Source organism: Macrobrachium nipponense, chromosome 37, assembly GCF_015104395.2.
Source record: "Macrobrachium nipponense isolate FS-2020 chromosome 37, ASM1510439v2, whole genome shotgun sequence".
In the NCBI taxonomy this organism is placed as follows: domain Eukaryota; kingdom Metazoa; phylum Arthropoda; class Malacostraca; order Decapoda; family Palaemonidae; genus Macrobrachium; species Macrobrachium nipponense.
In genome coordinates, this window is record NC_061097.1 from 47,301,886 (window position 1) to 47,373,974 (window position 72,089).

A 72,089-nucleotide genomic window follows, 5' to 3' on the forward strand; every position below is an offset into this window, starting at 1 on the left:
TGTTTGACTGAGAATGCACCTCCTTGCTGTTTCATTCTACTCTGTCGATATTTCAGGGTTCGTTTCCATTCCCGTGGCAGAGGTTACCAACGTATATACATACTGCACAAGTATATACGTATATATATATATATATATATATATATATATATATATATATATATATATATATATATATATATAATATTTACATATACGTTATGTGTTTGTTGGGGGGGGGGGTTATCTTTGTGGAATATTTTCTCTCTAATGCAATTCCTATTGCAATAAATGGCATTATTTGCACAGAGACTATATTCCTATCTAGAATTTGAGTCAGATCTATAGTCCTGAAGACGACTATAAGAATTTAAAAAAAAACGATCACTTTTTCCTTATTCCTGAGAAGCTTGCCTGACGAGAAACAAAACTATAGACTGACTTAAAGCCTAGATAAAAAGATAGTCTTTGCAAATAATGCTACTTACTTCAATATATATATATATATATATATATATATATATATATATATATATATATATATATATATATATACTATATATAATTTATTATATTGGTCAAATTCATACAACTGGAATATTCATTCACTTTTTATTTAATTTTTTTTTTTCAATTCAAGTACCTTTCCCCTATGATTTTGGAAAAATTATTTGCCACTGTCATGCGTATATGGTGCTGCAGGTATTTCAGCTATTCCTACCTTCAAACTCACTCTCTCTCTCTCTCTCTCAGTACCCTTCCACATGCGGTTATGAAGAAATAAATATTTGCCAATGTCGTGCGTTTTACGGAGCTACAGGTTTTCAAACTATTCTCAACTTCGTTCTCTCTCTCTCTCTCTCTCTCTCTCTCTCTCTCTCTCTCTCTCTCTCTCGCTAATTGTTTGTTTTCATAGATAGGAAGGCCAAAACAGTGGCCTTGGTAGACAGATAACCAACTCCAACGGTGGGAGCGTTATCATGTACGGTCAATTTTCCTTTCCTTCAAAACATTCCAGTAGTGACTGTAATTATCATAGTCTGGCGTTACAGACGCATATCGTCCTACGAGCAGAATATATAACAAAATAATAAAGAAAAACAATGATCAAATTCTCAATTCACTCATCTAGAAGATGCAACGACTCTTCCGCATCTGAATTTTCGAAGTACTTCATCTCTCACAATCTCTTTGTTTAGTTTACAATGGAGACAAGGACACGAATGGGTATAGAGATGGAGAGATGTAGAGATGGATAGTGTCCGGCCCATTATCCTGAGGCCAAGATGGCACTCTCTCTCTCTAATGAATATCCAAGAGGAAATGTAATGAAGAATTCTTCTCTCTCCCTCTACTCTATAACCTGCTCCTAAGTGAACACACGATGTCTCCTCGGATGGACTAACAGGTCTTTGAGACACCCTAATCCTTGTAACTCTCTCTATTATTCTCATGACTGAATTTTTTTTATTAGCATCTGCAGTTTCAAAAATAAATAAATAAAATAACATAAAATAAAAATGAAAAATTATGGACTGTGTCATGTGTTTTATGGAGATACAAGATTTTGCAAATATTCGAAACTTCGTCAACCCCGCCCCCCATCTCTCGTAAGTGTTCGCATACGTAGACAGGATAACCAACTCGTATAGTAGAACCGTTATCATATAACGGTTCTCTTTCTACAGAAATCTGACGAATATCCCAAAGAGAATGTAATGAAGAGTTCGCCTCTCTCTCTCTCTCTCTCTCTCTCTCTCTCTCTCTCTCTCTCTCTCTCTCTCTCTCTCTCTTTTCAAGGCTTGCCCATATACGCATGGCAGTCTAACGTATTCATTCAGATTTAAGGGTTCGTCCTTCAAAAGCCACTTCGAAATCAAATCGATAAAAAAAAAGAATAAAATGAAACGCGTATCGATCTTGGAGGATTCCTCCAAGGTATCGATAGTCCGGTTACAAGGACATTGCATTTTAATAATAAGTATATATAATAATGATAAATGCTATATTTTGCATAACATACTCTGGAGTGAATTTATACTCGAGAGGTTAAACTACAAAATATTAAAAGTCGATCAAAAAAATTACAGAAAAGTCTGGTACTGTAACGCTTCTGACTATAGAATGGAACTCTTCATTAACTGGTCAGTTAACAACAATGACTATAAAACAGTTATAGACTGGACCGAGCTATTAGGACTAAATTTGACTATTTTGGTAAGGTGCACTGATGATGATGCTCCAGCTATGATGGCTAAAAATGAAGGATTTATTAGACATCTTTAAAGAGAAACCCAAGAACCAAATGTACTGATTTCTTTTCATTGTATTTTACATCGGCAGAATCTCTGTGCAAAACCTGTAACTTTAAACGACACTTTGCAAAATTTTGTCTTTACGAAGGCAAATTATTGACTTTTTCAAAGAAAACAACAAGTAATGTGATTTTTCAGATCCAAATTAATTTTATAGAGATGTTGCCTTTTCATGTGATGTGATGCCAAAACAAAATGAGTTATTGAATTGAATTGAATAGAATATTGAGGCCAAAGGCCAAGCACTGGGACCTATGAGGTCATTCTGCGCTGAAATGAAAATTGACAGTAAAAGGTTTGGAAAACCTCACAGTTGCACTATGAATCGACTGTTAGGAGAGGGTGGAAAGTAAGATGAAGAGAGAAAATGAAAGGAGGTACAGTAAAGGGAACGAAAGTGGCTGCAGCTAGAGGCCAAAGGGACGCTGCAAAGAACCTTAAGTAATGCCTACAGTGCACCGCATGAGGTCCACTGACGGCACTACCCCCCTACGGGAAGCAAAATGAGTTAAACATTTCACTGCAAGGCAGAAACAAACGTACTTATGGCATGTGGCAAAAAATTCAGGCATTTAGAAAATGACTGTTGTATTTAAAGTCCCTTTTGGCTCAATCAAAACTTTCAGAAGAACACTTTTCACAGCTTACGAAGGTAATGAGTGAAGATGAAAGATATCTATGGATATTTTGAAGAATATGAGTCGGTTTTAGACACATTGACAAAAGAATACAATAAAAGATTCAATGATTTTGAAAAGCATAACATCACTCTGAAACTTGCTTTTCAACCTCACTTAGTTGATGTATCAGAGGCTCCTGAAGAGTTACAAATGGAGCTTAATGAAATGCCCGAGGATAATTTCCTGAATTATCTGTTTAATAAGAGAGAAAATCCCGTCGAAATTTGGAAAAACGCGATAGAATATCCTCGTCCTCTTGAACATGCACAACGACTGTTTTCCTGCTTTTCTTCAACATACTGTTTGTTGTGAATCCACATGTTCGTGCTTGGCGCAAATCAAAGAATTCACTGAGGACACAGTTGACAGAGGACCATTTGGAGGACAAATTAAGACTAAGAACCACTATGTTAGAGCCTGATATCAAAATGCTCTCTCAAAAGAAACAAACTCAAGAAGTCATTAATTTGCATAAAAAAATGTACAAGCTTGCCTACTGTATATTGAATATTTGAAAATGTTATATTCTCGATGTTTATATGCTATCTTTTTATAAGATTATTATTCCTTTACTTGTTCCTTGAATACAAAGAACCTTCTTTCTTAATTAAAATCATTTGAAAATGTCATGCTTCTATATTATTCATTTATCTATTACTTTGAAAACTTCTTACATAAATGTGAAGATTCCGTTTTTTGTATTATTCATTTACATATAGTATATTACTTGTATAAAAAGTATTTACTTAAATGGAAATATTTGAAAATATTATGATGCTCTCGATTTATATAAACCTGTTTTTTTTTATTAGATTACTACTGAATTACTTAACGGATAAAATAACTTTTAAATATTTTCTATGGGGTCTTTATGAGGGATGATGAATTGTAAGATGGCGTTCATGCACAAAAGCGTCCCCCACCCCTGGTAATCCGTAGACCTATCTCTCCGGGGTTTAACCCCCCTCTTCTGCCGTTCCCCCTCGTTTTTTTTTTTCTAGGCTCGAAAATGACATTAGGTTGCCAGTTCTATTAGTTTTCGATCCTATATTTCTGAAAATATTCTTAGAGTTAGGAACCGTTTTAGACCGGAAAAGATTAATCTTGGGCATTTGAGCAAATCCTTCAGCTCTTCTGGAGTATCGAGTTCTCCTTTTATTGCCCCCCTCCCCCGCAACAACCCCCGAAAATAGGCAGCAGTGGACGAAAGTTTACCTAATCTTTTACTTAAGAGTCGTTGATACTAAGATTGATATTATGTCAGCACGGGCTCTTACTCCGAAGAGTAGGTACTTAAGAGGGACAAAAGCAGTGTAAGGGAGTTACCCCAATATAAATCAACATTGATCAGCAAAATATAAAAACATGAACGCGCTGTCACTTAAAATATTTTAAGTTTTTCAAACAATCATCACAATTATGAGTTGATAATAAATGCCTTGACGTTATTCTTGTTTCGCTGACTGTAATTTTCCAGTACGTCTGCTGTGTTGTTCTTAAGTACCTAACTTTCTTATATTGGGACTTTAACTTGAGAAATAACTTCAGAATTCTCACAAACATTTTAATGTTTATTGTGCCAATCACATTCCCTGACACTTCTCACGTAGATACATACAAAAAAAATTCTAATATTTCTTTTCTTTTTCAGCAATTTCATTCTCTGCCTGAACACGTTCCGCGACTTGTCATAATTCAATCGAGATCAATTTTGTTGTCAGTCTCAAATGTAAACAATTGGCTCGTGTTTACCTGTCTTTGTAGGGTTGCTGTACGTGACATAACGATGTGTTCGACTATTGTAAGTTTTGCATATTTATATATTTTAGGATTATAAAAGTAAACAAAGACAAAATATTATTTCAAAAGCACACGGTTCATCTTTCGTGTTTGACATATGAGTTAAATAAGCTCAGGATGTAAGAAAACATCATATGATACGTCATAACAGAGCTAAAGCCAAGATCTGAGATACTCGAACACATGTCGTTGGCATCTAATGCACACAGTTCTACTATACAATTTAGTGGTCGATATTAGAATTATCGCGGTTTTCCTCTCAACAAAATCACATCAAAATGAAATCACGCACACGACATACTCCTGCGTAAATGGAAATGTAGTCTAAAATCAAATATTAAATATTGGTAGTTGGCATCATGTCTGAGGATTGAGGAAACTTTTGTTGAAAAATACACTTCTGCCGATTGAGAGAGATGAGAGCTCAATTGCGACGTTAAGGTCCCACACAACTAGTGCAACTCCACATTTATTTGTGCAAAGAAGCTTCGTTCTCCCACTGGCGTGAGTAGTGCATATTTTGTTATGTTCATCAGTCATTTTCGAAGTTCCTAACCTACTAATCTATGATTCAGCAACCTCAGGTGAACGAGAGTGATAAGCCCACTATGTTAGATTAGCATTCTCTTCGGCAGACATACTTAATTTTGACCGTGCAAGATATATATTCAAAACGTGCAATAAATTTATTTTTCAGTGATCAGAAATAATTTTGAGGTTCGTGGCAAGTGTTACGCGAGAAATATATTTGTTTTAACATGACTGAGCCATAGGTCTGTCTTTCAAGGCCTGCTAAATTGTCTTGTAGCCCAAAATTATGTACACTAAATCGACTGACGACTGTCCTCAGACTGCCATATTGTAAATAATTGTTTTAAGAATGCAGGAAGTAATTTTTTTCAGCAGTTCTTTCTCTCATTAAAAATTCTTTACAGATTTATTATTAGGTAAGTTAGGCCAAATAGTACCTAGGTACCTAGAATAGGAATTTAGACTTGTCAGAACATTTTATTTCTGTATTCCATTCATATTATTTTGCACTTAAAATAAGCTAATTTGGTTCTTTATGTTTTTAATAAAAATATATTTAAAAATATCCAATTTTGGGCCAATTTATCATGTATGACTTAATTAAAGAAAAAAAGATTGTTGAAATTATAAAAACTTTGTCAAGACATTAATGTAACCTTGGCACATACAGTATTTCGATGTGTATGTGTTTATAGGACAACTGGTAAAAACATAAGGGAAAATATTTTTTGCAAGACTAAAGGAACTGGTTTTTGGGTGAAATCAAACAAGAGACTAGTGATTAGCATCACCAATAATTGTGGAATAATCTCAAATAGAAGCAATGCAGAAGAGAAAAGAAAACTGGTTTGCCAAATTTTGAGAGATGGCATTTTAAAGGTAATCCCAGCCTACCTAACCTCACTTAGAATGCTGTGCCCTACGAGACCAGAGTGGGTTGTCTAAGCCTTCATGTCTCACAGATCTTCCCTCAACCCTTAACTTACTAGATCCTTTCAGGTATAGGTCTTACTTGTTGTAGTTTACTTAGCTATATAGGGTAAATGACTGAGCGGCGACATAGTGGCCATCTCTCTTGGAACTCGGCCACTTCCCAGAAAAACGCTTGAATTATGCCCATATTTTGTAACTTAGGGGAAAACACTTGCTTCGAGAGGAGCGTACAGGTCTCGGTTCGCTGCCTGGCTGGGCACATCCCTTGACTGATGCTCATGACAGTGAATTAAATGGGAAGGTGCCCGCTATGCCACCGCTTGGTCATTGGCCCTAAAGGGTTTTTGGTGTGGTGCACGATGATAATCATATTTTACCAGTCAAAGAATAAATTTGCCTATTTTGTTTATTATTATCATTATTATTAAAGTGATTTACCAGACCACTGAGCTGACTTTCAGCTCTCATAGGGCTGGCCTGAAGGATTAGAATAAAATATCAGGTCTAGGCCTGAGGCTAAGCACTGGGATCAAATAGGTCATTCAGTATGATGATAAATGAATGAAAATTAATTTTAAAAACTGCACAAAACCATATGCTCTCATACTTGAACAAACGTACAATACATAAATACATTTTTTATTAATGTTTCCATACACACACTAAAAAGGTATACATATTAAAATTCAGAATAAGTTAAGTAACATTTTAAAATTGTTTTTTTTAAATTCATTAAACACTCTTTATGGGTTTTCATACACACCACTAAAAAAGGTCGAATACATATTAAAATTCAGAATAAGTTAAGTAACATTTTAAAATTGTTTTTTTTAAATTCATTAAACACTCTTTATGGGTTTTCATGCTTTTATTATTTACTTATTTTTATATTTTATTAATTGACTCACAGTTCCTCATGAATTTCACAATCGGAATGACTGAAAATGCAAAAGATTTTTTTTATTTAGTATCAAACTGTAAAAATCACTGTGAAATGTGATCATGTACACAATATACCTGTCTCAATATAGCTATGGTGAAATCACTGTCGTTATGAGATGATGCACAAATGCTCGAACAATTCAGACCATGCATTGTTTGTATAATAGAACACCAAGGGCAATGAGTGGGTTTAAGATCAGACAAATGCAAATTAGAAGTTTTGTAAAATTATACTGCCTTAGAATTAGCATTTCAGAAATTATGCCTTTTCACTACTCGTATCCTGTGTGGGTTATGCCAGTCTTGGAACGACCCATTCCTTGCTGTGTTCCTCTGGTTAGTGAAGGATTTCTGTTGTGATCAGGATCTTGTGACTGGTATTTTCCCATCGACCTTCCACCTGCGCTTTGTATGGACTTCACACAGGGCAACAATCCCTTCTCATTACAGTATAAGTGCACTGTTTACCATTGTGCATTAATCACTGATTGCGTGATATCCTGGTACCTAATCGCCCTTCAAAGGTGATGGTCCAATTGTTCCTTTTGGCAAGCCATTTTTGAAGAAAGAATTTACTGGTGCCAGGTTTTGTTTTTCTAATATTTCACCGTGAGTCTGTCTTGCTTCTTTGCAACAGAGAATCTTGACCTTGAGGGATTATTGCCTTCCCTTTTGAGATTTGAATTTGGAAGTCTTCCACTAAGAGATTTTTCTTTTCTTACATTTCTCTATGGGCAGGATTTCACAGTGTTAAATCCTTCTACCTATTATGCGAGTGGGAAGGTTACTTGACCACCTGGCATCATAGCAGTTTATGATTTAGGTTTCTGTTATTATTGGATATCCTGACCAGTTGGAAGCACCTCAGGGTGTCAAATGGACTCTGTTTCAAATAGCATCCTTAGGATATCCATGTTGTCTTAATCTATTCAGGCTTTCATTTACAAGGAGTTGGCAACTGAGACCTTTTGATTTCTTAGGCAGACTTCTAGTACTTTGGAAACTAAGTGCTACCTCACTTTTCTTCTCTCCTACCATGACCTGCTCCCTATGGAAAGTTTATCAATACGTACATACTCTCCAGTCTACCAACTTTTGATGTTTCCTGCTGTCTTCAAGTTGGGTTAATCCTAGACTCCTGCCTACTTACTCTGGAGAGGAAAGAGTTTGGCTTGGACACCTCTGTGCTGAGATTATTGAAATATAATTGGTATGCATTTGATAGGAGTCAAAGCCTCCATCACCAGTGGGATTTATGGTTCATAACCGATCCTTCTTTATAGTGCATAACGCATCTCAACTCGAAAAGTGGAGGGGAAGAATAACATGGATGGGATAGGGTATTTCAGTTTCTGTTTGGCAGTTACACTACTTTTTCAAATCCCATACTCAAGACTCACAGGAAATTGGTCCCCTAAAAAACAAAAACAAAAAACCAGCACTTTCAAATGATGGCAACAAGCACCAACGCAAAATGAGGAATCCACGACCTCATGCCTGGACAAAACATTCCAATGCAATAAGCATAGCGTGACTTGAGAATATGACCTAGCCTAACATTCAATGAAATGTGGCCAAACAAAGTCTTTGTATACCGTAGTACATTATATATTTATTGCCTTACGATCATAATCATACAATTAACCCATTTTTTCATGCATGACACAGACAACTATAGAATAAACAGCGGGAAAGGTCTAATCTATAATCCAAAATGTCATATTACTAAACCACATTCATCATGGTTGTAAGGAAATTCTAGCCACAATAATACAGAAAGCAAAGTGAAAATTACATTGACTCCAGTAACAGTACATTTCTACATGCATACAAATGTCTATAGTGTGCCAAAGAAAATCAAGGCTGTTATGGCTGGCAAAAAGGTAATGCGGCTGTGATATTCTGTAAAAGTAAAATACTAGTAACAAAATCTAAGTCACTGAATCATTAGGTCCAAGGGCATTCAGAGCTTCAGTGATTCCTCTGGGAAATCCCTCACTAGTAAGTCTATTGGATTTATGGTACTGCATACTACTTTTGTCAGAAAGTTGTGTTTGTAAAATGATTTCATGGGCCCATTGTTCCCTCAAAAGTTAAATGTTTGAGGAAAGTAGTCAAGTTGTCATTAAGTATTAAGTTTGTCATTAAGTATTAAGTTTAACATAAACATTTTTTAAGCATGCTTATGTTCATAGAGGTACACTAAAAGTACAGATTTTGTTATTGAATTCTGCAGAGAACAACATGATTGCTTCTGCTGAGAACAACATGATTGTTAAGTCATGGTAATTTATTTCTTTTATGTTAAAATTATGTACTGTAACAATTGTGCCAAATGCAGTAATGATCTTTTAACTAAAGCAGTAAAATTTGTTATACAATGGGAAGGTTCTTAACTTAAATCTCCCCAAGTATCCTAATATATTACTCAGTACTAAGTACTCAATTTGCTCATCCTAACTAGGCACTAAACTCGAGAGTAAGGTTTATATGGTATTTTAAGTTTGGTATTTTCAAGCTATCATGTACTGTATATTGTAATTTAGACTGTGATATAGATTTCTTTTTGATGAGGATGACATTACGTGTTCGCACTATACATTATGTATTATGACACTACGTACACAGTTTCTTCAACAGGCACTGAATTGCTGCCAAAATGCTGCTTGATGCAACAACGAAAATTGATGGTGGGCCCCAGGAAGATCAGGGTTTGTCAGGACTGGAGTCACCCTTGGAGTCCCTCTCGGTGTACGACAGAAAAGGGGAATTGTCCGAGTTGGAAAGTGCCATTTCCAAGGTTTCTTTGCAGGAAAGTGACGAACATGCCAGTGACAATGAGGTACAGTAATCATGAATATTGTTTCATTATATGCTGAGTCACCTGGCTACCTTGTTAAGGAAAGTTCTTCAAGCCATGAAATACTATATCCCAGTTTGGTAAAAATGGGCTTTTTTTATATTGAGAAATTATCCAGAACATTTTCAGTAGACACTTGATATTTTGTGACTCTTAGAAAAACTGTCAAGTGTCACTTTGGTTGCTTAATGAACCTTTTAGCTTTTATGAAAATGATCAAACATCTATTGTCAGGATTAGTCTGGCCCCTAAGCCTGGCCAACCCTAGAGAAAACTGTTTTTTATTTAGAAATTTGGAGCAGTCATTTGATTTTTGCCATCTTGTTACTAATCTGACTAACATCCTAATTTTGAATTAGTATATCTCTTTTTATCCAGTTAATAAGGTGATAACCTTGCTCATGACAAGGCAATGTTTTTCCTTTCATGATAGATAATTAATTTTATTCTTACCCTTTCTTGCAAAACGGTAATGCACAATGCTTGAAGAGTGTACTGTACAATAGACCTTGAATATCTCAAAAGCTAAATGTGAATTGTCAGCAGCCTCTAGTCAAGAACTTAGTCCTTACACTTTAGTTATGTCTTGACTATGACTTATTTTTTCTAATCTAATGTCTTTGGATTTTCTATATAACCCATTACTCTGCGTTATGTGTAGTAGTAGCTAGCCTATAGCGCCCTGTCAACCACTGGTAATACGGCCTTATTGGACGTAGGCCAGTTTTATAACCTATACTAATTGAAAAATAAATATACATTTAATATGATATTCATTTAACTCTGAAGTTCTTTAATGGTAATTTATGTGTACTGTTCTGTATAAGGCAAGGTTAGGGTAATAATGGGTGGTCAGGAATGGATTAATCCATTTTCAGTTATTTCTTAAGGGAAGTATTGATTTAGATCTCGAAAAAACAGTATTTCGACGCATCTTCTGGAATGGATTATCGTTAAGGTCCGGGGCTCTTCTGTGTGTGCGTGTGTGTGTTTTCTGCTATTTATTGGTTATAATCGGCTTTAGAGGTGTTTCATATAATCAGTAATACGAATGTACACTTGATTTGTCATATTAGTTGCAGAATTGGTTCTGTATCAACTTCTTCATTTCCTTTATGCCTACCTAGGTAGGAATCCAACATATACCTATCTACATTTTTATTATCTCAATATAATTTTTGAAATTAAGTATCCCTATATAATTTTTGAAATTAAAGTTTAACTTATGCAAGGCTATTTTTTTAGATGATAATGTCTGTGATAGTATCCCTGTGATAATTTTAATGGCCACCAGTTAATCTGAAATTATAGACTTCTTTTGAAGCCTTGAAAATGACTGATTAAGAGTGAGGATTGTCTTTGCATAAGGAAAGAATTATTCAACAGCTGTTATTTCTTCTGTTTGTTTGAAAGGCAGCTTTACCTTGTTTAAAAGTTAAATTTACAGTAAGTGTGTGTGTGTGTGTTTGTGGTAATCTAAATTTGTGTATCAAAGGTTCATCATAAACATTTCTGTTGAAAGCTTTGTTTGGTTACAGGAAGCAGAAACAGAAGGCAAGGATCAGACATCCCTTTCAGAAGTAGTCAATGCCACCACCAAGGAAAAAAAGTCTGAAAGTGTACCTGACATTCACTCAGACAGAACAGATGATGTTGCCTCCGATTCCAGCGAAAAGGATGATGCCGGTTATGAAAGTGAAACGGAGAAGGAAAAAGATAATGACGAAGAGGACAGCTTGACCTCAGAAAAGAAAGAGAAAAAATCATTGGATGAAACAAAGGTTAGTAGAATTTCCTTCTTGTAGAGTCTAACTAGGAGATGTTTGTCAAAGGTTTTCATTGTCAAGCAAGTAGGTATTTTGAGATAACAGTGTTTTAAAATTCCTGCACAAGGAATACATTGGTACCAACTTTGTTGAACTTATAAAATACGGTGTTGCTCAACATTTTGAAACTATTCTCAGTATGATGCTATTGTATATTTTATTTCTGTGCTGTCAAAGTCATCACACCACACATTATTTTTGGATTCAATAAACAAACCAGATGCCAGATTTGGTAATAAGTTTCATTTATCTTTTTTGCTTATATTTTTCATAAAGTAGTATTCTCGTAGAAGACAGAGTACCTAATCTTTTTCATAAAGTAGTATTCTCTTAAAAGACAGAGTACCTATTAATGAATAGCAATACTTCATTTCAAGTATGTGTTGTATAGCAGACACGTACCATATTGTATTGTTGTATTAATAAAAAGATATTGCAAAGGCTTGACACTGTAGATTACTTATGCTGTCTTCTTGTGTATATGAACATACCAGTAGCAAACCACAGTAGTATAAGACTTTATAAAACTCTCATTCTGGCACATTTACACAAATCCTGATCTGATAATTGTAACAATAAGACATCAAATATAGCAGTAAATTAAAAGGCAATTATCCGTAATGAAAAGGAATTTTTAAAACTTATTCGTGCATTACAAGGTTTTGGATTCAGATCTTAGAGATAAAAATTTTTCTAATAAACTGCTGACTCTTGGAGCTTTACAAGAACTAATACATCAATGGTTAAAGAGTATACATTCATCTTGGAAAAATCATCCAGCTTAAGTAGCTTCATAAGTCTAGAAAAATAATGATTCCATAAAACTAAATACTACACTACTGTTGCAAAAATAAGTGTATAATTTCCCCAGAGGTTTTCTCTTAAATACTTCTACAATTGGGCAATGTTAGATTCTTGGTCACACCTCAAAATCTTGTTGACTAGTTTGTTTTGTTTACAAAAATGTTTTTACAAATTACTCATCCCTAATGTATTATAAGCAGTAATCTTACTTTCAAGTATGTAACATTTTGTCTAATAATCATTACGATTATTTGACTTTTGAACTTTTGACCTTAGTTACATTTACAAATGAATAAGTTTTTATTATTTTACTTTTGACCTTAACTACATTTACAAATGAATAAGTTTTTATATTTACTTTGAGTTCATTCAGTAGGTTTAACATATACAATACTTTCTTTGTTGATAGATAAATATAAAATACAATACTTTCTTTGTTGATTGATAAATATGAATACTTAAGATTTATTTTTTAAATACATACCTCTCCTTTATAAAACTTTTACTTCGGTGCCAGTGGGAGTTGAAGCTTCAGTTCAAAAATATATTTTTTAAGGAAAGAAAAATGTCAATAAGCCACTAAACTAGTTTCTCAACAAAATTCATGTGGTCCCAACAAATTTTAGCAATACAGTGGTACCTCGACATACGAAAGTCCCAGCTTACGAAAAATTCAAGTTACGAAAGCAAATACGAAGATTTTTTTGGCTCTACATACGAAAATAGTTCAGGTTACGAAAGGTTGTTGCTGTAAAGTCCCGAGATTCGCCCGGACCACCGATAACAATTTTAAAACTCGCCCGCCACCAACTGAGTAGACTCACTACCATCCTCCCGCTCTCCCATTGGTTCCTGATGCTAGTCACCGCCATACGATCCTGCTCTCCTATTGGTCAGCATCATGCCTCTATGTAAAGGCGTTCCTTGACCATTTTTTGCGGCAGCGTTATCGTAAACACTGGAATTCGTTCCTTCACATATACGTATTTTGTTTGTTAACGTAAATTCGTGTTAGTGATTTTGCTTTCGTTGTACTGTAACTTACTTTATAGTGTTGTGTGTGAACTTAATTACTTTCGTTATTAGCCATGGGTCCCAAGAATATTGCTGAAGTTCACGGAAAGAAGAGGATGCTTTCTATGGAGAACGAAGGTGGAGATAATCAAGAAGTGTTAATGTTTTCTGCCATTTGTTAATGTGTTTCGTAAAGTTTAGTGTTAATGTTTTCTGCCATTTGTTAATGTGTTTCGTAAAGTTAAGTGTTCATGTTTTCTGCCATTTGTCCTCCTCCTCTGTCGCCACTTTCGGAGATCACCTCACTCGAAAGGTAAGGTTAGGTTCCACATTTTACTACATATGTAGGTACATGTACGTAAAGTATTTCTTATACCATGTACACTAATACACTTTGTTTACAGGTATGTACTACAATAAAGGTTATGATAGGTATTGAATGGTCCAAATTGTTGTATTTCATTGTTTATTGGTCAATTTAGCTTTATTATAAAATTTACTGGGGTGTTTTTTTGTATGACTTGGAACGAATTAGGCAATTTTCATGTAAAATGTGGTTCAAGATACGAAAAGCTCAGGTTATGAAGGCCGCCTTGGAACGGATTAATTTCGTATCCTGAGGTACCACTGTACTAGAAATCCTTCGAAAGGTGAACCTGTCTCAGTACAAATCAAAAGTCAGGGCACATGGTAGTGAAAGATATAGAGTTTCCAGTTTACCACAATTCTCTGTCAGTTTCATATTGTATCAGATGAGATTTTTCTATTTGGAGGATTATTTTTGATGAAATGCTAAAACTTTTTATGAAATGTTAGAACTTTTTGCAACATAAATTTGATGATTAAATTAGAAGAGAAATGGGTAAAAAGCTTTTGATGTGACTAGTTGTTCATAAAATTGTGACTAGTTGTTCATAAAATGAATGTTTAAATTTTAGTATATTTGTATGGTCAGTTTTTTTAGGGATGGTAACTCTTATTTAAAATTTACCCCCCTCGGATAAGAAAACTGAGATGAATGACCTTCATTAACCTAAAAATGTGGTTTTGTATGTTTTAAGTAGTTTTGTAGGTTGCATATTATCCCCAAGATGTTTTTGCTTATAATTTCCCCTCTCTTCCCCTCTATATACTTAAGGTTCATTGTGACATTATTTGTAAGAACAAAAATCTGTATTCTCTAGACTAATGATGCAGATCGTGATATTGAAGATGCAACAGAGAGAAAAGAAAAGAAAGGTGACAAAGAGTCAGAGGAAGAAGATACAAAAAAGTCTACCGAGAAAAAGAAGACCACTGACAATGGCACTGCAGAGGAACCTGCACCTTCAGGCAAAAAGCTTTTGCCCCGGGGCCTAGGAGCTGGAACACTGAGTGTTTGTATTTTCTGATTATTTGAATATTTTTAAAATGTTTAAATTAAATTTATATTATTAATATTATTATTGTTAGATAGTCTGGTTAATCTACCCAATAATAGTGCTTAATGTGTACTATTCTAAAAAATGGATTACATCTGATCTTTCCATAAGTGTGGATTATGTATTTGAACTTTCAACATCTCTAGTATCTACAAAATTTTAGCTCTCCAGTTGTAATAATTGTATTTCAGATTTTTAAAAATTGCTAATATTTAAAAAAAATTTATTTAGCAGAGTGACCAGCAGTATCCATACCCATTACAAGGATTTGACTTCTTGCTTGCCGATGCGCCAAATGTACCTTCAGGGCCATTTACTCAGGTATTGTCAGATTAATTCATTTGAAACTTTCCATTAAGCTATGATTGGTGTTTTACAATGAGTTCTTTTATTTTGATACAAGAATGACAATGGGTAGGGGAAATCAGTGTCTTTGCTTAACCCACAGACTCACAGTTTAAAGGATAAATATGTTTTGTAGGCCATGAGTCCCCAATACGCCATGTCACCAACGTACATGGGAATGGCAGTGTCACCTATGTCAGGATACAATGAATCCAGCGTACATAGTCCATTGGTGAGTACTATAATCACCATCATATGATGTTCATAAATTCTGTAGTTTACTGTTGAAAATAGTAATGTTTTATCATGCATAATTGGCCAAGTCTCTACTTTTGGAATGTTCGTTACTAGGAGTAGTGCTGTTCAAGTTTTGCTTTTAGTTGATCTCATCATGTTAAGGTCTTTGCTATCGAGTCATAGGGCACTAATATTTTTCCTGTATAGCATTTATGAATGTAAGGTAACTAAGTTTATTTGTTCATTTGTTAACCTCTGCTCTTCATAGCATTATTCTTTGGTTCAGATTAGTTTATTCCTTCCTAAACATTTTTCTTTTCCCTTGTGCATAGTATTTCATCATCATAGATATAAGAAAGCTATATATTTTTATTTTATATTTTGGATGTATATTTTCACTGAAATTAGATAATTGTCTTAACTATTTACCACATTTTTCTTTTCATAAAATCTAGAGCTATGATTAGTGGAAATTCTGGTTGGGTGAACTTTAATATTTTACACAAAGTTGTAAATAACTTTTATATTTTTTTATCTCATTTTTCATATATTGTAGGAGTCACAGAAATTTAAAGTTATTTTGTAAATCTAAGCATTAAAATAACTATTTCTAGACAGCTGTTCTTATTTTGTTATCTTATTTAGTAAATGACTATCATTTTATTGTACTTTTCTCTCTCATGCCTTCAAGCTCCTGGAATACTTCATGTATGTAATAAAATACTATACTTTGGACATTACCCCAAGCATGAACCATATGTTTTTATTTGACAGAGTTTCTCTTTGTATCTTTTAAGGTAACAGTCCATTGTTCCTTTGTAATTCTTTACTATAATTTGCTCAAGTTTGCCAAACTAAACATCACTTACTTTGGTTAATATTTTAACCACTAATAGCAAAACTGAAGTCACACTTTAGTCAACACTAAAATCCATCACTTCAGTTTAGTCACCGAGAGAGGAATACATTGGTTAATTGATGCAAATTTTATTATTCATCAGAGAAATCCTAAGATGCCAGAAATCATGTACCCTAGCCATATTTCTTTTTCTTTACAAGAGTTCATTATTTGCATTGACTGGAATTACGTTAGCTTCTTGTAATTGAAAGGCGTCACCATTACCAGTTTCAAACACCTAAGTATACTTTATAAGTGTTACTCACTTATAAAGTGGTTCCCTTTATAAGTGAGTAACACTTATAAAGGGAACCACTCTAATTTTGATTAATGGAAATGCTAGTAATTGAGTACCACTTATAAAAGGAACATCCTAATTTTGATCAATATTAATCTAAAGTGATTACCTAAGTGCCTGGTAGAGATACTATACAGACAAATTCAAGGAGCTGGATATTATACAGTATCTACAGTATATGTACTGTATTTCATTAATTTATAGATTTTCACATCTTGAAAACTTTTATATTTGTTTCTTATTTTTTCATCAGTTATATTTCAGTTCCAAGATGTTTTTTTTTTATTGATTTTTAAGCGAGGAGAGTCTGTGTTGTTTAGTGAATCCTTGATGCCCTTCCATGAAATACTGATTACCATTTTCTTTTTGTGTAAAATGTTGTGGTTTTGTATATTTAGTTGAAGCCATTATAAAAACTTCAGACATACACATAATTAGAATGTATAAAGGCAATGCTATTATTACTTGGAAATCAACTAATCCTCAGTCCATCCACTTGACTTGGATGGCTTTCCTTACACTTCTGTGATGTGTGTACCATTTTTTTTTAAACTTATTTTATTTTTATAATTCACAATATATGTAAATGTGACTTATAAATTACAGTATATTACTGTTATTTGTAAATTAAATTGTGTCTTATGAGAGGGTATACATAGTACTTTTGGTTTCAGTCAGGGAGTTGAAATATTTAGAAAACGTACACATGAAAATTTTAATTATAAGGGGTACCTGAAAACAAAACTATTGCATTGGAAGTAATCAGTGGGCCTTGGTTAAACTAAACTTTTTACCCATAACACAGTAGAATAAATTGACTGGGGTAATTTCATAGTGGTAAATTACTGTAATTTTTATTTTGTTCTGGCAGGGAATGTATTTTGGATCATACTATTTTTTGTGGTTTTTAAGTATTACACTTCTTACCTCCTAGGAGTTTTTTTTTTTATTCACTGCTATCATTTTACTTATACTATTTATTGCTTCCCACCCAGAATGGTATGAGTAACGTTGACGGAATGTCTGGCATCAATTTAAGTCCGTACATGATACCAGAAAGCCCCAATTCCATGCAGGTAAGAGTCACACTGAAAACTTTTAATAGGACAGACATATTGTCAGTGTAGTGCCATCTTATTTTTCATATAAACTTTTCATTCATGCTGTCAGTTATTTTATGCATATATGGTTGAAAACCCCTTATAAAGGCTTAACACTGCCTATTTTGTTAGTTAAAACTCAAGAAAACTCCAACAATAATGTTATACAATAATGTTTATCCCTGGTTTTTTTTCTATTAGTAATATGTACACAAGATTTGGAGACTAGACCTTAAAATAATTTACAGATTTCATTCAGCATTAATGTAATGTATTTTAGTTCTTATTTTTTGTGACAGTTATTTTTGCATCCATATGCTATTCATCATCATCATTTATATATAATTATATGACTTGCAACTTCCAAAGGACAAATAATTTGATCTTCATATTGCCTTCCAGCATTTATCTGTGCTACTTTTGCTCTATTTCTACTTTATTCTCACCAAGTACGTATTTACATATTAACCCTTAATGGACGGGGATAATAAATCAATGTGCAGCACCCCATGCCGGCAAAACTTTGAAGTTGGCCAATTTAAGAAAAAACACCTCAATGGAAGGAGGAAGATATGCAAATTGAGAAGGTGCAAGAAAATTTTTTTTTTTTCGTTAATTTTCCCTACCTTAGACAAGAAGTTGAAAATTACTACGTACTTGTATTTACAATCCCTTGTGGGACTTCTTTTGCAAGACAATCATAAATTTTACAAAGTTATACATGATTTTTCTAATAAATAAATTTATTTTACTTTGTAAAATTATAATTACATATATATATATATAGCTAATGCAATATCAAAACAGATCAAAAATAAAATTAGTAACAAATTCTGAGCATATTTGTTGAAAAATATTTTATGTAAATTTACCGAGAACAAGGATGCAATAAATTTTTGGATTTACACATCTTTTTTTCTAATACTTCTTTGCAAAATTACATTTATTATAAGTGATATACCGTCATAAAAGATATAACTAAAACCAACAGCAACCCCTTGGCATATTTCTGAGCAAATTTACAAAAAGACGTCTTGTGAGACAGATAGGCCGTACATCCTCCCTTGAAGTCAAGATCCCAACTAACTCAATCATGAGCCACTCAGTGGATTTTAGCCGGTCTAAAAGTTGCCATTAGTGAATTTACGGGATATAGAAGTAAGTGCACCTCTTTCCCGCCTGATTCCCCCGAAATCAACGGCACATAATATTATTACTCACGAGTTACTCCATCCACAAACCAAAGCCTATCAGTATTGCTACTCATGAGCATATCCGTCCATTAAGGATTAATTTCTTATCGCATCCCTTGTCTTAAATGTTGGGAAAACATTTTGAAATTCAAATTTTTTCCAGGATGAGAACGAGTTTGTTCAGCTATCACCACAAATGCCAGACAGTCCTATTCTGTCATCACATTTTCATTCAACTGATGATGTTTTGGAGGTAATGCATATTTTTCTCACTCTATAATTAGCTTTTTTTTTTGTTATGATTACTGACGAGTCATTTTTTTTTGCTGACTTTCAACTCTTATGTACAGTAAATATACTTATATAAGCTTGCCTTTCATTTGAAATTCACACTAAGAATATGGGGGTATTGATTGCATGAAAGCTTATGGAATTGGTGGCCTCTCTGCCTGGCTTTTCCAGGAATTTGCAGATGAACTTGCTACTCTGACAATTCCATCTGTTTCACCCTAACATAAGTTATACTACATGATTATTGCATAATTATTATTTTTTTTTAGGCGATTGCAAAAGTGGAGAACAATCCAAACACCCCTGTTCCTACTTTAGCGCAGTTGCTCCCCATCAGGCGGCGACTTGAGGAATCACTGGAAGGCTTCATGCATGTATGTTAAAATATTTTTATTATTCAACATTTGAACATGTCCAGACCTATGTGTTTATATCAACTTATTAGGGCTGGTCTTAGGGGCACATGTGTTGATATGAGCATTTCTAAATGAAGGAAGAGGACTTATAGACTACCAGACTATTTGGTGGATATGTGGGCAAAGAAAATAAACTCCCATAAAATACAAAGTAGCAAACTTAATAGCATAAGTCTAATAAATGCATTTTCCAAAAATACACCCACATAATACTTAGCAAGATAAATATACAAGTCTGGATGGTCCTTTTGATGGCCAGCATAACCACACACCAACATTCAGAAAATGTAGTTCATCACATCATTGAACCATTTAGTAAACGGAAGTAATTAACACTTCATGAGCAGAAAGGATAGTGTACTGTACTGCACTCATTTTGTCAATCTCCAGCTTAGGCTAATCACCCAAAACTTCATGCGAACACTCTCTTGTAATAAGTAAATGTTGAGAAAAATGTCCAGGACAAAATTTAAATCAAGTTCCAGGTAAAAGGAAAGAATTGTATTATACGCACGATTAACCTCTGGTCTAGTATTGTAGTGTTGTGGTAGGAAGGAGCATATATGGTACAGGCAGTCCCTGGGTTGCGGCGTTCCAACTTTTCGATGCTTGGCTCACATCGCCATCAAGCTGATTTTACAGAGCTGTACCCAATTTTATGGCACCATAACCTGGTTTTATGGTACCACAAGCACCATTTATTCCCATTATTATGATGGTGTTACTGTTAATGGGCATTTTTTTAGTTATGGGGTGCTGCAGGAAACAACTGCCTGTACTATTGTCTTGCTCAGTCTCCTTGAACTTTTCTCAGCATACAGCACTCAAATTAATCACAAAATTTGCTCTTGATTGACTTGGTGTTCAACAGTTTGTCAAAATATCGAACATTTCTGAGAGCTAGGGTAGAAAGCATTAAACCATAAAAGACCAATTTGTAAAGTTAAAATGAACCCTTCCTAATTGTGAAAAGGATCAAATATAGTGTAAAAGTTTTAATAATGGGTGTTTGTATAACAGTGAGACCCCAAAAGTAAACACTAAAAATCTTTAAAGTATGTACAAGGCCTGTACAGATTCACAGCCATTTAGATTAGTATTTGGATTAATTTGACCTCAAAAGTCACATGGCCACACACATACTATCCATAAATTAGAAATGTACATGGGATGAAGTAAAGTAGTTAGACAACTAAGTGAGAAGAGACTGCAGGGAATAGATGAAAAATAAAGGTCTTAAAGTAATGCAGCAGTGTGCCTTGCAAAGCACACTGTAACTAGTACCCTAAGGGAAATTCATGGCTTAAGTACAGGAGGAGGATCATCGTACAATTGATTTAGCTTTGAGATGTGGTGTCAAAAGGTTTAATACATGGATGGGGAGTAGCCAATGCATGAGGGTCCAGGAAATGCTGAAAAGGGCACAGATAACCAAGAACAGATGAGAATTCAAGCATAAAGTGTATAGTAGAAAAAAGAATGGAGAGATAGTAATAATCTGAAATAATGATAATGAGCTGTCTACCATAATGGAAATACACTAACTCTATACAACTTGTTGCAATCATGTGAATTGTATTTTATCATTTTTCAGCCTGATGTAAACCAGGATGTTAACAATGCAACATACCTGGAAAATCAAAATCTTCAAAACAGCAGCAATGATTTCTTCAATTTCCGACCAACAGAGCCAACAGTAAGTAAAAAATCGTATGAATTATTTCATATGTTATTTTCCAATCAGAAGTTAATGCTTTACAAATGCAAAATTGCTTTCCACTTAATGTTACTGTCTTCTACTTGCAATCTGGTATGCATACATATTTGTAATAGAAGAAGTAGATGAGAAAAAATGCAAGAGGTAAGGTAGTTAATTATATTAAGACAGACTTACCACATTAGTAATAAAAACATACAAGTAACTACAGAAGCTTGTAGACCTAATGACATTGAACCAGGTAGCAGTTTAGAACTCAAGATTCTACATAGAATTAACCACTGTGTGTATTTGTTTGGGTGAAAATATGAAATAAGTAAACAAGTAATTGAGACCACCTTAAATTTGTCCATCTAGGACTTACAAACAGCCCAGCTTTCTAGAAGCACACTTAGCCAGCCCAAAATGTTACTATTATTGTGAAGGTTGAAGAGTAAAGGGTATAAGATAAAGAGGTAAATAAGCCGAGATTAAAAACAGTGAACCAAGGTGAAAATCAACTCTTTTTAATGAATATCCTGTTCATGCTAATTAGGTATCCTTTTGATTAATATTTTCTTCATGTTAATATTGATTTTTATTTATTCACAGCCTCCAATGACTGATTTTGATTTGTCCCGGCGGGAAGCTGAACTTGAAATCCACCAGTGTCTGGATAGACAGCTATTTGATAAAGCATCAAAGTACGTATGATGATGTCATTGAATTTCATTTTCTGAATTGAAGTGGCTATATGGTTCAGCAGTTTTATAACAATATATGTAGATTATTACAAAAGTTATTGACATCTGATGCCTTTTGTAGGTATCACTAAAAGGGAAATAAAAAAATTTAATCTAAGCACTGTTTGCACGATTAGTTTCCAGACCATTAAGGCTTGACTAAAGTTTACAATTTTCAGGAAAATGGCCAAGATAAGCAACGAAGAACTTACGAAGAAAGACACTGAGGGAGACACGTAAGTTTTGCATTTTCTCTGCCTTTTTTTTTTGTGGAGGGAATCAAAGTGTTTGAATAATTGCTGTTACAATAATTATAGTCATGAAATATCCCAGACACCCGAGTCTGTAGACGAATGTTACTTGACTGGTAGAGCTGTGGATGTGCCTTTAGATCCCATAATCTCCAACAGACACTTCAGTCATTACTGTACATCTGTGAGTGAGTCAAGCCACTGCTTAAGGGATTCTACAGACCCTCCACATTTTAATCTTCCAAGGAGTGCTCAAATTTTCATAATTACATAGTTAACTCCAAAATTCATAATAAACTGGTGTAGTTTTGGTTTTGAAATAAACTTTTGAATTTCGTAACTTTTCCAGGTGAAGAATAACTCATCAGAATAAGTGATATTTCCTGTTTTCTTTTTGTGTACAGGAAGAACAGTTCCTATTCAAGTTTTGCCTTTTATGCTTGTTATGTATTTTCTTGTTTACATATTTTGGTATCTTTTTAATATTTTATGTCTTCTGTTAACGATTGTTTGGATTGTAGTATAATTTCTCAAATTAACACCAGTTTGCTTCTTTGGTAACTAGGTTTAGTATTTAGGATTAGATAATCTGTTACAAGAAGAGGAAAATATGCTTTCTGTACTTCTCACCATTTTGCTTATATTTTTTTTGGTTTTGTTCTGGTATCAGATTCTTGTTTGGTTAATGTTTCTTCAATCCACTTGGTAATATTGTCATTGGATATTATACTGTACAGTATATTGTCAAATACTGTGTTTCCATGTACTGAGTAATTATCTGCTTTAATCCTTCTTATTTATTACTTTTTTGCCTCTGCTTTGGTCGATATATTCTCTTTTACACGGTGATTATTGTGTTATATTGCTATTTATGTTTTCTAGCATTTATGCTAATTCCTAATTACGTGTATTATGATCTGTATCTTTTGTATTGATATGCCTCCTTGGTAAGCCATGCAATTTGTTTATGTTGTATTTGTTGGGATAAGGAGTGGTCACCCAGTCTTACCTGTCTTTCCTCTTGAAAAGTGGACAGTAAACTAAGAAAACATTATAGGAGATACCCTAAGGATTCTACAGCTAATAAACTTCATCAGCTTTAGTTGTTGATTTATAGTAGAACCACATCACCAATAGGAATTAAGGAACATCTTTGAGACATCTCTCTTCAGATGATATAGCTGCTGTGCTTTCACCCAACACACTACCATATCATTCCAACACTGTCGTCCACCTCCAAGAAGGCATTTACTATTGTCAGATGGAGCCATCCATAACCATCCAATCAGTTCACCTGGCTGAACCACAGCTATATCATACTTGGCTTTGTTGTGTTGTATACTGAAGGAGCAGTGGAATTTGACATTTTCTTTTTCCTTGAGGGGCGAGATTTTTGCATTAGCAAGCACTGAGCCATAACAGTATACTTACATTTCAGTGACCTGAACTATGAAAAGAGAAGTATCACTGCTGGATCTGAAATTTACCTATGACCAAAGTTGTAATCAGAACAATGTATAGTATCAGGAACTTTGTTGCAGATAGACCAATGAAACCAAAAGCAGCCCTGTGCCTGGACTTAAGTTGTGTTGATATCAGGAGATGCAACTAAATACATTGTGACCTGGGTAGTCTTGCCATGACCAGAGTAGTGCTGATTTTGTAGGCCATGCCATGCTCAGACCTTTATGAGGGAACACCCAGAGGCCAGGAACCAAAGCCATGAAATGTCAAGAGCCAAGACCAGGACTGTTCAAGCAGAGATATCTGCAACCTTATACCAGATCCATGTCAGAAGACAGGGACGTTCAAGACCAAACCATGCAAGGATCAAAGGCACATTAGTGTTAGGAGCCATGACCAGAGTATTTATCTCCAGTATACCAAGATGTTCCAGTGATCAAAACTACTACAGAGTTGCTTCAAGGTCCAAGGCCATGATAATAGCTTTAAACAATGCCACTTCAGTATTCTTGACACTAGTAGTTTCAGTATCTGGACTCATGATGAGAGCTGCAATTACTGTCACAGCCACTCTAGCATGTTAAGCTCCTCCTTTAATCCTTTCAACACTGACAACCAGTGTCCCAATTATTGTAGCCAACCAATGCAAGCTAGCGAAACATTGATGACTGTATCCGCGTCCAATCCAACCTGACGAATAGGGCTGCTCCAGAATACCTGACCATCAGAAACATGGAAGGTTAGAAAGAATGGTTTAGTTGATTAACAAACCTTCAGCTTACATCGCTAATAGACACAGGTCATTTTGCTCTTGTTCTTTTACCTTTTCCTTCTTTGGTGGATGATTTACTTCAAGAAGGACGAGACAAGACCAGAAGTGTGTCATGAAAGGTAAAAGTACAAGCTCCACCTACCATAAAATTTGAGAGGCACTTGCTGCCCTGTACACACTTTAGATTGAAGTCCAGGAAGCTGGACACAATCTAAGAGGGCCAGGTTCGACAGTGATCTAGTGAGTCCACGTACTATATATACTCGTTACACAAACTCACATATCATGTGACTCCCAAATTTTCACCCTTTAAAAATGATTTTATCATGTATCTCATGTGTCATGCAAGTTCATTTTTTGAGAGACTAAATTACAATAGACTAACCTCTTTTCCTCCATTTTTTTTTTATCCATCCCATCTTATAGTTAAATAAGCTAAAAAAAGTAAAAGAGAATGATAATTATGAAATTAGTATCATTAGTAACATTATACTCAATTGTGTAAACACAAACATCCATGAGCAATTGAAAGAAACAGCTGTTTTACTATGAACAACTGAATCAGATAACAACAACTACTATGAGATTCATGGTCTCTGTAACACGGTTTTTTGGACTTTGCTCCTTATCAAAGCATCGGATGTAGCTGAAAGTTGACATATGTATATTTTACAACCACACACAAATTTTGTCAGCATTATCAATAACCTAAACCCGATGGTTTTGATTTTTATAGAGTAAAAATGAACTAGCCGACGCCATGGCCAATGATTACGAGCCAAGAGTCGAAAAACATTCATTACGTAAGCAAAGTAAACAAACACCTCTTGACTAAATGTTGCCCCGCCCATCCACCAGACAGAAATGCCATCGGCTCTGAAACCCAAAGACTTTATGAATGGCGGAACGATACATAGATGTGGATGGGGTATCAGTGCTAGCGTAGTAATACTACTGTAGCAGTAGTGCCTCAACAGTATAGCAGTAATATACATGAATTAAACGTTTAGACCAACTGCTGGGATCCTTGAGGATCATTTAGCACTTCTTACAACTACTTGAGAAATTAGTTTTTATAGCCAGAAGTTAAATTTTCTAATCCAACCATGCCCATGGTAGCCTTCAGTGTTATCCTGAATTATAACGAGGCGAAAGTGGGTGGAGCCTCATGAAGTCACCATTCTGACGATAATTATTGGTGAAAGTTTAAAGCCAATATACGGTACCGGCTATTTTTTTTCAGTAAATAGGTAGATAGCCAATAAATAAAATTGCTTGACATAGGATATAACAGTTATCAAATCAAGTTTGTCTACTATGTTTTTGGTAATTACCAACTATTCCCTACATCTTGTCAATCTGATTGTGACCTATAAAGTAGACTGTAATTTCTTTGGAAACTTATTTTGGGAGTTAGACTAATAATCGAAGTGTTTTTGTATTTATTAACATATTTTGTTGGTTTGTTCATTATGACAATTATCAGTGGGGAGGTTCCAGAGTTCATAAAGGTGTACTGCTTTGCATGTATTTAAATTTGTATGTCATTGTTGCCAGAGGTTTAGCCTTCGTTACGTATAGCCAATCATCCATCGAGAAACAGGGAAGAAATGATGTCATAAGTTACGTAACGAGTGCGTTCGAAACCTTTTCTCTGAGTAAGTTGGCCCGTCTTCAAAAAAGGTCACTTTTACATTATATGTACCAAATTTATTCAACTTACGTAGTGCAGAATACACTAAAAATTTATGTGTTGATATAATATGTATTCTGAATAAGCGCTATATTTATGAAATGCATAGATAAAAAGTTATTGTGAAAAAACAGTGTTACAGAGGCCCTGAATCTCATAGTAGTATGCTTTAATTTGTTTCTCCTACTGTACTAGAAGTTTCCCATACCCCTTCCTATTTGTCTGATTCGTCGGTGGATGCATTGGAAAGGGTTTCAGGTGGCTCTTTGCATAATTATGCCTCTTCTTTCCAATTGGGATGTTGGAGGGGATGGCGCATCTCCTTTATCTCAACTTCCAGCTCAGGATGCTTATAGGATGGCGAGCTTGTGGACCTCTGTAGGCCTATCAGGATTACCAACCTTGGATGGCCTATTGTCCCACTACATGGTTTTCACCACCTCCAGTACCTCATACCTTGGGTATCCCTTCTCCCCCCCCAGGTCTCCACATGTTGGATTGACTAGACAAATACCGGGATGCGTATGGTACCAATTCTGCAATATTGGGGCTCCCTTTCTATTGCCTACGATAGTACTAACTTCACGTTTCGTCCAGTGTTGCGTTGTCACAACCAGGTCCATCAGTGATGTGACATTTCCGTGTCTACAGTAACAGCTACGTCTTCTGAGATGATGACATCAATGAGTGCACCGACAGATTCCTTTGCAGGAACTTGTATAGATATCTAATGTCAAATGTACATTAATACTTATAAACTGTATGTAATGTAATTAATAGACAGCATGACATTAGATATCTATACAGAACTGTGATGGAGAAATTAACAGTTTGAGGAGAAGTTTAATCAGCGTGCAAGAAGAGACGTGAGTCATCTACTTCTTATTCTTCGTCCTCTTTGTCGGAGTCATCTGTTGTTCCAGTGTGTGCTCCAGTTAAGAGATGGAGAATCAGGGACTTCATCATGGCTGATCCTCGTGCCAAGAAAAGAAGAAAAATTGCTTCTTCTTCGAACCTGGATTGTCACATCCCTGCGAGTATGAACGGTAAAGGCTCGGTCGTAGAGGTTGGTGTTCAGTGTGCTTCCTCAGTCATTCTGCGTAGAAAATCTAGACAGTAATGAAAGTTTCACTGAATTTGGCTTTGGGATTAGTACTGGTTTCTCAACTAACAGGAAGTATACGTGATGAAGTACCTGTATCTCCGGTACAACTGTTCAAAGTTAGGGGGAAAGATGACAGTGCCCAAATCAAGAAGTGTGGATAGGTATGCATGAAATTCGTCATAGGATTGATTGGACGTGAGAGATCAGAGACGTTCGTCTTCAAGATCGAGGAGCATGGAAAGAATTCGACTGTCATTGTTTCCAGGACATCAAGGTGACAGCTAGGCCTAGAGAAGATGGATGATCATCGTGTGATAAGGGTGCTTTGGCCTCGAGAGCGAGTATTCGTGATCATCTGGTGCCTTCCTCTTATAGTGACATATTTATGAAGGGGGAAGACTTAGATAATCAGGAGTTTCTTTTTAAAGAGAACTCCATTTCCTTCAACGATCACTACGACTGGCATTGAAGCACTTTAGGACTTAAGATATTATGACGTCCTTTGCATTGCTGTGTTCTAGTCATGCAGAATCAGTACTATGACATGTGAACTCATGGATTTTGGGTTGGGATAACTCATTACGATAGATTGTTCAAGTTGGGGACTTTACAAGACTCCAGTTATTTCTCTCCTGAGTAGATAGAGTAACCTAGACATTGTTCGATTGAGACCAGGACTGACTTTGGATCAAGTTGGAATGGAATGCCCTTCTCTTACATGTCAAGAAGCTGCTGCATTAGAGTTGACTGCCTCTAAGTCTTGCAGATGGCATCTTGGCGAGATTTATGGTCAACAGCTGTAGCTAACGACCTCTTCTGATTCGGCAAGGAGTTCACTAGATGAGGCAGCTTTTATCAGATTGCTTCAATCTGGTTCTAAGGCTATCTCATTTAACCAATCTGAGTGCCAATGGGCTAACTTTTTTTTTAATGAGAAGAAATGTAGCTTTAGCCAAGATAAACCATTTTGTGGATTCTCTCTTATCACTCTGCAATGGTGATATTTTGGACTCCCAATTGTTGCTGCGCCAAAGGATAGATTGGAGCAGCCATCAATAAACGACGAACAGATACTAACAATAGGCTGGTACAGAAGGCCGTTAATAAGTCTGTTGTCATTCAGCCTAATGTTGGAAGGCAGACTTAACAGGTTTCTTAAAAGAAGATAGTGAGATCTACTCTTGATCCCAAACCTACTAAATCAGCTCCTTCAGTGAAGAAGCCATCTCAATAACGGCCCTTTCAGTTTCAGAGCGAAAATACAAGAGGGAGGGAAAATAGAGGCAGAGGCAGGGGTAAGAGACAATAGAGTGGGCACCTCTCCCCACTTAGTGCCACCAGTTGGAAGACCTCATTAACATCCAAAGTAATTCTTTAAAATACGGTATGATAAAAAAAAATCAATGAAAACAGTATAATCTTTGACTTGGAATTACATATGAGCATCAACAAAAATTATGCATTACATATTTAAAACTAACTTACAAACAATAAGATATGTACGACCGTCCAGAACCCAACTCATTTGTATGTTGGGTAGTGGCTGTATGAAAGTTTTAGCTGCTAGATTCTTTCCCACCTTATTCATGATTTGGGCTAGTCTCAAGCACTGTACTGGATTTGTTTCAAGACAAATATAATTCGGTGTTACATATTTGGAAAAGCAACTTTGCTGGCTCTGTTTTCTTTTACAGGGACTGAAGTGTCTGGGGGATTTTGCTAGTTATAAGAAATGGGTTTGTAAGAAAAACATTTTGTTTTTAGAAAATTATCTATCTTTTAGGCATTTGCATCATCAGATCAATAGGTTTTTGATGTACACACATTAAAAGAGGATTTTTGTATACCATTTCTCAATATTCTTTTGTCAGTGGTCATTGTGTATTTATCAATTACAAGCTATTGCCTTTAAGTTAGTCAATATTGTTTATACCATTATTTTTTAATTTAATTAGACCATAAATGAACACATTAATGTTGACTGATTTTTTCCCATGAAGACCAAATAGGAATATTGATGAAAAGATGTTTTACAGGCCTTGCATGGTTGTGGCTTGTCAGCAAGAGGACAGCGATAGATTCCGCGAGAATTTATGTGCAATGGTGAATCGAGCAAAGACAATCAGAATGTGCTGTGAATACCCAATAAATAATAGAACACCCATTAAAATGTGCATGATATGTGGCAAATCTGATGAGCAGATGTTCTACTCTCCATTTGCCATGGTCAATAATGAGGTTAGTAATGCTTGCAAGTGTTGTGAAGGTGTGTATGCACAATATATAAAAGGAAAAAACAAAATATCTATAGTATTGTTCTCATTACACTGCATTGCTGGTGGGGAATTGAGTCGTCAGTAGTTTAAAGAAATTAAGGTAGTGAGGGATACATTCATTGAAGAGCAAAAGCTAGGTATTAGGACCAAGAATATTCAGCAATGTAATAATATTGCATGAGATGAGATGGAGAGTGAGTATACATACATCTATTGCTGCCTTAGTCTTTTGTGATGCACACTTGTTTGTTCATTCGCGAACAAACCTCGGCCTCGGTCTTAACAATAGGATCATTTCTAGCGCCTAGCTGGATCTGGTTAAAAAGCAGATGAAAGCAAGGAACCTTGTGGTATCTGGCAACGCATGCGTAGATCGGGTGAAGAGTGGTCAAACACCGATCATCTACTCCAGTCTTTTCTTAACCGCCTGTACAAGAGTTGGGTTTTTTCCTTTCTTGGCCTTTTCCCGGTTCTTGCCCGTTTCGTTTCCTTTAGTGTGTTTGTGTGTGTTTTTACCTGGTATTATGGCTTCTTCTGCTCCTCGACATCAGCGTTTGTGCCCCGGAGTTCCTGGGTTCCTGTGTTCTCGTTTTTTGGCTTCGTCAATGACAGACCCTCACATCACATGCAGTAGGTGTCGTTCTAATTTTTATACGATTACGAATCCTTGTACAGAATGCCGGGCATGGCCTTTGGAGCAGTGGAGGAAGTTTTATGCTAAGAGGGAACATCGGAGAGTCTCCACTCTTCCTACTTGGGAGGGCTTTGCTCCTATTCCCGATGTTTCGTCTTCCACAGTAGTCAACCCCCATAGTAGCGTTGTCCCTGCTTCTTCTTCCTTTTCTTCCATTGATCCGCCGATGGAAGTATCGGGAGGTCGCCAGGGTCTTTTTTTTGTAATGTAGCCCCCTCTTCCTTGGGAGCTTTTTCGGTTCCCGAGAAGGGTGAGGTTTTTTCATCTTTCTCTTCTCTTCCAGAGTCAGAGGTGTCCAAAATGGCAGCGATTTGGAAGACGCTTGGGCTAGGGGCTAGCACATTTTGTGGAGGCTCGCACCCCCCCTCTCCGGTCCAGCCAGGCCATCCCCCCTCCTCCCGGCCTCGTCTCCACGGGTGGGAGCAGTTGGCCATCTTGTATTGCTCCGCTGGTGTCTGCCGTCGCCTTGTCTCAGTGATGCTGCGGCATCAGCCCCGTTGTTGTCATCACGGGGCCCATCTTTGTGTATTCCTCCGCCAGTGGCGTCTCTTTCCCCCTCGCTCAGAGGGGAAGCCATGACGTCACCACCGCTAGTGACTTCACTCTCATCGATGACGTATCTCCCAGTCGCCTCCTCCGATCCGCCTCACTTAGCCGCGACATCATCTCTGCCGCCCAGTTCGAAACATCTCCCTTCCTTGTCTTCGGAGCCTTCTCTGACAAGTCAGTCCGAGACCATATGCCAGGCAGTGCTTCAGAGGCTGGACTCTGTTTTGGATGTGAAGTCGGCTGCCTTATTGGTTGGGAGGACTGGTGGGAAACGCGTTGCTTCGTCCCCGCCCTCTGAGAGGAGTGCGCATAAGAAGCTAGTGCTGTCTTCCTCTCCCTCTTCCCCCTCTACGCCTCGTAGGCGTATTAAGCGTTGGAAGTCTAAGGACTTTGCCCTTCCTTTGCCGCCGAGGGAGGAACAGTGCGGATGTGTTCCCGAGAGTGCTGTGGTTTCGGGCAGTGTCAGTGATGTGTGTTCTGCAGGGGTTGCTTCGCCGCCGAATCTCGTACGTGCAACCACCCCACCCCCCCTTCCGTCCTTGCACATCGCGAGCGTGTTGCAACCTCCCCTGTCCGTGCACGTGATGGCAGTGCTCCTTCTTCTCCAAGGCCTATTCGTCGCCGTAAAGATCTGAAGGTGCCTGTCAAGAGGTTGAAGGTAGTGAGCACATAGGTGGTGCAGCCGGAGTGTTTGCTTGCCTCTCTAGCTGGTGCTTCCAAGACTTCCACTATAAGGGATTCTCTGTCAATCTCGAGTGCTCGAGTTTCCCCCCCATGCCCGTGTCTGTTCATGGATGTCTGGAGTCACCTGATGAGGTAAGTGATGTTTGTAATGTTACAGTGGGTCCGTCTCGGAGGCTGACGCTTGGACCCAGCCCAGATAGGTTAGTAGGGGTTTCAGACTGTTTGACTGCTAACCCCTCTGTGAATTTTGGTGAAGAAAACGCGTTAGAAGAACCTACACATCCTTCTCATCGTCGGTCGCCGGAGCCAGAGCAGTAAGAGGGGGACATGCAGGAGTTTCTGTCTTCCTTTTCAGAAGTTGTTGATCTCATTTGTGGGTTCAACAATTTGGAAAGTAGGACTCAGGCTCGGTCATCTTACACTCCTTGCTTGGAAGCCTTGGTGGGAGCTACTCAGGACCCCAAATCATCTCTTCAGCTGCCGTTGTCAGGGCACATTCAGTCTGTATTGCAGAAGGTTAACGCCTCTGTTTCTGACAGGGACGGTTCACTTCGCTCTAGAGGCTCTACCAAACTACTACCCCCATCTCTCACAAGACAGGAAGTACTATGCTATGAGCTCTGCTTTTTTGTTGTCACGTCACCTTAGCCCAGACGTCATTCGCCTGAAGCCGGGTTTGACTTTGGAACAGGTGAGGTCAGTGGCTCCGTCCTTATCTCCGCAAGACGCCTTAGCTTTGGAATCTACGGTGGCCTCCATGTTGCAGACGGTTTCTTGGCTGGACCTCTGGTCTGTGGTGATTGCCAAGATAGCTTCTGACAGGTCCCCTGAAGGGTTAGTGAGTGCCGCCTCGCTTGCCAGTCTTTTGCAGTCCGGGGGCAAGGCGTTTTCTTATTTTGCTCACCTCAGTGCCAATTTATGGGCTAATCTTTTGGTTAGGAGGGACGCTGCTTTGTCTAGGATGGAGAGGTCGCTTGACACCGAGTCTTTGCTGGCCTTGAGGAACGTTGATCTGTTGGAGTCGCAATTTTTGTTTCCATGGACAGAACTCAAAAATGCGATAGACCAACGTCGGGCTGACACCAAGGACCGACTGGTGCACCAAGCCGTGTCTAAATCAGAGTCCCGCCCTCGGAGATGTCTGGCCCCTCCTCCTCCCGCGGTCCAACAGCAATCGAGGAGATTGTCGCCTGGTAGGCCATCGAGGACCTCGAGTTTGGCAGGGCCTTCCCGTTCGACACAGCCCAAGTCTCAGGATCAACGCCCCTTTCGCTCTCATTCCTTTAAACCAAAAAGAGGCCCCAGGGGCAGAGGTCAATGGGGCCGTCGGTACGTTGGGTGCCTCTCCCTCTCAAGCGCCACGGGTGGGGGTGCCTGGCTGGCCATTGGGCCAAGTGGCAGAGTTACGGGGCGGAGAAGTGGGTGGTAGATGTCCTTCGGGTGGGATACCTGTTACCATTCGACTTCTCTCCTCCTCTGTCGGACAAGCCGCAGCTCAGGAAGACGTATCCCCCAGATTTTCTGAAGTTTTTGGCTCTTCAGGAGGAAGTACAGAAGATGCTGGACAAGGATGCAATAGCGGAAGTAGGGCGTCCGTCCCCGGGGTTTTACAGTCACATTTTCTTGGTGCCCAAGGCGTCGGGAGGATGGAGGCCTGTGATCGACTTATCCACCTTGAATTGCTTCATCAGGAAAACACGGTTCAAGATGGGGACCCCGCGCTCAGTGTTGGCAGCCGTGAGGGAAGGCGACTTCGTGCTTTCGATGGACTTAAAGGACGCATACTTCCAAATCCCTGTTCATCCCACGTCCAGGAAGTTCCTTTGCTTCTCTCTTGCGAACAAGATCTTAGAGTTCAAAGTCTTGTGCTTTGGGTTGACCACAGCCCCTCAAGTGTTTACAAGGGTCTTCTCTCTCGTGTCAAGTTGGGCCCATGCTCAGGGGATCCGTTTGCTGAGGTACCTCGATGATTGGTTGGTCTTGGCAGATTCCAGGGAGAAGCTGCTGCAAGACAGGGATCGTCTTCTTCGGTTCTGTCTAGACCTGGGCATATTAGTCAACCAGGATAAGTTGAACCTGGTACCCACTCAAAGGATTCTCTACCTGGGCATGGTCATCGATACAACAGTTGCAAGAGTTTTCCCATCGGATCAGAGATTGGAGAAGTTGCAGGCAGTGGTGCGCAACTTCCTATCAAGTCGCATCAGTCAGCTCATCAGTGGCAGGTTCTTCTGGGAGTACTATCTTCCCTGGAGAAGCTGGTCCCTCATGGGCGTCTTCATCTTCGGTCTCTGCAATGGAGACTGGGGGAATTCTGGTCTCCGGCGGGGGACTCTCCCCTGTTTATGGTCCCACTGTCTTTGGAAGTGAGAGAAGACCTTCATTGGTGGTTGGACGACCAGAATCTATTGAAGGGCGTCCCTCCGCGTTCTCTCCCTCCGGACTTCCTTCTGTTTTCGGACGCCTCCCTCGCAGGTTTGGGCGCGCACTTAGGCGGCCTCATCACTTTAGGCGTTTTGGGTTTGGAGGACATGCAGCAGCATATCAACGTCTTGGAGTTGAAGGCGGCTTTCCTGTGTCTGAAGGAGTTTCGGAGAATGGTAGAGGGTCGCTTTGTCTTTCTCATGTCGGACAACACCACGGTGGTAGCCTATGTGAACAAACAGGGAGACCTAGTTTCTCAGCAACTTCACCTTGACCGTCGAGCTTCACCAGTGGGCAATCAGCAATTCGGTAGAGCTCTCAGCCAGGTATGTCCCAGGGAAATGGAACGTGGTCGCAGACAAACTCAGTCGCCGGGATCAGATCATAGGCACAGAGTGGTTCCTTCATCAAGTGGTGGCAGACAGGCTTTTCCAGATTTGGGGGAGACCCATGCTGGGCCTTTTCGCGACGCGCTACAACAGGAAGCTGGAGGTGTTCTGTTCAGTGGTCCCAGATCCCTTGGCATTGGCAGAAGACGCATTCCAACATCCCTGGGACGACCTGAAAGTGTATGCCTTACCTTCGTTTTGTTTGATCCGTCAGGTTCTGAACAGGCTATTGGGTTCACAGGATCTCAGAATGACTTTGGTAGCCCCTCTGTGGCCTCAGGTCAAATGGTTTCCAGATCTGCTGTCGTCGTTGTCGGAGATTGCGAGAGATGTCCCCCTTGGCGGCATCTCCTGTGTCAGCCCCATGCAGAAAGGTTCCACCAGTCAGTGGAATCCCTGTCTCTTCACGGTTGGAGGCTATCAATTATCTCCTCCGAGAGAGAGGCTTTTCTCAGAAATCAGCTGGGCACATGTCCAGCAGTCTTAGGAAGTTAACCTCCGCAGTTTACCAAGGCAAATAGGCGATCTACTGTGATTGGTGTCGTAAACGGGGTTTTAATCCACTCGCAACCTTTTGTCTGTGTCTGCTATTAGAGGCTACAGGGTGGCTCTGAGTTTGGTGTTATGCCTGAAGGGTATCGACATCTCTTCCTGGGAACTTTCCCTGCTAGTTAAGGGGTTTGAGCAGTCGACTTCTCCTAGAGAGCTCAAGCCTCCAACGTGGGATGTTTCCTTGGTGCTTAAGAGCTTGACTAAGAGTCCATATGAGCCCTTGCGTCGCTCATCTGACAGGAACCTGTCGCTCAAGACAGTTTTCCTTTTGGCTTTGGCATCTTCCAAAAGGGTAGGAGAGCTCCACGGTCCGAGTTATGAGGTGAAGCACACCAGGGGTTGGAAGTCAGTGTCCTTCGAATTTGTCCCGGAATTCGTGGCGAAGACCCAAAATCCCTTGGTGCATGATGACAGGTTCGCTTCGTTTTCCATTCCATCACTGACTGACTTTGTTTGTGGTGGTGCTCAAGAGCTTTTATTGTGCCCTGTCTGGGCCCTGCGTTGCTATCTTAAAAGGACTCGGCACCTTAGACCAGTCTGCTGCAGATTTTTTGTCAGTACAGGCCGTACAAAGAAAGAGGTGTCTAAGAATACTATCTCTTTTTGGATACGGGAAGCCATCAGACAGGCACACTTGACTCTTGATGATTCCATCACCATGTCTGTGCAGGCTAGAGCACATGAAGTTAGGGGTATTGGTCCCTCCCTGGCTTTCAAAAAGAACTTGGCTGTACATAGAGTGGTGAGCGCTGGTACTTGGTTACGCCAGTCCACATTCACCTCCTTCTATCTTATGGATGTTGCCCACAGATCTATGGACACGTTTTCCCTGGGTCCTGTGGTGGCTGCCCAACAGGTTGTGTAACTCATAGTTGCCCTTAACGGGGCACCTTTGTATCTTACCTAAGATGATTGTGTAGATGAGAGAATGAGTGAGTTGGCTGGCCTTCTTCTTTCTCTTGTACCTTTCCTACTTCCTTCGGGCGGTTTAGGGAATTGACACGTCATTTGCTGGACTGGTCTGATACAGGTGAGTGAGGTAGTCATACTGTTTGTGTAGTCGTGCAGTATACAGTATCTTACCCACTATTTAGTAGCATGGGCTCCGCTCCTTGGCAAGGAGGAGTCGGGAGTACTACAAACCCTAGTGCCTTGGTTTGTTTTTGGACAGTCAGTTTCTCTTTGGTTCCCTATACAATGGTTATCCCATATATCATTGTATATCACTCAGGTTCTGAGTGGTTAGATATTAGTGTATCTAGCTTCAGTCCCTCTCTAAGAACTATTTCTTTTGAGAGCTGAACTGGCGGGTAGGCCCCCAGCTGGTCTAGGATGTCTTATACCTCCCTCCAAGTATGAGTCTATCCTATTGTTAAGACCGAGGTTTTGCTCGCGTATGAACAAATGACAAATTTTCTAAGACAATTTGTATTTTTCATAGCTACAAACCTGAAGTCTTAACGTTATACTGCCCACCTCTAGCCGCCCCTCTTTTTGTTAAGTCATCCTGAGTTGGGAAAGACTGGAGTGGATGATCGGTGTTTGACCACTCTTCACCCGATCTACGTATGTGTTGCCAGATACCACAAGATTCCTTGCTTTCATCTGCTTTTTAACCGGATCCAGCTAGGCGCTAGAAATTATCTTATTGTTAAGACCTCAGGGTTGTAGCTATGAAAAACACAAATTGTCTTAGAAAATTTGTCATTTTACCTCAACTGTCCATTTACACCTCTGGCTAAAAAATCAGTACACAGTAATTTTGTATTTATGTTACAGTTTGTGTGTTTATTATCAGTACATTTGTATTGTATTAAATATAACTATTTAAATATAACAATAAAAGGAGGTGGGCATTTGTAAGCAAAATTCAAGGATATACCAGTACCTTTAAAACTAGTAAACTTACTGTGTCTGCTGGGAAAGTCTTGCAACACATGGAGTAGTGTTCTTCTTAAAGTGGGAATAATTCATGAAGCACTTGATGGTGAATTGTTCTTGGTTAATGTATGAGAGTTTTTGAACTCATTTTTGCCTTGACATTCAGTTTCATATAGCTGTTCACTTCAAAAGATGCAGTCTAACCTCTTAAATTTGGCACTCTGTGGTCCAGCAACTCCCAAGATCCGGAACTTTTTGAATAAGCCACCATTAGTTCTTGAGTGGCTAAGAGAGCGGTTCCACACATCGTTTCAGTTTTTGGATTTTTTTTATTTTTAAACAGAAGTCTGCTTTGTAAATACACAGCCACACATACAAAAGTAGTACCTTAATTTCCATATATACAATCAAACCTCAGATTTCATATGCCCTGGTTTTCTTAGGCTTTTTCTGACAAAATTTTGACTCTGGTTTCATACATATCCACTGGATTTCACACACCTGGAAACAATCCTTCGAAGACCCACCTCATGACTAGGCCCCTTACAGAGGCCCCCAAAAAAGCTTTTCTTGTTCACTCATGACACATTCTGCCTTTGTGTTTTTCTGCTTTTTTTCATTTTATTTGAGTGCAACTGCTAAATAAGCTATCATGGGACCAAAGAAAGTTTCAAGTACCAGCCCTTCTGTAAAAAAAGCCAAGAAACACTATAGAAATTGAGAAAGAACTCGTAGCAAAGTGTTGGAGGCAGTAATTTGTGAAAAGGCAAGGATGTTGCATGCTGATCTCAGTAAGAAAATGCCTACAAGAAGTGCTGCTGTTAGTGAATTTTAGTGAATTTAAGGCCAGCAGAGGTGGGTTTGAAAAATTAAAAAAGAGACAGTCACACATAATGTGCGTACTTCAACGATCAAGGACGTGTTTGCAAAGTGGAGTGATGTAAAAAATTTTGTGGATAATTATCATCCCAGCATACTAGATGTAATCCATGTCTCCAACATGTTTAATGACAGTGTCTTGTTTCACTTTAGGCAAATTTTAGAGAGATAACGGAAACAAATGTATCTGGGCAGTTATGTTGTGTGACAGGGGTACAGTGACTCAAGCTGGTCCTAGTGCCAGTAAAAAACGAAAAGGTAAGTAACCCCAGATAGTCAGTAAAAAAGCAAAGAGGAGACGTACCCCAGACAGGTCCTTGATACCCAAATTCCTTCAGGAGCGGGATTCCCCTTTCAAATAATAACCTCTCCTCCTCCCTCTACCCTCCTCTCCATCTTTCATGCACTGAACAAGTCTTCCGTAATGGTAAGAGTAATGTTAAAATGTTTATTTATTAATTTTGTACATGAACTTCCCTGCCAGATATATATTGAGCTACAGTCTCCGACGTTCCCGACAGAATTTCAAATCTCGCGGCACACGCGACAGGTAGGTCAGGTGGTCTACCTTACCCGCCGCTGGGTGGCGGGTGTATGAACCAATCTATCTCTCCAGCCAGATTTTTTCTGTCGCTTGAAGCGATAACAAGTGTTGTCGTTTCATTCCGATAGATTCTTCATTTCTCGCTTGCCTGGAGATTGATTTGGACTTTTTGGTGACGTATTCGCTCTATTTTGGCTTGGCATACGCTGATTGTGGACCGTTATTGACTTTGCGTTGGATTTTCCTGTAGAATGTCTGATTTTGATTCTGTTTCCAAAACTCCGGTTTTGTTTAGAGTATGTTTGACTGATGGATGTAAGGTGAGGTTACCGAAAGCTGCGGTTGACCCTCACACTATCTGTTTTAAATGTAGGGGGAATGAATGTTCGTTTAGTAACCCGTGTCAAGAATGTGAGGTTTTGAACGAAGATGAATATAAGGCTCTTTCTTCTTATATTAGGAAACTTGAAAGGGATAGGGTACGTAAAGCTTCTTCCAGGAGTTCGAGCAGGTCGAGAATGAGTGAGAATGAAACTAACATTAATGTAGTTTTAGAACCTTCCTCCCAGGTCTCAGCTCCTGCTCCCCGCACCGAACCGTAGATTCGTCTTCGGAGGCGGCGGCCTCAAAAGCTTCCTTGTGTACTAAGGAAGACAAGACTCTTCGTACTGATCAAGGTAAGAGTGTCAGTGATGATAAGTGCAGTGTACCCAGTGATGTGGAGGGTGCGTCTGACTGGCTCCTTAGTGCCTCCAGGCCTAGACCTCTTCCAGACTCCCAGTTCCAGTGGAGGAGGAAAGTCGAAAGCCGCAGGAGGGCTAGGGAGAGCCCCCACCGGTCAGGCGTCCCCTCGGCAGATCCTGAAGTTCGCTCCCAGGCTGCCTTGGATCGTAAGAAGAAGGATATTCTTCGTCAGTGTTTTTCGTCGTCCTCTTCTCCTTCGCCAAAGCGTGGTTGGAGCTCTAAGGAGGCGTCACGCCCGTTGAAGAGGGCTGCGGAGGCTCCCTTCAGTACTTTAGCGTCCAGCCCAGAAGACTTTTCTGATTTAGCTTCCTTGCAAGCAAAGAATCCTAGGAGATCCTGTGATCGCCCTTCTTCTCCCGCTCCTCGCTCTGAGCTTGCTTCGGAAGAAGATCCTGTGGACTCACCTACTCGAGTGCTAGCGGGCCTACAAGCTCAGATCACAGCCTTGGCGGACTCCTTGGCATCGAGATCACGTAGAAGGAAGGATTTGTCTCTCCCTATCAAGAGATCGAGGTGCTTTTCGTCGGAAGATCGCTCTCCTTGTAATCGGCGATCTTATTCTTTTGAGGATGCTTCTACACATCGTAGGATTTCATGAGAGGAGCACCACTCCCGTGGCTCCCTCTCGGAGGTGTCGAGGCGCCAATCGTCGGATAGGCGCTCATTGGACTATGAAGATATTTCCCCAGATCGGATTCCTGCCTCAGGTAGACGCTCCGTCCCTTCTGTTTCTCCTTCTTCTAGAGTTCGTGCAAGAAGAGAGAGTCGCTCAGGTCAAGGAAGACTTATTTCGTCGTCTCCGTCTCGTCGTTCTTCTCCTCGCCTTCTCAGAGAACCTAGGGAATGCCCTTCTGAAAGTAGGCGCGCTTCTCCTTCCGACTACTGTCGTCGGACATCGGATACCGTGACTTGTAGGCGCTCATCACATGGAGTTCGCTCCTCGCCTGTAAGACATCAAGAGTCTAGTAGGAGCCCGGCGCCTGGTAGGCGTCCTTCTTTTAGTAGCTGTTCTCCAGGAGAAAGGCGCCTTGAACCTCTTTTGCTTCGTTCTCCTAGTAGGCGCTCTTCGTTCTCGAGGCTCCCTACTCCTGATCGGTCCCCTCTTGCTAGAAGTCAAGAACGCCTCAAGCGCCCTGCCTCTGTTAGGCGCTCGGAGCCTTACAGACGTTCTCCCCTTGGTAAGGACCAAGATCTCGTCAAACGCCCTGTTCCGTTTAAGCGCTCGGAGCATAGCAGCCGCTCTCCGCTTCGTAGGCGTCGAGAGCCTCTCAAGCGCCCTGCTCCTGATAGGCGCCCTAATCTTAGCAACGTTTCTCCGCTTGGTAGGCGCAAGGATTCCCCTAAGCGCCCTGTGACTGATAGGCGCTCGGCGCCTAGTAGCCGCTCTCCTCACGATCGGCGCCAGGATTTTAGTAGGCGCTCTCCCTCTCGTAAGCTCCCTAGGGCTAGACGTGGTCTTTCTAGGGAAGGGAGTCCTTCCTCTTTTGCTGTTAAGAGTTTGTCTTCGTATAGGAAGGAATGCGAGATGAGACAAGAATTTTCGGATAAGCGTCCTTCTATTACGACTCGTCGTTCTCCTGTACGCCGCTTTCCTTTGGACTCTTCTCCTCATTCAAGACGTTTGTCTCCTACATCGCACTGTACCCCAGCTAGGAAATCATCTAAGGATTCTCATAAGGATCCTCATCCCCGTTCTCCTCTTCAAGAAGACCAGGAAGCCTCTGAGGAAGAAGCTAATACATCGGCAGCAGTTTCTTCGTACAAGAAGCTCACAGAGCTTCTCCTTCAGGAGTTCGGAGAGTCTTTGAGCTACTGCTCCTCCTTCTCCACACTCGTTGTTCTCCACAGCGAAAGCAACGAAAGGATCTTCGTGTGTGAGAATGAAACCGACTCTTTCTATGAAGAAAGCGCTCAAGAGTTTCGGTTCATGGATGCGAACTAAAGAAGAAGCGGGGAAAACTATGTTTGCCTTCCCTCCGTCGAAGCTTTCCGGACGGACAGGATTTTGGTATGAGACAGGAGAACCCTTGGGACTGGGCCTTCCGTCTTCAGCTGACGCAGATTTTTGGGCACTAGTAGACGCCACTAGAAGATCAGCTTTGAATTCGGCCAAAACTACGTGGGCCATGAATGAGATAGATCACATTCTAAAAGGCATTTTTAGAGTCTTGGAAGTTTTCAACTTTCTCGATTGGTCCCTCGGAGTCCTAGCCAAGAAAACTCAAGGACCGAACCCGTTTTCTCCGGAGGATTTGAATTGTGTCTTATCCTGTATGGATAAATCGGTGAGGGATGGGGCCAGCGAAATAGCTTCACTGTTTGGGGCAGGGGTCTTGAAGAAAAGATCAGTATTTTGCTCCTTTTTAACAAAGTCTGTCTCACATGCACAGAGATCGTCTTTGCTTTTTGCTCCTCTCTCTGCGCAGCTGTTTCCTAAACACCTGGTTCAAGACATATCGAAGGCTCTCTCTGCCAAAGCTACGCAGGACCATCTAGCGCAGTCTGCAAGGAAGCCGCGTCCTGCCTTCCAGACTAAGACGAAGAAAGCGAAGCCGACCTCTCAGGAACCCTTTCGAGGGGCTTCTACCTCTAGATCCTCTTCGTTCAGAGGTCGGAAACCAAATAGAAGAGGGAGGACTTTTACGAAGTCAATCAAACCTCCCAAGTAAGACTCAAGTCCTTCAGACAACTGTAGGCGCCAGGCTTTTACAGTTTGCAGAAGTCTGGGCCCAGAAAGACGCAGATGCCTGGACCCTGTCAATATTGAGGAAGGGTTACCTCATCCCGTTCTCTTCGAGGCCTCCCTTGACGAATACCCCGAGGGAGTTGACGGCCAGATACAGGGACCCCATCATGAATCAGGCCCTCCGACTAGCAGTAGATCAGATGCTGGAAAAGGGGGCGATCGAACTAGTGGCAGATCATCTTTCGGCAGGCTTTTACAACCGCCTGTTCCTAGTTCCGAAATCCTCGGGGATGGAGACCGGTGTTGGACGTAAGCGCCCTGAACTTCTTCGTCGAAAAGAAGAAGTTCACGATGGAGACCACTGCCTCGGTGTTAGCAGCACTCCGTCCAGGGGACTGGATGGTGTCCTTGGACTTACAGGACGCTTACTTCCACGTACCAATCCATCCTTCCTCGAGGAAGTTTCTAAGATTCATGATGGGGGGAAGAATTTTCCAATTCAGGGCCCTGTGTTTTGGCCTCTCGACGGCCCCCCAAGTCTTTACGGCCATCATGAGAAATGTAGCACAATGGCTTCACCTAGAAGGGGTGAGGATTTCGCTCTACCTCGACGATTGGCTTATAAGGGCCAATTCCAGAGATCGTTGTCTGAAGGACTTGAAGAAAACCCTGGATTTGACTTATTCCTTAGGACTTCTGGTCAATCTGCAGAAGTCAAGTCTGATTCCCGCTCAAGAGTGTGTTTATCTGGGGATCCAGATGAACTCTCTGAGTTTTCGGGCTTTTCCGTCACAGGAGAGGATAGCCCGGGGACTCGAAAAAGTAACAACCTTCTTAGGGAAAGAAGTATGCACAGTGAGGGAGTGGATGAGTCTGCTGGGGACGCTCTCCTCACTGGAGAAATTTGTTTCCCTAGGAAGGTTGCACCTGAGACCGCTCCAATTCTTTCTTCATCGGAATTGGAGTCGTCCTTCTCAGGATTTGAAGTTCTCCCTGTCAATTTCTCATCAAATCAAGAAGGAGTTAGCATGGTGGGCAGATCCCAACAAGTTCTCGCAGGGACTGTCTCTTCAATCCCAGAACCCCAACCTGGTGTTGTTCTCCGATGCGTCGGAAACAGGTTGGGGGGCGACTCTGGGAACCAAGGAGGTGTCAGGAACCTGGGTGGGGGACCAGTCTTTCTGGCACATCAACAGGAAAGAACTAATAGCCGTGTGGTTTGCTCTGAAAGAGTTCGAGTCAGATGTGACAGGAGCAGTTGTGCAGATAAACTCGGACAACACCACGGCTCTGGCATACATCAGGAAACAGGGGGGGACGCATTCCTTCTCTCTGTACGAAACAGCAAGAGATCTTCTTTTGTGGACAGAAGAAAGGGGGATAAAACTTCTCACCAGATTCGTGCAGGGAGAAAGGAATGTAAGGGCAGATCTCCTCAGCAGGAAAGATCAGGTCCTTTCCACAGAGTGGATTCTGCACCAAGATGTTTGCCAGAGCCTTTGGAAGTTGTGGGGCAGGCCTCACTTAGACCTGTTTGCAACTTCAAAGAACAAAAGACTGGATCTTTATTGCTCGCCCATCTCGGATCCAGGAGCAATAGGGATAGACGCTCTCCTACTCGATTGGAAAGGACTCGACGTATACGCATTTCCCCCCTTCAAGATTCTGGGGTTGACTTTAAAAAAGTTCGCAGAGTCAGATTCCGCGAGGATGACTTTGATAGCTCCCTTTTGGCCAGCACAAGATTGGTTCACAGAGGTGCTGGAATGGCTGGTGGATTTTCCAAGATCGCTTCCTCTAAGGAGCGATCTACTCAGACAGCCTCACTTCGACAGGTACCACAAAAACCTCCCCGCTCTCAGTCTGACTGGCTTCAGACTGTCCAGAAACTGGTCAGAGCGAAAGGCTTTTCGACAGCAGCTGCTAAGGCAATCGCTAGAGCTAGGAGGTCTTCCACCTTACGAGTGTACCAGTCGAAGTGGGATGTCTTCAGAAGATGGTGCAAGAGGAATAAGTTTCCTCTTCCAGTACCTCTGTGAATCAGAATTCAGACTTCTTTTTATTCTTAAGACAAGAATGTGGCTTAGTCGTTTCGACGATTAAAGGCTATTGTAGCATGTTGGCGAATGTCTTCAGGCACAGGGGCCTCAACTTATCGTATGATAAGGACCTACATGACCTTATTAGGTCTTTTGATACAACGAAAATGCAGTCTCCTAAGACACCTAGCTGGAATTGGGATGTAGTCCTTCAATTCCTTGGGTCCTCTAGGTTTGAACCCCCTAATTCAGCCTCATTCAGAGACCTTACTAGGAAGACTGTTTTTGATGGCTCTAGCTTCCGCCAGAAGAGTGAGTGAGCTTCAGGCGATTGATGGTAATGTGGGTTTTAAGGAGGACTCTCTCATTTGCTCTTTCCTTCCTGGTTTTCTTGCGAAGAATGAAAACCCATCAAGTCCATGGCCCAAGAACTTCAAGATTCGTGGGTTATCTTCTTTGGTAGGAGAAGAACCCGAGAGAACTCTTTGCCCAGTGAGAATGGTAAAATACTACCTTAGAAGAAAAGAGCAACTGAAAGCCAACCGAGAGGTCCTGTGGTGTTCAGTAAAAGACCCTACTCATCCATTGTCGAAGAACGCATTGTCCTTCTTCTTGAGAAGCCTCATCAAAGAAGCACACGGATCTTGCAGAGAAGAACATCTTAGCCTTCTTAAAGTGAAAGCCCACGAAGTAAGAGCCATAGCAACTTCTCTTGCTTTCAACAAGAATATGTCCGTGCGGAACCTGATGGAGACAACGTTCTGGAGATGTCAGTCAGTGTTCGCGAACCACTACTTACGTGATGTGAGAATCACTTACGAAAAAGGCTTCGCCTTGGGCCCGTACGTATCTGCGGATTCAGTGCTGGGGCAGGGAGCTGGAACTCATCCTTTTTAGTAGTATAAATTTTTCCCCTTATGTCTTGTGTTGTTGTTTGTTTTGGTTGCCTTAAAAGAGGATGCATGAAGGCATCTCTTTAGGTCGTAATACTAATCTTTAGTAGTTTGGTTAGGTGGTCTGATGAGTGTGGCTCCTTGCAGTAGTAGTGGTTAGGACCTGTTAAGCTAGGGACGAACTCCCTTTAACAGGATCCGACTTGGATTCTACCACACAAAGGGATCATATATCCCAGTGGTAGATCCGAGAGTCTTTCAGCATCAGGTCACGTCCTAGCTGTAGCTCTCCAGGCAATGCAGACTCAGAGACAGTATCAATGAAGTCTTCTGCCTGAACAGGTAAGAACCAAGGTTATTTATATCCTACAACATCAGTTGTTTCTTATCTCTCCTTATTACTTTAGCTGTCTCTTACCCTCCACCAAGGGTGCCAATCAGCTAAGTATATATCTGGCAGGGAAGTTCATGTACAAAAATGATATTGTTAAACTACAATAAAGTTTTGTACATACTTACCTGGCAGATATATACGTCTAATGGCCCACCCAGCCTCCCCTCAGGAGACAGGTGGAAGAGAAAATCTGGCTGGAGAGATAGATTGGTTCATACACCCGCCACCCAGCGGCAGGTAAGGTAGACCACCTGACCTACCTGTCGCGTGTGCCGCGAGATTTTAAATTCTGTCGGGAACGTCGGAGACTATAGCTAAGTATATATCTGCCAGGTAAGTATGTACAAAACTTTATTGTAGTTTAACAATATCATTTTCATTAGTTATTTATATTTATTTCTCATTGTTTTCTGTATGTAAAATGGTTTATTCTCTATGAAAATAATTTTTTTTTATATTTTTGGGAGTCTGGAATGATTTAATTGGATGGAATAATGGCAATAAACTGGTGCAGTGTATTGTGAGTACTAAATGGTCAACAGTGGTTTAATATTCTTGGCAGAATTAGGAAAAAAATTCACTCGGATGTGAACAGATAAACAAGACCTGATATACAAACATAATTAACAGCTGTAATATATTTTAGCTATGGAAACTGAATTCTTTATTATAATCTCGATTGTAGGCAATTGATTAGGGTAGCTGGAAAATGAATTCAGATCCAACTTTCATAACTACAGTGTAGTTCTTGATATGAATAAGAAAATGTATTTGGTTTAATTGCAGTGATTATCTCTTACCATTTATGCCTTAAGGTTAATTTTATTTACTATTTGGATAGGACCTGGTCGAACAAACATTCATGATATTACTAGTTTTTGGGGATACTTAATTTTCTTGGAAAGGTTCTAGCCAGTTAACTAATGGAAGAATTTTATCTGCACCAAAAATATCCAAGTTTATTAATAACAAAAATTATTAATTTCAGGGTGATACACTGTTGAGTAGTATACTGAAAGTTGGTCATTCTCAGCAAGTAGTGAACTTTATCTGTGAAACCATCTTTCAAAATCCTGCGGACATCAATAGAATTTTCAGCCAAGAGAAAATAGAATTTTACCAATTCTTCAAACAGTCATACCCTGTCTTGGGAGTGTAAGTATTTTTGTTGTCTTTTTTTTTTTTTTTTTTTTTTTTTTTTATTATTGGGATCACAGTTCCACTAGGTAATGGAAAATAAAGATTTTTCTCTTTTCTCTAGTCATTCTTTCATCATAGTGAAGTGCTGGAATGTAATAATGAATGTAATACAGATGACCTCTAAAAGTTATGTTGACAATATTATGTAGTATTGAAGGGTCTTTCCAGCATCGCGTTTCTTCTTAGCTGTACTGTTTTATTTTTCCAAATTATTATATTTGTGGGTTTCCATTTTTTGCTGCCATTTAAAAAGAGCTACCCATGCAGGCAAGACTATACAAGTAAAAAACTGACTCAGTTACCTGATTATGCTACTGTATAATCATAGCTCAGCAATTTTGTTGAAAGAAATTTGTGATTTTCAGTTGTTAGCACAAATATGAAAATAAGTAAATTTTTTATCATTACAATTTTCAGTGTTAACATATAATGTTTTCTGTAAACTAGTCCAAAAAGCAGTGAAATTATCAATTATTCTTTGGAACACCACTTCATGTAAAATAACCACCTCAACTTAATTGTTTTGTACATGAACTTTCCTGCCAGATATATACTTAGCTTACGTCTCTGACGTCACGACAGAATTCAAAACTCGCGGCAAATGCGACAGGTAGGTCAGGTGATCTACCCCACCCGCCGCTGGGTGGCAGGTGTATGAACCAATCCCCCTTTCCAGTCATAATTTTTCTGTCGCCGGTGTCGACTACATCTGTTGTCGATACCTCTCGATTTTGAATTATTACTCGTTTTCGCCCTGGATTGTTTCAACGGACTTTTGGTGAAGTACCTGCTCCTTGGCTTGGCATTTGCGATTTGTGGACTGGTTTTGGATTATTCTTTTGATTATTCTTGGAATTTCATTATGTCTGATTTGGAAATTAAGAAATCAACTATGTTCAGAGTTTGTTCTGTTACCGATTGTAAGGTGAGGCTACCGAAAGCTGCGGTAGACCCTCACACAGTATGCATGAGGTGTAGGGGGAATGACTGCTCATTTATTAACCCTTGTAATGAATGTGGTAATTTGAATGAAGAAGAATGGAAGGCGCTTTCTTCTTATGTAAGAAAGCTTGAGAAGGACAAGGTTAGGAAAGCTTCATCTAGGAGTTCTAGTAGGTCTCGCGCTAGCGAGTTTGAAGTTGGTAACCCTGTTGTAGATGTAGCGCCTTTTCCAGTTTCAGCCCCTGCTTCCTGCACCGAACCCGAAGATGCGCCTTCGGAGGTGGACACTATGAGAGCCACTATTCGCAGCATGGAGCTGAAAATTAAAGTGCTAGAAGGTAAGAGTGATAGCAATTTGTGCAGTGATCCCAGTGCAGTGGAGGGTGCGTCTGATCGGCTCCCTAATGCTTCTAGGCCTAGACCTCTTCCAGACTCCCAGACCCAGTGGAGGAGGAAAGTCGAAAGCCGCAGGAAGGTTAGGGAGAACCCCCACCGGTCAGGCGTCCCCTCGGTAGCGCCTGATGTTCGATCCCAGGCTACCTTGGATCGCGCCAAGAGAGAAGTCTTACGGCAATGCTTCTCGTCTTCGCCTTCTCCTTCGCCCAAACGTGGTTGGAGCTCCTCGGAAGCTTCTCGGCCGTCGAAGAGAGCCTGGCAGGCTTCTTCCGCTCTCCCCTCCAGCCTGAAGTTTTTTCGGAAAATCCTGGATTGGATGTCAAGAAACCAAGGTTTTCTTTGGAGTTTCGCTCTCCTAGTAAGGATCGAGCTGCGTCTCCCGTGAAGGACTTTGTTAAGTCTCCTACACGTGTGTTGGCTAGTCTGCAGGCGCAGATTACGGCTCTGGCTGACTCCTTGATTGTGAATGCTGGTCGTAGGAAGGACGTCTCGCTCCCGGTAAAGAAGTCCAGGCGCTCTTCTCCAGGCTTACGCTATTCGTCAGTAACCGCCCTCTCTCCAGGAGTGGATCGTAGTACGAGGCGCTCTCCTGCGGACATCGTTTCTCCGTCGGACAAGGGGCATGCTTCCCGTAGACGAGCCTCTCCTGACAGGCGCTCGTCTCGAGACAGGATCTCTCCCGCTGGCAGACGCCAGGAGCCTGGTAGGCGTTTTTCTCATGGTAGCCGCTCTCCTTCAGGCTTTCGCTCTCCTGTGACCAGACGCCCTTTGGTAGACAGGCGCTCTTCTCCTGTCAGCCGCCCTTCGCTTAGCAGGCACCAAGAGCCTGGTAGCGCTCTTCTCCTTCAAGGCGCTCTCTCCCGATTTTCGCTCTCCTCGAGTTAGGCGCCGGGGAATCTGTCAGACGCTTCTCGCCTGGTAGCGCTCGTCGCCAGAGATTCGCTCTCCCCCTCGCAGCAGGCGCCAAGAGCCTGATAATCGCTTCCCGCATGACGGCGCTCTTCGCCAGGCAGACCGCTCTCCTTTAGACAGGCGCCAGGAGCCTGATAGACGCTTTTCGCCTAATAGGCGCTCTTCGCTAATAGGCGCTCTTCGCCTAATAGGCGCTCTTCGCCTGATAGGCGCTCTTCGCCAGATTTTCGCCCTGCGTTCGTTAGGCGCCAAGAGCCTAGAATGCGCCCTCATCCTGACAAGAAGGAGTTTTCAGGCAGAAGCTCAACGGAAGTTATAACTTCCCCGGTTAGATGTCAGAGTTCTTCCAGACATTCTTCCAAGGATGGACTCTCGGCTGAGGACAAGACAGCCTTTCATCGTAAGGATCGTGAAGGATCTTCGGCGGAAGAAGAACAGGATCCCTCGGAAGAAGAAATTCCTAAAGATTCCTCCGTTTCTTCATACAAGCGGTTGACGGACCTGTTGCTTCAGGAATTTGGAGACGCCCTTTCCCCTGTCGCCCCGCCCTCGCCTCTTTCGTTATTTTCGACTTCGAAAACTTCGAAGGTTTCATCCTGTGTCAGGATGAAGCCTGCAATCTCTATGAAGAAGGCGCTTAGAGGTTTTGGTGAGTGGCTTCTTTCGAAGGAAGAGAAAGGGAAGACGGTGTTCTCTTTCCCTCCTTCTAAGCTTACTGGGAAACTAGGATTCTGGTATGAATCGGGAGAACCCTTGGGCCTCGTTCTTCCATCCTCGGCAGACTCGGACTTCTCTTCACTGGTGGATTCCTCTCGACGCTCTGCCCTCAGTCTGCTAAGACGACATGGGGGATGAATGAGCTTGACCACCTGTTGAAGGGAATGTTCCGAGTCCTGGAGGTGTTTAACTTCCTAGACTGGTCTTTGGGCGTTTTGGCCAAGAAGACGCAGACCCCGGATTCCATTTCTCCTGAGGATCTTATCAGTGTTCTCACGTGTATGGACAAGGCAGTGAGGGATGGATCGAGTGAAATAGCTTCACTTTTCGGAGCGGGAGTGATCAAGAAGAGATCTGTGTACTGTTCGTTCCTGACGAAATCAGTATCGCATGCTCAGAGAGCCTCTCTCCTGTATTCTCAGCTCTCTCCTCAACTCTTCCCTAAGAAGATCGTTCAGGATGTTTCTTGTGCCCTTTCAGCTAAGGCTACACAGGACATGCTAGCCCAGTCTACCAGGAAGCCTCACTCTTCTTTCCAAGCTAAAACCAAGAGAGAGACTCCAGTTAGGCAGGAGCCCTTTCGAGGAGTCCCTCCTGCCAGAGCTTCTTCCTCTAGAGGATCTAGACCCACTAAACGAGGGAAGACCTTCTCTAGATCCATCAGAGGGAAGAAGTAGGATTCAAGTCCTCCAGACATCAGTGGGTGCCAGACTTCTGAAGTTTGCCGACGTCTGGGCCCAGAAAGGGCGGACAACTGGTCACTCTCGATTGTCCGCAAAGGCTACCTCATTCCCTTCTTATCAAGACCTCCGTTGACGACGACTCCGAGGGAGTTGGTAGCCAAGTACAAGGACCCCATCATGAATCAAGCCCTCTCTCTAGCAGTAGATCTTATGCTGGAGAAGGAGGCGATAGAACTAGTGAAAGATCCTCATTCTGCGGGTTTTTACAACAGACTGTTCCTAGTTCCCAAGAGCTCAGGAGGATGGAGACCGGTTCTGGATGTAAGCGCCCTGAATGTCTTCGTAGAAAAAAGGAAGTTCGCCATGGAGACAACTTCTTCAGTGTTGGCGGCTCTTCGTCCAGGGGACTGGATGGTGTCCCTAGATCTTCAGGACGCTTACTTCCATGTGCCTATCCATCCTTCTTCACGGAAGTTTCTAAGATTCATGATGGGAGGGAAGATCTTCCAATTCAGGGCCTTGTGCTTCGGCCTTTCGACAGCCCCTCAAGTTTTCACGGGTTTAATGAAGAATGTAGCGCAGTGGCTACATTTGGAGGGAGTGAGGCTGTCTCTCTATCTAGACGATTGGCTGATCAGAGCAAGCTCACAAGAAAGATGTCTGGAGGACCTACAAAAGACACTGACTTTAGCAAGTTCGTTGGGGCTTCTGGTGAACTTCCAGAAGTCACAATTAATCCCCAGTCAAGAGCTGATATATCTGGGGATTCGGATGGTTTCTCCGGATTTTCGGGCATATCCGTCACCAGAGAGGATTGCTCGTTGCCAAGAGAAACTAACGACCTTCCTAGAGAAAGATGCATGCACAGCGAGGGAGTGGATGAGTCTGTTGGGGACACTTTCCTCGCTGGAGCAATTCGTTTCTCTAGGAAGGTTGCATCTCAGACCTCTCCAATTCTTCCTTTACCGGAACTGGAGGTGTCTCTCTCTAGACCTGGAATTCTCCTTCAGGATATCAAAAGGAATCAAGAAGGACCTTCTGTGGTGGACAGATCCTCTCCGATTTGCAGAAGGTCTGTCTCTGTACATGCCAAACCCGAACCAAGTATTGTTTTCCGACGCGTCGGAGACGGGTTGGGGTGCGACCCTAGGGTCAAGAGAAGTGTCAGGCACCTGGGAGGGGAACAGGTGTCCTGGCACATCAACAACAAAGAGTTGATGGCAGTGTGGTTGGCGTTAAAAGCCTTCGAGCCCCACGTCCGAAATGCTATAGTTCAGGTCAACTCGGACAACACCACAGCCTTGGCTTACATAAGGAAGCAGGGGGGGACACACTCTTTCTCCCTGTACGAAACAGCGAAGGACTTGCTGTTGTGGTCTCAGGCAAGGAAGATCGTTCTCCTCACCAGGTTCGTACAGGGAGAAAGGAATGTCAGAGCCGATCTCCTGAGCAGGAGGAATCAAGTGCTCCCCTCGGAGTGGACTCTGCACTCAGAAGTTTGCCAGGACCTGTGGAGGTTATGGGGCAGACCTCATATAGACCTTTTTGCGACAGCAAAGAACAAGAGAATAGACCTCTACTGCTCCCCGATCTCGGACCCAGGAGCAGTGTCAGTCGATGCTTTCCTCCTAGACTGGCGAGGTCTGGACGTCTATGCTTTTCCTCCATTCAAGATTCTGAGTCAAACACTCAGAAAGTTTGCGGCCTCGGAAGCGACAAGGATGACGCTGGTAGCTCCATTCTGGCCGGCCCAAGATTGGTTCACAGAGGTACTGGAATGGCTAGTGGACTTTCCAAGAGTTCTTCCACAAAGAGTAGATCTGCTCAGACAACCCCACTTCGACAGGTATCACAGAAACCTCCCCGCTCTCAATCTGACTGGCTTTCGACTGTCAAAAGTCTTGTCAGAGCGAAGGGGTTTTCAGCTAAGGCAGCGAAGGCTATCGCATCAGCTAGAAGGCCCTCTACCCTTAGTGTCTACCAGTCGAAGTGGGACGTCTTTCGCCGTTGGTGCAGAAACCAGAAGCTTTCCTCTTCCAGTACCTCTGTGACCCAAATCGCAGATTTCCTGGTTTTTCTCAGGGAAAAATGTGGTCTTGCAGTTTCGACCATCAAAGGATATCGGAGCATGTTAGCAGCTGTGTTTAGGCACAGGAATTTAGATATCTCCAACAACAAAGATCTACATGATCTGCTAAGATCTTTTGAAACTTGCAAGAAACCCTCGTCTCAAATTCCGAGCTGGAACCTGGGCGTGGTTCTTCGTTTCCTGAGGTCCCCGAAGTTCGAACCTCCCCAGTCATCTTCTTTCAAGGATCTTACGAAGAAGGCTCTGTTTCTTTTGGCTTTAGCATCTGCCAAAAGAGTTAGTGAGCTTCATGCTCTAGAAGGAAGGGTAGGTTTCAAAGGAGATTCCGTGATTTGTTCCTTCCTTCCTTCTTTTCTAGCTAAGAACGAGAACCCCTCAAATCCTTGGCCAAGGAGTTTTGAGGTTCCAGGCTTAGCTCCCCTGGTAGGGGAAGAGCCAGAAAGAACTCTTTGCCCTGTGAGGACTTTAAGATACTACCTCCAGCGGAAGAAGTCTCTTAAGGGCATTAAGGACAGACTTTGGTGCTCTGTTAAGGATCCCAGTAGACCATTGTCTAAAAATGCTTTGTCCTTCTTTATTAGAAGCCTCGTGAAGGAAGCACATTTGGCTTGCAGTGAGGATCACTTCAAGCTTTTGAAAGTCAAGGCTCACGAGGTAAGAGCCATTGCGACGTCCTTGGCTTTCAACAAGAATATGTCACTCCAGAATCTGATGAAAGCAACATTCTGGAGATGCAATTCAGTATTCACGAACCACTACCTTAGAGACGTCAAGATTACTTACGAGAAGTGCTTCGCGTTAGGCCCGTATGTATCGGCGGATTCGGTGCTGGGGCAGGGAGCTGAAGCATATCCTTTGTAAATTTTTTCCCCTATTGTTTGTGTTGTGTTTTTATGGTTGTTTGAAAGAGGATGCGGGTAGGCATCTCTTTCTATTCGTATTGCTAACATTTAGAATGGTTAGGTGATCTGTTTGTGCTAGAGCTCCCTGCATTGGTAGTGGTCAGGCTCTGTCATTTAAGAGGGCGAATCCCCATTGACATGATCCGACTTGGATTCTACTGAGTAAGTGGATATCAAATCCCTTCGGTAGACCCAAAGAGTCTTTTCAGCTGTAGGTCACGCCCTCGCTGTAGCTCTTCAGGCTTTGCAGACTAATAGACAGTAACTATGAAGTCTTCAGCCTTATCAGGTAAGAACCAAGGTTTGTTAGTATCCTACAACAGATGTTGTTTCCCCTTTTTCCTTGTTACCTCTGTCTTTTTCCCTCCACCAAGGGTGTCAATCAGCTAAGTATATATCTGGCAGGAAAGTTCATGTACAAAAATGATATTGTTATTTTACAATAAAGTTTTGTACATACTTACCTGGCAGATATATACGATTGATGGCCCTCCCAGCCTCCCCTCAGGAGACAGGTGGAAGAAAAATTATGACTGGAAAGGGGGATTGGTTCATACACCTGCCACCCAGCGGCGGGTGGGGTAGATCACCTGACCTACCTGTCGCATTTGCCGCGAGTTTTGAATTCTGTCGTGACGTCAGAGACGTAAGCTAAGTATATATCTGCCAGGTAAGTATGTACAAAACTTTATTGTAAAATAACAATATCATATTTCTTAACTTACCAACTACATTATGATTATTTTGTGCCATTCTAGATGTGATACATTTTTAGATAAATCTCATGAGTGGACTATCAAGTCTTATTATTATTATTATTTGTTTAAGCAGCCATTTCCGACTAAGTCCAATCGGCTTAGAGTAAAGGTTAGTTTAGGTTAGGAACTATGTGTCACTGCTGTTAGCTGCAAGATATGTAGAAAATATCCTTGTGCAGGCTATATTTTACACACTTTATTATTAAAGAAATTTTTAAATTTATCAGAAAGTCAGACCACCGGAGCATCTGATAATTTTAGGTGCTACTGTATTCTGCTTGAAGGTTGTGTAAAATATTGTTCAAAAGATTGCAGCATTTAGCACAGGGAACTTATCATTACCAGTAGAAGATAAAAAGGTATATTCCGTGATGTGTTAGTGAAATGTATATACAAACTAAAAATTCATTTCATTTACTTTTGTAACATGGTAATTTGAGCAAATAAGTGACTTGAACTTCTAGACTTGTATGGAAGGCCTGGATAATTTATTACTGAATATTGTATCCAGTATGCTTCACAGGGCATACTGTAGAAAGTAATGCAATAAAAAAAATCAGTACGCCTTTAAGTTCTTTAAATAATAATATTTTTATTTTACACTATGAATTTTAATTTCAGGTTCCTTCCTGACTACTAGAAAGTGGAGATGATGAAACCTGTGAGGCTTTTGGAGAGTTAGGCTTTCTTTTTGAAATATAATAGTTTGAAGTCTCAGGAGAATTTGCCATACTTAGAAAAGTGTAGTGCTGTATTATAAATTTTATCAGTGTTCTAATGATTTGCTCAATTGTTGTGCCTGCATGATAATTTTGGCTCAAAGGACTTACAACAGTTCAAATGTATGCAGGAATATTTAGCGGTATGGTTAGATTGCCACAGGAATCTGTAATATTAAAATTACTATGGAACTTTGGTTGGGTCTATTGCTTCTCTATGAATTCAGCAGAAAAAACTGAAGGGAATGTTTTTGCACTGCCAGTGGAAAACAAAGCTGAGGACTATAGCTATAACTGGAGCTGTAAGCAAATCTATAGGTGCCCTACTACTTTAACATGCAATTTTTAAGTCTTTCCAAGTGTACGTGTACAGTAACTAGAAAAAAAAGAAAACTGAGGGATGCATATTCTTTCGTGTGCAAAGTAGAAACAGTATTAGCATGAGTAAAGGTATGTATATGCAGGTATATAAATTGTTCCCTTTGGGATAAAAATGATAATCCAGTACCACTCATGGTATTACTAATGCTGTTTTTAGAATATGGGACCAATCATGACATTACTACTATTGGTTTTTTTTTCTATAGATTATATTAATCTTTTTTTACCTTCAGAGGTTATTCCTACATATTTTTTATTACACAATAACAACTTAGCTTTTATGCATCTGTTAGGTAGATATGTGGGTGATAATCAATGAAAATTTGACTATGATGTGAAAATGCATAAACACTGTATGTGGAAATTTTTTATATTAGCTGTTGGAATAGAATGTGGTGTAGATAAGAGTACAGTATCCCTAATACAGCAAAAGCCTTTACCATGAGAGTTACCATATCTACTTTGGTTTATGTATTAAATATTCACTTTATAGGTTATGAGATATTTTATCACATAATTTAAAATTTTCTGTTCCTTTTGAAGGCCTGCACAAAAAGAAATTCTCAATGAAATGTTTTATCACACAGTAGTTTAAAGTACTGTGTTTCATTTCAAAGTCTGTCTAAATGGAAATTGTCAAGTGAGTGTGAAGTTGGGAAATCACGTGATTTTTATTGAATGCTATTATATTTTTCCATTGGTTCCCAATATATTTCATTCAGATTGTTCAGTCTTCAGATATATGAATTTTATGAAAAAATTCTTTATGTTTATGTATGTATATAATGTATGTAGAAATAATCATTTAGTAAATAAATACTTTTAGAAAAAAAATTATAAATATTTCATATGCAAACTGTTCTTAGGTATACATAGTGCCATTGTTGTTGTTCAAACAGCAACTCCATTTTTAATTCTTTCTTTACATAAGCTTTCTCTTCTTGAAAGTTCCCTAATCAGTCCTGAGTAAAGACACTTAGTGATCTGGTTGAACTGAAGAAAAGAAGAAAGACATCTTGTGTTATCACCCTTAAAATTACAATATCAGAAATGATTGCGGTCACTGAATTAGGCAAAGGACATTACTATAAGTTGGAAAAGCATATTCTACATGGGACAGACCTCCTAATATGCTGTAAAGATCTGGGAAAAAAGGAGCATATATACTTTTTCAATACCTCTATAAAAATTGAGGTGTGTCTTACATGTTGGCAAATATAGGTTCCAGAACCTGCCATAAATGCAAAAATCCCCACTAAAAATTCTTATAAAGCGGCTTATAACTGCCAAATGTCCAGTACCCCATAAACTAAAATGTTTATAACTCTAGAACAGTTAATATCACTTCAAACAAAAATACACGCAAACCATCATCCCAAAACATCCTAACACAGATTAATACCCTTTTACAACTGTTACTCTTCAGTATATATACCCCCTAAAATGTTTATAACAATGATTTACTAATTTTAAAACACTAATATGTATTAATGTAAACAGTAAAATATCTATTAAATGTTTAATACAAATTAAAAAAAAATTTTTATACAAATTAAATAAATCTGTCTTACAGAACATTTGATAACTAATCACGTTGCCCTTTTACTTGTATACATAAAATAAGCGGTTTTCTCTCTCTATTGAACTATTAGAACTTTTTAAAATTATCACTAATTTGTGTGTATAACTGCTTATTCACTAATCACTGTATTTTTTCATATTGTGTTCATGACTGAATAGAATATGATAAAAATAATTTACAGTTTACTTATAACATATTAATATTCTATTCAGCTCATTCCATGTTTGCATGGACTAAACATAATAGGTGCACACTCTCTCTCTAAGGGTTATGCAAGATGTATTTGAAATATTACTAAAAAATGTTTTGGATGATAGAGGATATTGTATACTTATAATGTAGTTATGTATCTATTAAGCTCATTCCAGGTTGGGCCCCAGACTGAGCTTAATAGGTGTATGATTCTCTCTCTCTCTCTAAGGGTAATGTAAGATGTATTCAAAATGATATTACAGTAGTTTTTTATAATAAAGCATGTTGTACAATATTTAAAATGAGCTTAATAGATACCTAACTACATTATAAGTACAGTGCTGCTCTAAGATAAAAAGTGAATTAGTAATACTTTTAGAGATATAGTCCTTAGAGAAAATCAGCAAATTAGTGCAAGTACCCCGAGGAAAAGTGAATAATGTGTTCCACAAAAATCCGTGGCAGAGTGGACCGCGGAAATGTGAAATGTGTTTGTATACAGTGTTTTGATAATAGGTATTCCTGATGTGATACCATAGAATTCTTATTTCTTCATTGAAGAGGTTATTTCAGAACAATATAATGGTACGTATACATTTTTCCTAAACACATACATTCCTGTTAACCATTACCAAAAGAATATGTACATTCCCAAGAAGCTTACAAATTTCCATGTTTTGGGTATACAGGATTACCCACAATAATATGGATGTTAAGATTATCTGCCACTCTCGTACTCAAATTGATTGTGATTGCAGTTATAAGTGTAATGGTGACTTGGTTGGATATTACAATTACTAGGAAGTGTTACTTGAAGAACGGAGGTTTTATTTCTGAAATTATTAATCATTGGAACTGGGCATAATTTTCTAAAGAATGACAATGCTATCAGCTGGTTGTTATGCTGTCGAAACTTACCTTTGTTAAATGATAATGAAAAGGAACAATTTTGTGTAAAACATTCCTGAATGTGTAGATATCATTAGTTTTAATCTAATTTGGTCTCTGAAATGAAACGTGCATACTGTAATTTAAATTAGATGTTTTACTTAGATGATCATAAGGCTTTCTTTAATTCACAAGTAGGATTCAAAACAGAGAGCACTGGATTGTAATAACACAGTTAAGTAACAAAATCAAAATTTCAACAAAAAGTCCAATGACAAATCAAAGGCAAAGGTATAATTGTGAAATTAATAATGAAAGTAAATCTATGAACTTTGTGCACAACAAAGATATAAAAATAAAAATTGGGAACTGTATAAACATTTTCTCTTAAAAAATGGCTCTTTAAAATGTGAAGCCATGCATATCTTACATTACTTCAACTTTGAGAACTTTAATTTCTATGAGAAATGTTCACACACTTTTTTTTTTTATTTCATCATAAAATGCACTTTTTGTGGTAAAACTATTAAAAAACCAGGTACAGTATAAACATTTTTCGTGGGGTTTTCTTGAGTTTTACCAAACAAAATAGGCAGTTTTAAGCATTTTTATTAAAGGGGTTTCAACTACTCGCTGGTGTGGTACCCGTTTCCCCACGAATGCGGGACAAACACTTATATGTATTTCTGTACTACTGTATTTCTACCAATGTGAATATACTTATTCTACAGCAAAATGCAGGTCAGTGGTAAGGCTTTGAGTTTTATTACAGATTGTACATTTTCACCTTAAAGTAAATATGTATCATGAGATATTTGGCCCTATTTTCTCATGTTTTGATATTTTATCATAGGCCTACTCAGTTTACTACCCTGTAATAAATTCAAATACTGTACTCAATGAATGCCCCTGACATAATGAATATCTGGCATGCTGTAAAGTTTAAGTAACATTCATAGAGGTTAGAAGTGATTTCTCAGTGATGTAGGGGAGTCTGGTCTGCAGTGTTACTTACTGCCTTGTACATGTCCCATAGACTACTACATTTATAATGAATCTTGACTTCAACTTTAAGTCTGAAGAGGGAAAGGCCCTTTTTTTTTTTTTTTTTTTTTTTTTTTTTTTTTTTTTTTTTTGCAGCCCCCTTAAATGCCCTTGTGGTTCTGAGTCCTGAGTCAGTTCTTAAGTGCAAAATGGGAAATGCATTTTAAGTGAAATTTTGTGTAAATATTTCAAGCAGCATTGCATTTTATAGAATATACTGTAGAATATATGTAGGACCAGACTTAGTATAACTGATTACTGTATTATTACTATTAATAATGTGGATGCATTCTTAGGGATTAAGCCAAAAAGCCTTGTAGTACTTGCTTAGAAAGGTTTCACTAAACTTAAAAGAAAAAATAATAAAGAACACAACCTGGATGGAGTGAAACATTTTGTACAATCAAGAGTCACAAATGACAATAAGTATCAATATAAAAGCTACTTAAACAAGGTAAGCGTGGCAGGCAGATGCACAAAAATAGTGGGGGACAAATGAGTACCAAATATGTACACAGATCAGGTTAATGTTTAAGTGTAACCCTCAAGCAAGGGAAATACAGCCATCCTGGCCTAGGTAAAACCCATGGTTCAAGAAAGGTGGTAAATATGGCACTCAGTATGACCTTACAATAACAAAACCATGACAATTTTTTCTTGCTCTTCTTAGATAAAGGTGAATTGTGGTTAAAATAAGTATAAAATTTTGTAGAAACTGTTGAGTTAGTTGCTCATTAACAAAGTTGCCAAGAGCATCTGATCAATGTTTTGTCACAACTGACTTTGTTTAGTCTGAAATGTTGATTAATTACATTTGACAGATGTTAAATTATGCTTTAAACTAGTCCATGAGAGAGTTTTGTACAGGCAGTCCCTGGTTATCGCTGGACTCTGTTAACGGCGATCCAATTTTATGGCGCTTGTCTGGTGCCATAAAATCTGTGATTTACGACGCCATGACGGGCCGAGTTTCAGTTATCAGCACCGTAAGATGCTGATAATAGAGTTATGGCGCCATAACATCCCTAACAGAGGTGCCATGAACTGGTTGTCAGCACCATTAACCAGTTATCAGCACCATTAACCGGTTATCAGCACCATTACCCGAGTCTCGGCACCACAAAGTGTCGAATTTCAGTTAATGGCAGCTTTCGCTCATCAGCACCCTGGCGAAAACAGGACACCCCCCCCCCCCCCAAACCCCCGCGCGCGCGCCAGTAACCGGGGACTGCCTGTACTAAGTACTGGTGCTGTCTGTCAGATACGGTTCTGTTGTTTTTTTTCCTTCATAAACTTGGTAATTTAAGGTTCTGTTTCTTCTTCTATTTTTCCATAAAGATGGTGGTTAGATTCTGTTAAAAATGATAGTGTTGGAATATGGGCTACTCTTAAGTTGAATTACCTTTTTTATGCGCTACTGTAGCTTTCATAGGATTAACCTCTCTGCTACCTTGCCCTTATAAACTGAAAAAATTACAAATTGAATACAAGTTGTCTTTCTTATTTTGTGAAGATAATAATGTTAGACACCTCATCTCAGAACTAATATTGTAGTATTTTTGTTGAGGAAAAGTTTTCACAAAGTTTAATCTTATTATAGATTATACCTTAAAGCAGAGAAAAGTCTTGCAGAAATCTACTAACGTACTTAGGGTTAAGCTTATACTTTCTATAAATTAATAGCAGTCTTGCTATTATTGTGATAATAATAACATAATGGTCTTGATAACTATAAACATACAGTTGTAATATGAATAGAATTATGTATATGTCAAAATGTATACCTTTATGCATTGTAATAAAAAATATATACTAATATTAATCGTCTGACTTACTACCCGATCCCTTACACCAAATTGAGTTTCTCCGATTGATTTTTGCCATCATATAAACATTAAAGTACAGTACAATACACCTTCTATAGTCTACATTTCAATGCAGTGTGGACGGTGTATATATGTAGTCAAATATAAAATTTTGATGAAAGGCCAAGCACTTGGTCCTTTAATGTCATTCAGTACTAAAAGGGAAACTTAAAAGTAAAAATGCTTTAAAGATGTAACAGGAGGAGACAATTGTTAGGATAGAAAGAGAATATGTATGAATCACAGTTATCCTATGCAACTGGGTGATTGTATAGTGTGGGGTTCTGGGTTGCATCTTGCCTCCTTAGGAGTCCATCACTTTACTCACTATGTGCGCTGTTTCAAGTAGCACAATCTTCTGCTTGAGTCCTGGAGCTACTTTGGCATCTAGTTTTTCCGAGTAACTTTTCAGGGATCTAGGGATCATACCTAGTGTTCTTATGATTATGAGGACCCAGTGGCATATCCCATATCCTTCTTACTTCTATTTTCAGGTCTTGATACTTAATTTTTTTTTTCTCTAATATACCACTCTGGTGTCCCTTGGTATTGTAACATCAATGAGTCATACTTTCTTCTTGATTTTGTCGACGTCATATCTGGTCTATTGGCACGTATCACCTTATCTGTTCTGATATGTACCACAGTTCCAGAGGATCTTCGCCTGATCATTTTCTATCATTCCCAGGTTGGTATTCGCACCACTTATAACTGCAAGCTAGCTGGCGTTTCTTGCACAGGCTCCAGTGGAGGGCTTTTGCAACTGAATCATGCCTCTTTTTGCACTGGTTCTATGCAAGTGCCAACACTCACTTGCTATGTGGTTTATGGTCCTGATTTTCATATTGCACTTCCTGCATATGGGTTTGATGTTATTTCCATCTACGTATTGTTCTATGGACATATCTGGTTCTAGAGCTTGATCTTGTGCTGCTGTTACATTCCTTCAGTGCCATGTTTCACCGCTGACCAATTCTTTAGTTTGTCGCATATACTGTTAATGCATTGGTTTGTTGTGCCATTCCTCCATTCTGTTTGCCATTCTCCTGTCTTAGTATATTTCTGGGTCTTCGTTTTCTATCAGTCCCTCTTCCCATGTACTCCTTAGCCACTCGTCTTCATTGGTTTTCAGATATTGCCCCAGTGCTCTGCTCTTAATGTTGACAGTCTTCTATGCTTAGTAGCCTTCTCCCTCCTTCCTTTTGGGATATGTATAGTCTGTCGGTATTTGCTGTCATGTGTTTTCCAGTTTTCTGGTCTATGCTGTGGAGTTCAGCCTTCATCCACTCCACTAGTCCTGCGCTGTATCTAATTACTGGTACTACCCATGTGTTTATGGCTTTCATCATATTTCCGGCGTTGAGTTTTGACTAGTACCGCCCTAAGTCTCTATATATTCTCTCCTGATCATGTCTTGTTGTTTTATATCCTGTCCTATTATTCCCAGGTATTTGCAACCTGTCTCATCTGTGTTTGATGCTAGTATGTATTCCTATCTGGTAGCTTTATCCCTTCAGTCCTTATCATTTTGCCATTTTGTGTTGACCAAGGCACATTTTTCTATTCCAAACTCCATCCTGATGTTTGGATAAGGGTATCTATTTCCTTGATGCTCTTACCATACATCTTGATGTCGTCCATGTACATCAGATAGTTAATTTTGTTGCCTCCTTTCTTGAGTTGGTACACAGTATCCATGGGAATCATGGCTCCTACAAAGAATAGCGGAGACAGTGAGTTGCCTTGAAAGATCCTTCTCCTGATGTTAACCACTGCTTGTCTTGTCCCAGAGCTTACAAGTACTATAATCCAGTTGTACATTTTATTTTTTAGTAAGCTGATGGAGTTTTCTTCTGCCCCATATATTTACAGGCATTCTATTCCATATATTTTCAGGCATTCTATTAACCACGTGCGTGGTATCATGTCGAGGGCTTTCTTGTAGTCAATCCATGCCATGCTTAGGTTAGTTTTCCTTCTCTTACTATTCTTCATTACCATTTTGTCTATCAGGAGCTGGTCTTTTGTGCCCCTACACTTCTTCTGCAGCCTTTCTGTTGGTGGGGGATGGTGTTTGTCTCCTCTAGGTAGTTGTATAGCCTTTCACTGATGATACCTGTTAGTAACTTCCACATTATTGGTAAGCAGGTGATAGGCCTGTAGTTACTGGCTATATTTATCTTACTCTTGTCTTTTTGTACTAAGGATGTTCTTCCTGTGGTCATCCATTTGGGTGCATTGAGATTTGAGATACAATGCTGGAGTTGTTCTGCTATTCTTGGGTGTAGGGCCTTGAAGTTTTTGAGCCAGTATCCATGGACTTCGTTGGGAACTGGTTCTTTCCCGTAAAGCATTTTCTTTAGTTGGTGTCTGATTATGTCTGTCATGATCTCAGTGAATCTCCTTTTCATTCTTCCCATTTTTCCTGCCGTGACTACCTGGAGCCATGTCGCATGTTTGATGGGTGATACCGGATTGCTCCATATTTTTCCCCGGAGTCTCTTACTTGGTTCAGCTTCAGAGATTCTCTGGTGGTTGTCTTCCCCTCTTAGTTGGCTGTATAGTCTTTTCTGGTTGGTTCTGAATTAGTTTGTTCTCTTGCTATCCTTATTCCTGTTCAAGTACCATTGGATCCTATGTGCTTTGGCTTTAAGCCTTTGTCTTACATCTATTGTGCTGTTTAGTCCCCTCTCCTGTAGTAGTAGTAGTAGTAGTAGTAGTAGTAGTATTAGTATTCAGAAGATGAAACCCATTCAAATGGAAACAAGCCCACAGAATAGTAAGAGTGTAAACTACTTGTATGAAACAGAAAGATGGTGAGACCACTAGCAAATGAAAATGTCCAATTAACGGAGACAGAAAACACTTACAATTTATACATAAGGCCTGTACTACTTAATGCAGCAGAAAAATGGGCAATGACAAGAAAAATGGAGATTTTGAAAAGGTGATCATACAATCACAGACTGAGATGGCCTGGGCGTGTGATGAGAAGGGATGAGGATGTGGTGGTTAGAAAAGCAGTGGTATGGAAGCAATGCAATAAATGCCTGTAAAGAGGCCCATAAAATCACATTAACAGGGGATAAATGAAGACCTAGACCGGATAGGTGTTCAGGTAAAAATTTTTACAGGAGAAAAGACGGTGGAGAAATAAAAAATTTAGTAATTAAATAGCAATTAGTTTCCACTTTACAATAGCTCAAAATTTTGAAATTTGCAGTAGCAATTTTGTTTTGGGTCTAGGTAACTAGTTCCACCCACTTTCGGGAATGAATAGGTACAGCACAGCTGAAGAGCTCAATTTGTTTATGCTGTATGTCTGTAAGAGGGGAGGTGGAGGGCTCCCATTATGTAATTACATACTTGTTAAGTCTATATAAAACCTTGACTATAAAAATATCATTTATACATAGATAACTTACCAAGTAATTATACATAGCTGAATCCCACAATGAGAGATAGTGGGACCTACGGACATATACTAATACAACTACTCCAAAAACATTCTCAAAAGGAAAAGAATTTGAAATATATATAAAAACTCATTTCACATTGAATACCATAAACGAAAATTAACTTTTGTTGGGTACTTACTAATGCTGTATTCTTGGAGACAGTACTGCAAAAGCAGTAGTATATTTGTCTACCTCTTGCAATTTTGGGAATATCTGTTGAAGATTTAAAATTACATTATATAAAGAGTAGTTAAATAAGAGAAAATGATAAAATAACAAGCATATGATTAAAAAATTCTTAATTCCCAAGTAAGAAGTACTTTTCTGGCAATAAACGGTTCAAATATTCAAATAAGTTATTTCAACCCTCATTTAAAAAATCACAATCTTTGAAAGTAAATTGTATTTTCCTAATTATACAAACCTGAGGTCCTTTACATAAGGAAGGCTCACTTATTGGTGGGAGGAATCTGAGTCTTGTGAACAGACTGGTGTTCGCCCAACCTGGGTTCCCTCCCTGGTCGTAAGAGCAAGTGGGGGTGGGGACCTAGCCTCTGTCCAACTGATCGGAGTGAGAACTGCAGGATCAGCGGCCAGACCTCTTGACCATTTCATAAGAGGGAGGCATGCGTACCTGTTATGAATAGCAAGCAAGAACTTCAAGTCATAAGTAAGAGGCCAAATATAAAGCATTGGGTTTGTCTCTTACTGCTGTCTGCTAGGGAAGGGATGGATAAACACTTCTACTCCTAACTAAAGAGATAGAATGGAGCTCAGACATAGCTTACCTGCACTGTCGTCCTGTCCAGCATGTGACGACCGCTACCCCCTGCCCACAGGAAGAGGGAAGAAAGGAGAAGGAAGAGGAGCCAGTCACACTCTCATTCATTCTCCATTCTTCATGCGATATCACGAGAACGAGATGCAACCTTGTCCTGTTAAAGGAGCTGGGTAAGCTACACAACTTGTTGAGCAGCCACCACTGGTCCCAGGGAAAAAGTGTCCAAGGACCTATGGGCAATATCCCGAAGGTACAAGGAGGTGAAGGTGGTCTGGTTGGACCACACCCCCTGCCTTCAGCACCTGTGTAACTGACAAGTTCTTGTAGAATGCAAGGATTGGACCAATACCTCTAACTTTCTGGGCTCTCGGACGAAAGGTACTGGTGTCGGCATTCCTCTCTCTGAGTCGTACGCTTTCCTGATCGCCTCACAAAGCCAGAAAGAAACAGTGTTCTTGGACATTTCTTTCTTGGTCACCCCAGTTCTAACGAAGAGGCGTCGACACTCAAGCCTGAAGTGTCGAGTTTTCTTCCGATACCACTGTAGCACTCTAACAGGACAAAATAGCATCTCTTCTGTATCATTACCAGTAAAGTCCTCAAGGGAGGGGATCATGAAGGACTCGAATCTGGCGTCAGGGACCGAAGGGTTCTGAGTCCTCCTCACATGGAGGAGGAAATATCGACTCCTCGCAGCTTAAGGACTACGGCCAGGGCGGCTCTGTATCCTTTGACTGCTGAAACAGAGGAGCTTCTCACGGCGAAGGAAGATCAGGAAATCCGCTACCTGCTGAAGAGTGGCTCAGAGCCACAGAAGACGCACCACTTTCCCTGGTATACTGCTGCAGAGGACTGTCTCAGGTATCCAGCCATCTCTGTTGCTGCTCGGCGAGAAAAGCCTCTCGCTCGCAAGAGATGGTGGATAACCGCCAGCCGTGAAGACACAGGGAATTTACTGCCTGGTGGTACTGTTCTACATGCGGTTGACACAGCAGGTTGTGCCATGGGGGAATCTCTCGTGGTGCCTCTGAGAGAAGAGCCAGCAGGTCGGGATACCAAACAGCCTGAGGCCATTTGGGTGCCACTAGAATCATCCGAAGATTGCTGGTGACCAGCACCCTGCTGATCACCTTGCGAATCAGACAACGGGGGAAAGGCGTACACTACGAGGTTGTCGCACAGATGTTGAAACGCGTCCTCTGCAGCCGCCCATGGGTCCGGCACAACTGAGAAGAAAACCTGAAGTTTTCTGTTGTGCTGGGTGGCGAACAGATCCACTACTGGATGCCCCCACAGGTCAGCCTTTCTGCCACATCTGGCTGTTGAGACCACTCTGTCCCAATCACCTGATTCTGGCGGCTGAACTTGTCTGCCACTACATTCCTCTTGCCGAGTGACCAATGGCCCACTTGTGCACCTGCATCGTCAACTGGTGTAACGGGAGGGACACTAGGGCCCCGTTTGTTGACGTATGCCACTACCATAGTGTTGTCGCTCATCAACACCACCAAGTGTCCCATCAGCCATTCCTGGACTTCTTGGAGCACGAGAAACACTGCCTCGAGTTCCAGGACGTTGATGTGAAGGTGCTTGTCATGTCGGTTCCACATTCCTGCAACTAGGTGTGTGCCCCAACTCTCGGTCGATGCGTCTGAGAACAGAAGCATCTCCGCAGGGGGAGTGCGAAGCGACACTCCTATTAAGAGGTTCCTGTCGTCTAGCCACCAGGCTAAATCCTCCCAGGAAGGATTGCAGATCCCGTGCCTGTGACCAGCACTCCTTTAGTCTCCATTGCAGAGACCGCAGGTGAAGACGCCCGTGAGGGACTAACTTCTCTAATGACAACAGGTGACCGATCACGATTTGCCACTGCTGAGCATGCCCAGGTACTTTATCCTCTGCTTGGGTTCAAGATCTGACTTCTCGAAATTTACCACGATCCCCAGATTGCAGCAGAAGTCGAGGAGGCGATCTCTGTCCTGTAGCAACTGCGAGCAAGAGCTCGCCAGGAACAGCCAATCGTCCAGATACCTCATCAGACATATCCCAACCGAATGGGCCCAAGACAAGACCAGAGTGAACACTCACGTGAACACCTGTGGGGCAGTTGAGAGACTGAAACAAAGTGCCCTGAATTGTATACCGTCCCATTGAGGATAAAGCGAAGATACTTTCTGGAGGACTGATGGATGAGTATTTGGAAATAAGCATCCTTCAGGTCCACCGAAAGCAGGAAATCGTTTTCCCTGATCGAATCGAGCACTGAGTGTGCCGTTTCCGTCGTGAACCGAGTCTGGCAAATGAATCAGTTCAAAGGAGAGAGATCTATCACCGGTCTCCAGACCCCCGTAGACTTCTCCACCAGGAAAAGTCAGCTGTAGAACCCCGGTGACTGATCTCGTACAATTTCCACAGCTCCTTTGCTCAGCATGGTCTGCACTTCTTGAGTCAGTGCTACGTCCCTGGCAGAACCGGGAACGTATGTTCGAAGATGGACTGGGTGTGGAGTGAGGAGTGGCCTTGACTCGAAGGGAAGTAGATATCCTTCCCGAAGGACATCCACAATCCAAGTCTCGGCTCCGTAGCACTGCCAAGTTGCCCAATGACTCGCCAGGCAACCCCCCCACTTTCAGCAGCAGGAGAGGTGGAACACTGTCCCTAGCGTTTCCCTCTCTTCCCCTTTCGTTTAGGCCCTTTCCTGCGAGAGGAGGAGGGCTGACGCTCACCTATCGAAGCGAAAGAGGAAGGCTGGGTCTTTTCTCGCGCTACCCTCGATGGTACTGACGTCTTAGGAGTGGAGGAAGCAGTAGCTAAGCTCCGAGGCTTAGCCGCAATTGGGCAAGACTGCCCAGAAGTCTTCACAACTGCCTGGTGTACTAACCGATCGCTGTTCTCAGCTCTACGCTTTTCCACCGCAGCATCCATCATCTCTCTGGAGGAGAGAGAGGAGAAACCCAGCAATGGTCCGTTCCTCAGACCCAACGTTACCTCATGACTGGCCGCCCTGGTTACTCGAGTCAGGACTGCGTCCCTCCTCAAAACCAGGTTGGCCTACAGGCTGGCCATCTGGTGGGCAAGGTAGGAAATGGCCCTACCTCCAGACTGGCAGAGTCCCCCGAACGCCTAGTCTTCCTCAGGAACTATAGCTCCCGAGGAGGCTGCAACTCTGGATACTGTGAGGGACCACAGATCCAGCCAGGAGATGGCCTGGAAAGCTGCCATGGCAGTGGATTCCAAGGCTGATGCCTCTTGCTGCGAGAACCAGTGGTTCTCTAACAGCAGGTATTGAAGAGGCACTCCCGGAGTTAGATGAGCTAACTCCAGATCAACCTGCTTGGTCGGCAACGGGTCTGTCAAAGGCACGTAGAAACGCCACTGACGAGGCAGTGGAGGGGAAGCAGCTTGTTCAACCTGCTGGCCCTGAGTGAACATCTTGTCCGGAGACAAGGGAGTCCACCTGGTCCAGCTACTTCGTCGGCCAAGGAAGACCGGGGTAGCCCCACTGACGCTCTGGATTCCTTCTTAGGTCCCCAGAACAACTAACTTCAATGGACGGTCAGAGGAGGCAACCACTGATCCTTCCCCAAGGTCGCTGTGCTGACAGATCAGCACAATGACCTCTGCAAAGGACCTCTGTATCTTGGGGGTGACCACGTCCTGAGGCGATGGACCGTCAGATCCATCCAGCCGAGTACCTCTTGAGACACTCTTCCTTCAGGAAGAAGAACCTTGCCAGACCCCTCGTGGTCTCCTCTAACCACTTGAGCGTATGATCTGTCCAGTCCCAAAACCGAACCAGGCTCAAAGGTTCTCATGGCCGGACCATAAGGAGCGCACTCCTCACAGTCCCTCCTGTTCGCCTCACTCCTTCCAGTGCAGCCCGAGGAGTTTGAAGGGATCGGGTGACTGGTAGCATCCACCAACGCGGTGAGAGCGAGCACACCGTCCTCACCCTCACGACGCGCCACGATCCCAGAAGCAGCCGAAGGAGAGACGGACCCCGTTCCCGAAGGAACAGGAGGACCAGCGCAAGCCCACCTGTCTCACCAGAGAGAGACAGACCCTTAGAAGTCTCTGTGCGAGACTTCTTAGGAGGGGGCGACACCACCTTCTTCTTCCTTGGCTGGGGGGCCTTGGAAGTAGAAGGGGAAGAGGCGGCAGAAGACGATGATGAAGATGAAGATGACAACGACACCTTCCTCTTTGCCAACTTCCTCAGGACAGCAGGCAGGTCTCCCATCCAGGCTGGAGCTGGGGTGACTGTGGGGGCAACAGGGCCCAGCTCCACTTGGCCAGGAGAAACTGAAGGAGCGGCAGCACTTCCACGGGCAGGAACAGGGGCAGCAGACATGGTGACGGCAACAGGTGGAAGATCCAGGGGCAAGCTCTTTGGGCACTCGAAGTCAGGCAGAGGGGCGAGGACAGCAAAACCTGGGGGAGGGGGTAAATATTCCTTCTTGGGTACATGTGGCAACGGGGCTTGCACCGCAGCTGTGGGGGTGACCATCGTCACATGCTGGGTGTAGACTAGGTGAGGAGGAGCCGAGTACCCTGGGGTCGAGACCGTCGTGGTTGTCCTCGACTCCACCCCGTGAGCAACTGGGGCTGCAGCCAGATGGAGGAGGAGTCCCTGGATACTTGGAGTGCCTGGAAGACTCAGCGAACGCCACACCAGCTGCAGGTCCCCACCCGCGGAGGCAGACGCACCTGAGGTTAAGGATGGGGGGGGGGGGGGGTTCCTGTTTGCTCAGTGGGAGAAAGATCACCCCCTGAGCGGACAGAAGACCCTGAGTACAACTCACGGTCGGGATGTCTCCCTCCCTCCTCTGCACTCGACAGGAGGCAGAGAGAGACATGTCCCCCGAGGGGAGAGACCCATACGAGGGAGCTGACAAGGGGGGAGAAAAGATGATGACGTGTCTGTCACCAGAGGTGTCAAGGGAGAGCTTTCCAACAACACCTTGGCAGCTTTACGCAGCTTCTTCCTCTTCTCGTACCGCTCCCACTGCTCCTCTGACCAAAAGACACAACAATCACAGATTATAATACGATTGCAATCACGCCCTCGGCACCTTGTGCAAAGGGCATGAGGATCCACTAATTCACTTGATCGGAAAGCCCTACACTTCCAGCCTCCCACTCCAGGGCACACACTCCGGTTGGATGGGGGGCACGAGGGCTTATCCGAATCGTGGGATTGTATGATGATAACTGCAGGCTTGCAATACCACAAAAAACAAAAGAAATACTTACAGAAGTACACATAATACACTAAGATTCCGGCCCGAAGCCAAAAAGAACATTCACGATCTCACGACAGAAGCGGGCAGAGAGGTCAACACACGTATGCACCCGACGGCGGTCGAAAGCAAAGTGGAATGTTTACATCCAGTCAAGTGGGACTCCCGACCATCGGACAAGCAGTTACTGCTGAACTACCTTATCATTAAAATCACAATTTTTGAAAGTACATTGTATTTTTCCTAACTATACAAACCTGAGGTTCTTTACATAAGGAATTACGTACTATTCAGCGCCAGCTGGACCGGTTGTAAGATTTACTAACAAGGTAGTTCGGCAGTAACTGCTTGTCCGATGGTCGGGAGTCCCGCCCAACTGGAGGTAAACATATCACTTTCCTTTAGGCCTGGAACAGAGTGAGGGGTGGCATGAAGTGGGACTATATGTAAAGGACCTCAAGTTTGTATAGTTAGGAAAAATACAATTTACTTTAAAAAATTGTGATTTGTTCCGACACTTTATACACTTTATACAAACCCTCAGTCCTTTACATAAGGAAGACTTACTTATTGGTGGGAGGAATCTTAGTCTCGTGAACAGACTGGTGTTTGCCCAACCTGGGTTCCCTCCCTGGTCGTAATAGCAAAGGGGGGAACCTAGCCTCTGTCCAACTGATTGGAGTGTGCACTGCAAGGTCAGTGGTCAGACCTCTGGACCAATTCATAGGAGGGAGGCAAGCATACCTCTTATGTAGCAAGCAAGAACTAGGTCCTATGTAAGAGCCAAATATAAAGTATTGGGTTCCCCCCTTGCTAGGGAAGGGACGGATAAACGCTTCTCTCCCTAATGAAAGGGATAGAATGGAGCTCTGTTACGTAGCTTACCTGCATCGTCGTCCTGTCCAGCGTCGTGACAACCACTACCCTCTGCCTGCAGGGAGAGGGAAGAAAAAGAGGAGGAAGAGAAGCCAGTCACACCCTCATTCACTCTCCATTCATGCAGTCTCACAAGGACGAGATGCTACCTTGTTCTGTAAAGGAGCTTGGTTAGCTACACAACTTGTTGAGCAGCCACCATGGGTCCCAAGGAAAAAGTGTCCAAGGACCTGTGGGCAATATCCCAAAGGTAGAAGGAAGTAAAGGTGGTCTGGTTGGCCCATACCCCTGCCTTCAGCACCTGTGCCACGGTCAAGTTCTTGCGAAATGCAAGGGTTGGACCAATGCCTCTGACTTTGTGGGCTCTCGGACAAAAGGTACTGGTGTTGGCACTCCTGTCTGAGTCATACGCTTTCCGGATTAACTCACGAAGCCAGAAAGAAACAGTGTTCTTGAACACTTCTTTCTTGGTCACCCCAGTGCTAACGAAGAGGCGTCGACACTCAGACCTGAGGTGTCGAGTTTTCTTCAGATAGCGCCAAAGCACCCTCACAGGACAAAGCAGCATCATTATCGGTGAAATCTTCCAGGGAGGGGATTGTGAAGGACTCGAACCTGGCGTCAGGGACCGAAGGGTTCTGAGTCCTCACTACGAAATCCGGGACGAAATCGAGCATAGCCGATCCCCATCCCCATCCCCTCTAGTGTTTAACATCGAAGGAAAGACCGTGAAGTTCTCCTACTCTCTTCGCCTGACGACTCTCGGAGAGGCTCGTAGGGTCTACGAGTCAAGCTCCTTAAGACAAGAGTCACATCCCACCCAGGGGGCCTGAGTTCCATGGGTGGGCAAGACCTCTTGTAGCTCCTCATTAGGAGAGATATTTTCATGGAGGAGGAAATATAGACTCCTCGCAGCTTAAGGGCTACGGCCAGGGTGGCTCTGTGTCCTTTGACTGCGAGACAGAGAGGAGCTTCTCTCGGCGAAGAAAGATCAGGAAGTCCGCTACCTGCTGAAGAGTGGCTCTGAGTGGAGAGAGACCCCGTCTACGACACCAACCACAGAAGACGGACCACTTTCCCTGGTATACTGCTGCAGAGGACTGTTCGAGGTAACCAGTCATCTCTGTTGCTACTTGGTGAGAAAAGCCTCTCACTTGCAAGAGATGGTGGATAACCGCCAGCCATGAAGATACAGGGAATGTACTGCGGTTGATACAGCAGGTTGTGCC

General features: G+C 41.1%; 1 protein-coding gene across 5 annotated transcripts; it reads left to right on the forward strand.

The window, feature by feature from the left end:
• Positions 1-5,102: 5,102 nt before the first annotated feature.
• On the forward strand, positions 5,103-56,611 carry LOC135209243 (histone-lysine N-methyltransferase SETD1B-like). Of its 5 annotated transcripts, none has more exons than XM_064241935.1 (15): positions 5,103-5,278; positions 9,809-10,022; positions 11,579-11,821; positions 14,869-15,060; positions 15,337-15,426; positions 15,587-15,682; positions 17,879-17,959; positions 19,340-19,429; positions 19,737-19,841; positions 21,478-21,579; positions 22,192-22,283; positions 22,502-22,558; positions 29,644-29,845; positions 46,224-46,390; positions 54,456-56,611. In XM_064241935.1, the coding sequence occupies exons 2-15, from the start codon at positions 9,840-9,842 to the stop codon at positions 54,472-54,474; spliced, it is 1,719 nt and encodes a 572-aa protein (XP_064098005.1). In that variant the 5' UTR covers positions 5,103-5,278; positions 9,809-9,839; the 3' UTR covers positions 54,475-56,611. The 5 variants fall into 5 exon arrangements, with proteins under 5 accessions (XP_064098005.1, XP_064098004.1, XP_064098009.1 ...); XM_064241934.1 differs by having other exon boundaries at positions 5,104-5,278; positions 9,821-10,022; XM_064241939.1 differs by having other exon boundaries at positions 5,110-5,278; positions 9,821-10,022; positions 15,340-15,426.
• Positions 56,612-72,089: the final 15,478 nt, after the last annotated feature.

Excerpts from the sequence above, each read along its gene's own strand:
- LOC135209243 (XM_064241935.1), top strand. The coding sequence starts at position 9,840 with ATGCTGCTTGATGCAACAACGAAAATTGATGGTGGGCCCCAGGAAGAT. Across the intron at positions 21,580-22,191 it reads TCCGACCAACAGAGCCAACA|CCTCCAATGACTGATTTTGA; the intron begins GTAAGTAAAAAA and ends ATTTATTCACAG. Across the intron at positions 22,284-22,501 it reads CTATTTGATAAAGCATCAAA|GAAAATGGCCAAGATAAGCA; the intron begins GTACGTATGATG and ends TACAATTTTCAG.